Here is a 72,089-nt window from a genome sequence, read left to right as displayed (position 1 = left end):
GTGGTACAGGAAGAAGTCTGCATCCTTCAAGAAAAACATGATTTTCATGCAGGACAGTGCTCCATCACACACGTCCAAGTACTCCACAGCGTGGCTGGTAAGAAAGGGTATAAAAGAAGAAAAACTAATGACATGGCCACCTTGTTCACCTGATCTGAACCCCATTGAGAACCTGTGGTCCATCATCAAATGTGAGATTTACAAGGAGGGAAAACAGTACACCTCTCTGAACAGTGTCTGGGAGGCTGTGGTTGCTGCTGCACGCAATGTTGATGGTGAACAGATCAAAACACTGACAGAATCCATGGATGGCAGGCTTTTGAGTGTCCTTGCAAAGAAAGGTGGCTATATTGGTCGCAGATTTGTTTTTGTTCTGTTTTTGAATGTCAGAAATGTATATTTGTGAATGTGGAGATGTTATATTGGTTTCACTGGTAAAAATAAATAATTGAAATGGGTATATATTTGTTTTTTGTTAAGTTGCCTAATAATTATGCACAGTAATAGTCACCTGCACACACAGATATCCCCCTAAAATAGCTAAAACTAAAAACAAACTAAAAACTACTTCCAAAAACATTCAGCTTTGATATTAATGAGTTTTTTGGGTTCATTGAGAACATGGTTGTTGTTCAATAATAAAATTATTCCTCAAAAATACAACTTGCCTAATAATTCTGCACTCCCTGTATTTGATATGATACATACAGACATTATCGTAAACTGGTCTAACAAAAGACAATGAGTCCAACATTAAACTTACCTTACATAACGTGAGGCTGAAGTTCATTGATGATTTTAATCAAAAACTTGTTGTTGAAATATTTTTACTGAACATGCAAACATCTGCTGATGAAAATGTTTTGATTTATTGGTCTGTTATGAAGCTATTGCTATTTCTAATGTGTTCTTATCACTTTCTAATGTCTTATTAATTCTTCTTTTTTTTTTTTTGCCTTTCCCATTTGGTTCTTTAGCCGTCAGAATTGTTGTCTGAAGACCAACAAGGATACCCAATGGATTTATTTTGCCAAATGGATCATCGTGTCTTATTGATTCAACAATACATGTATTAATTGTTGTGTTATCTATAGATATAGTATTTATTAGGGCTGTAATACCAGTATAATGTTGGGGACAATAGGAAAATGAAATGAAACGCGCATGCGCAGTGCCTTTGTTTTCATACGCACATGGCGGGAAAAGTATGGCGGCGGCGACGGAGAATGAGAAGGGCAAAAGCGGATCGTTGAATGAAACGGATGAACCAGAAGTGGTTTGTAAAAATGCTGCAACTTCAGTGGTGTGGAACTGGTTATTTTTGGTAGAGCGTGCTAGCGGGCCGTTGTTATTACCATGTTTTTTGGAAAATACGGCACACTTAAAATCAATCCTTTGATTTTTCTGAAAATTGACAGTGCCCCTTATAGTCCCATGTGCCTTATGTATGAATTCTGGGTGTGTTTACTGACCTGGAAATGATTTTATGTCGTACACGGCGCTCGAAAATCTATCAAATGTTTTAGTACAACTTTGCTAAGCTACGAACCCACACCGCTTGATGGATTGTCGGAGCATTACTGCTATTGTAGGCAGGAGCCTCGCAGAGTGATACGTACTGTGCTTCAACATAATATTACTGTATCGTGTGTGTATAACCTCTTATTAAGTTTTGTGGATAATATACACGGTTGTGTTGAGGTTATGTCGGCCAATTTCCATTGGAAATGCCTTTTGGTTAAACTGTCAGCAAGGAATTGGCATTTGCACTGTTAAATTTTTATATAACTTTATATGCACATAAAAAACAGCTGCTTGTTTAAGTGAAAATACATTGATGTCTTTTTTTGTTTTGTTTTTTGCACTAATAAAGTTGTGGCGTTGTCTAGTGTCAATTATAACGTCAGTTATATCGTTATCGCAAATTTTCAAATGTATATTGTGATAAATATTTTTGGTCATATCACCCTGCTCTAGTATTTATATATATTTGTTCATTTATAGTATAGTAAAAGTGTTTAATTATTACTGTTTAAATGACTAATATGGTACATGTATTAGTAGTGATGTTGTGCTGACGGTTAAAATGTCTTTTTGTCTTTTGGTATATTACGAAACGGCAATAAACCATTAGTATATTTCTATGCTGTGCTCGTATTTATTTTACCCTACTCAAATTCAATTTATGTTACACTTTATTTAGAAAGATTTGAAATGGTTCTTTAAAGAATGTTTTTTTAAAAAGGTTCTGTGAAAAACCATTAAATGTGCCCCAAAGAACCATTTCTTGATGGTTCTTTGTGGCACCAAAAAAGGTTCTTCTATGGCATCAGTCTAAAGAACCACTTTTGGTTCCAGTTGGCACCTTTATTTTTCTGAGTGTACAATGGTGTGAAAGACTTGCTGCCAAAACCTTGATTGCACTTCTTGCTGCCAAGGGTTGCACAACCAGTTATTACCCATATGGAAAAGAAATAGTAAAAACTTATATGACTTAACCCTTTAAAGCCGGTCGGAGCGGACGCGCTCCATTTTGCGTAACTATTTTTAAATCCCGGTAGCACTGCAACCACATAAGCTAGCGCAATAATTTTTTTTGCATATGAAACCGGAGGAGTTGTACTTACATCTGATGCCATCAGCTTGTCCTGGGTCACAGTTTCCTTCCACATATAGCTTTGCAAAAACTGCATAAAAAGCACTTGCAGCAACAAAAACATAATATTCCAGAAACACGCTTTGCCGATCCGATCAGCTGTTTGTAACACTTCCTATGTCCATCAGTGTGAACTATCACATGTCCGGCATGACCTGCCCGAAACCGGAAGTGACGTCATTTTGCGGAAATGTAGTTTTTTACCATCGTGGCCTTATGAGCCTATACTTGTGTTTTTAAAAGTTATGTTTGACTTTATGACTTTCTGTGTCGTTTCTGGGATGCTGAGGACTCATATTGCACTGCTGGAAATATTTTATTTTGATGCACATGCTGTTATTTTGCAAATTTGCACTATAATATATTTTTTCGTTTTTCCTACAGTATATGAAAATTGGTGTATCTCCAAAATAAAACTATGAAGACACTTAAAATAAATTTCCTTTGGTGGGAAACTAGTTTGTGCAACTTTTTTGTATTTACAGTTTTGAGGGATAAGCCCCTAAAATTTCTCTAACTAGAAATATATGTTAAAAAATCAAAAACGATTTTACATTTTTTTGTAGTTTATTGCACTTTTTTGCAATTTATGTAATTACTATGCACTTAATGCATACATATTATTAAAATTTGGGCTATAATGGTTGCATTGATGTATAGCAACTTGAAATGCTCCAAAAAATGGCTCCACAGCATGTAAAAATATACTATAAGCTCTGGCGGACTTGGTTCTACGGTATGTCTTAAAAGGTTAACTCATGAAAGTGGCCACTTTCATGGAAATGCTTGGAGCAGACTAACCTGTGAGCTGGAGTGTTCTGGGACGTTATAATTGGTCTTTGAATGGCTGCAATCCAGTCGCCTCTTTGTTACTTCGGAAACATGGCTCGAACAATTTCTCTTCAACGACGTAATCCGATAACAACCGATCTCTTTACCCGTCGGCTTCCCGTGGCTGTCATGCGACCAGCTATTGCAGTTAATAACACAACAGCTTCTTGACATTTTTGTGTTTCTTTTTATCGCTGTGTGACTGATTTCAATTGAAAGCCTGCGTGCGCTAGTACCGCTTGCCACAAGTTCCCAGAATCCTTTGCGGTTCTACCCGTGAATGACGTCACATTTTCAATCTCTATATAATATGCATGTTAAATTTTATATTTGGGGTAAAATATCAAGTCTTTTCAAGTAAACCGGTTCAAGTCCAATTCAAGTCACAAGTCATTGGTGTAAAAGTCCAAGTCAAGTCACAAGTCTTAGAACATTTTTTCAAGTCAAGTCTAAAGTCATAAAATTAATGACTCGAGTCCAAGTCATGTGACTCGAGTCCACACCTCTGGTAACGCGCTCCCTCTGCAACTGTGTTTCCTGGGTGAGAGAGCGCCTTTTTGTTGTTGTTGTGCTAAGCTAATAGGCAGAATGCTACAGGCATAGCCCTAAAGAATGTAGCCTCATGGGCAGTGTAGTCCGTGCCACAGGGAAAATGGACCCGTTCTGTGTCTGTGAGCGCGAGGAGGGAGAAAAAGGAGAGTGGAAAAGTACGAGTAGCCATCGAGCAGAAATGGGAGCTAGAAGCATGTAAATTTAATAATAACCACTGCAGCCAAGAAGAGTATGGAACGCCAGGATTGCCATAATGAATTAATTAAATACACCATTAAATAATTAATTAAATGTGGCAATAATTAATTAAAATTGGAATTAATTAATTAAATAAATAGTTATGACACATGTAATTAATTAATTATTGACACATTTAATTAATTATTTAATGATATATTTATTTATTTCATTTTGGCAGTCCTGGTGCCTGGCTCTCATCTTGAATTAATTTTATCAGTCAACCTCACCCATCAAACACAGGGGGCGGGGTTAATGCTGAGTCAAAACCATTGCTTTGGCCTGGTGGCCATTGTTTTTAGCACACAACAACCGGCATGTGGAAACTAACAGAACTGAACACTGATAAACCCTGTTTGTGTGTCACCAAATACAGTTTTAATATTTTTTAGCCGAGAATGTAGTGGTTTGACCTTCATATGTCTGGTCGGTTTGTCAAGATACAGCCTCTTTACAAAAGTGCTTCGATGATTTCGGAGATGTTTGCCCAGTCTCACGGCAAAGCGTGGGATAGACCCGCTCGCCTCGCAAGCAATCGAGCTGTTATTACCACCGACAAAGCGCAGGCCCCGGTACACAGCTGTAATAACCCCTGCTGACACTGACTTCTTTTACTGAGGTTATATTTATCGGGGTTTTATTTCCTGATGTTCTTATGTGTCCTACGTGTTTCAGTCGCCAATTCTGAATTATAACTAACATTAAAAACATGTTTAAGGAGGAGAGAGAGCAAATAAATTCGATTAACAGCTGATCTTTGGGTTTTTGTTCATTAATCAGCGTGACCTGTGTATAAACGCATAAAAGAGATATCGTTGGTGTTTCCGTCATGTAGTAACTGCTGGCTTTAACTGTACAAAAGTTGTTCGACACTATGAAACACATACAGACTTCATGATGTTCGGCTAATATTTTTATGTGAATATTATTCATGAGGGTAAACGGCCCTGTACACCACGGAGCAAGATCAGCATATCCACGATATCTTCAGCTCTCTGAGTTAATGCAGAGTTTCCCAGCTGACTATCTAACTGTCATCTACGAATATGTCACGGGTCATATCAATATAATTTTACAGAAAAGCATCCTTAATATTGCCAACTATTCCAGAGACGTGAAAATCTACAGCATAAAGACCAAAAAATATAGCAGTCTAACGCAACACTGTAACAGAGATGAACCGCCAGTTTGTCGCAGATCAAAGTGGAATGAAAGTGATTGGTTGAACAGGTGTTCGTGATCTGTGTTATCTGCATTTTCATCAGTGTAAGAGATTCAGCAGCAGATTAGAATAACAGTTATACATTTAATAAATTACCAAATGAATACACGCAAGAAACGAGCAAACCTGTTCCAACAATTTGAGTTTGTGTTCCTTCAGCTGCAGACTTGCTGCTGTTTAAATGTTTGAAAAGGAAGATAAAGCAAACGTCAAACATAGACTCAGTCTGCATTCACATTTGATATGAGGCCAGCACGTATAGTGGCTGTGTCCTGTTTTAAGATCATACATGTAAAATTGTTGTCTGACCTCCGTCGATCCAGCCGCTCAGAGTCCATGGTTACCATGGTTACTGCATAAGCAGCTATAATGTTAACAGCTGGCACTGAGGAAACCTACCGGCAGCATGAGTGTTTATGTTTTTCATTGCAAAAGAACCATCTGAATGGTTAACTGAAGTTAACTTGGATAAATTATAGTTAAGGAGTATCACAGATAACGCCCATGTGAGCTGTGTGACTGTTCACCACTACAATGAAATCAGTAGGCTATTACTGAAATACACGTGCTATATCATAAACTATGATATAAATAGGGAGGTCCTACTAACATTTACTTTTAAAGGACACCTTCCTGCCTTTAGTCTCATTCATAAGCAGTATTAGTTTTCTTCTAACATCCAGAAGTCTGCACGATGTGTTTCATAGTTTGTAACAAACCTTTGACAGTTAAACATAACATGACCGAAAAAGCAAAAAAAAAAAAAAAAAAAAGAAAGAAAAGAGAGAGAGAAAAAAATCACACAAGTTATATGTTAACCCCATTTATTTCTAGTTAAGTAAACTCTAAAAATTCTAACAGATAGCTGGTGCTTAGAATACAGTTGAATAACTATTAAAAAACAGATGATATAATATTTCTGTCCAGGTTGCAGTCTTCATGATGAACATGCTGTTGCAAACTCTGCTTCTCTCGGTGGAAATGCGCCTTCTCTTTCCTCTTTGTATAAAACATTTTAAAAGTCAGTTTAATCTCAAAATTCACTGTTAAATCCAAAACACACCAGATAAAGAAAAGCGAATAGTTCAGTCTAACACATGTGCCAGTGAACCATTAAACGTCTGTGAAACTATGCAGTTATGAAACGTAACTTTAACCTCAGCCAAACCGATTTGCTCAGTTGTAAATAAAACAGCGAAGTAAACATGACCCGACAGACAAAACCTGAGTGAATTAAGTCCAGCGTTTAACCACTGAGAGCTAAAACTCAGGGGAGGTTTCAAAGCTGTGTGCGGGTGATTGGACATCAGTCGCTGATGAAGCTGGTTCGCTTATAAAGTGCTCTGTAAGGAAACAAGCTCCAGCAGCTCTGTGCTCGGGAAAAATACTATATTTCCTTATCTTGTGCAGAAAAATGCGCTGACATTGTGTTATATCGAGCACCGGCTGCCCAGTTAAACTGTGACTATCACCAGGTAATGTAGGCGTGTTTCTTGAATTAGCAGCTGGTGTTAAACAGCTGACAGATGAGGAGGAGGATGCATGCAGATAAACTGAGGGTCTGTTGAGCTGATCGCTGGTTTCGTGAGAAAAATGTCAGCTCGTTCTTTATGTTACAGAAGCACAGAGACACAAGACCAGGTGGAAAGAGACGATCATTCGGTGAAAATGAGAATCTGCGAATGCACCATGTGGAACACGGAGAGTGGAATATGTAAACAAACCGGTTAACGTAACCCCCTCGGTGCACTCTGCATGCTGACTGTTAGCAGAGCTAGTGAAATCTCTGAAAACATCTGAGCACTTTTGCAAACATGTTCTATGTTGACAACCTGACCAGACGTGAAGATTACGGCGCGACATTCGCGGCTAAAACACTGTTAAAAGTGTAGTTGGTGACAGAAAAACGGGGTATTTTAAAACTACACCACCACCATTGCTGTCTGTGATTTGAAATGCATTCTGGGATACCTGGCTGCCCCAAGTCTACACAAGCAATCGATTATCTAGGATCGACCTGTTTTGACTTACTTTGCACGGCAACCAATCAAATGTTAGAGAAGCTGCATGGGCAACGTTAACCCCGCCCCCTGAGTTTGATGGGTGAGGCTGACAGATAAAATTAATTCAAGATGCGAGCCAGGCGCCAGGACTGCCAAAATGAAATGAATAAATATATCATTAAATAATTAATGAAATGTGTCAATAATTAATTAAAATGTGAAATACATAAATAATTAATTAATTGTGTCAATAATTAATTAATTACATGTGTCATAACTATTTATTTAATTAATTAATTCCAATTTTAATTAATGATTGCCACATTTAATTAATTATTTAATGGTGTATTTAATTAATTCATTATGGCAGTCCTGGCGTTCCATAGAAGAGTGCCTGATGAGCCCAGTTGTAAGTACGCTGTTAAGACTCGACTGTACACCGTGTTTGTGTTTTCCTCCGAAACAATAAGTTCAGTTTGAGCAGCCTTTCAACGCCTCTCTCTGTCTTCCGCTAGCAAACTTGACCCAGACAACAAAGTAAAGCTATTTTCCGGCTATGAGCCCAACATGGAACCCGATGTATTAGCCAGAATTCCCTTTACTACAGTTTGGAGCCGCGGACCTTCAGTAATAGTAATAAATCACAGTCATGTAGTTGTTAATAGCATGATAATATATTAAGTAATCCAAAGTATTCAGAATACGTTACTCTCATTGAGTAATGTAACGGAATACGTTACAAAATACATTCAGGGGGATGTATTCTGTAATCTGTAGTGGAATACATTTTAAAAGTAACCTTCCCAACACTGATGATAAGCCATATCCTCACATAACCTACAGCAAAATATATTTTTTGATCAAAGCTAGTGAAAACAAAACAATGCTAATAGAAAATTTCCTAACAAAGTTCCTAAAAATTATATTAATTTATTGACAGTATCGTGATTTAACCTCTGGAAAAGGGATCATATTTTATGAGAGAGAGGGGACAATATGGGGAATATTGTCAAGGTTGATAGAATCACGATGAAAGAAAGATATATGAATATTTTGAAAGAAAACCACGAGCTGTCAGCAGCAAAAATGGGTCTGGATCACTTTGAATTAAAACAACCCAAAACACATCGCTCCTGGTAAAGAACTACCTCCAGAAGATCTTCAAAATGAACCATTGCTGAGAATTTAATAACAATATTCACAGAGAGGTTCATGATTCGGTGGAGCTAATAAGCACAGCTAAATCTGAATAACAGTTGCTCCTTCAGATGAAGAGAAACACATATTCAAATCTGTCACCAAATGAAATGCAGATAATGATAGTTTGGCAAGTGATGTGAGCCAAAGAATCCCCTTTTAAGAGCTTTTTGGACTGTTCTGGAGATCAAGCCAGTAAAATTGCTTCTAGTTAGTAACATAATACTTACCATATTTTAGATTATAAGGCACATTAACAAAACAGCCAGATAAGTTCAACTTTATTCAATTCATTCACAATAATCCAACATTATTCAGTTGCAACACATAAAATACAGAACAATAAACTCACTTTTTCAGTTCATTCCTCTTCCATAAGTCCACCAACTTCTTCATCTTCGCAGCTGCTCTATTCCCATCTTCTTCTGCGTGACTGACAGCCTTGAGTTTAAAATCTGCTTCTTAAGCGTGTCTCTTAACAGGTGCCAGTTTGGGGTCCTCCTACACATACAATACAGTAATATTATGTTGAAGCACAGTATGTACTACTCTGACCTGCTGGATGTTTTCATTGTTATTTTATAACTGGAAAAACTGTGAGAGAGGAGTTGACCTCTTTCTTGGCTCACAGAAAATGGAGGTTAATGATAATTGAATATTTAAACAGGAAGCTAAATAACAGCAGCTATAGAACACCATAAATTGGCAAACTGAGGGCAGGAAAAGAATGACAAAGAATTTTTTTGTGAGGAGTAATGACTTCTAGAAAAGCAAACATGCCTGCCAACATAACTTATTTCACTTATACTTCTGTTACTCCACAAAGTTGCATCTCTGCATTATTCCCTAGAGAACTGTCCTTTCCCTGCTGCCTTATAAATTGAATGGTGGAATCTATGTGCATACATACATATACATGTACATACATATATGTAGTTTGAAACTTAATTTTGGTTTATACTCTGAACAAAGTTTAGGTCTTTAATGGCTGAGGTAAACTTAAAGTTAAGAGAAAGTTAAGGCTTATTAACAGTTTCTTCATTACTGGCTATGGTGCATATACTTAGCTCCATGATGGGCTTATACCAGGGGTGTCAAACTCAAATACACATCTGGCCAAAATTCAAAACTGGAACAAAGTCGCGGGTTAACATTAATATTTATTGAAAAAAAAATCTTCCTCCAGATATAAGAATGAATCTTTTCTTATGGACTCAAATAAGTTTTGCTGGAAAACTGAATATGGAACAAGCAAAGCTTAATACTAAACAATATATATATTAGCTGTATAATACCAGTAGGCCAGCTCTAATAGTAATTTGGTATGGCTTCGCGGGCCAAATGTAATTAGGCTGCGGGCCAAATTTGGCCCGCGGGCCAGAGTTTGACACCTATGGCTTATACTATATAATGGAGAGCTCCCTCATATTTAAGAGTTCAGCTTAAGTTCCTTTTGTTGTCTTTTTTAGAGCTTTCCATCAGGTCATACTTTTTTAAAATCATATTTTTCTGTCTTTTGAGAAAAAAAAGTAATGTCATATGTTACTTATGAGATTAACTACTGAGCTTGTATGTCTATATATGACTCCACGAAACCAGAGCTTATGCCATCTGCCAATTCAAATGAAATAATATAGGGAAAAAAACAAAAGAAAAAAAAACAACTAAGTTTGTCTGTATATGCTACAAAGCAACTTTAATGGGCATTAATTGAGGTTAGCAAGCTATTTGAATATTAAAGCCAGAGTTTTCAGTGTCACAAAGGTCCCTCAACCACTTTAGGTCTCTGGGTTACCTTCTGTAGAAAACTTAAGACTTTCGGTTTAAATTAAATTAAAAACATAGATAAAGAAATCTATTCATTCTTACATTTTGGATCACTTTCCGGAGCTTGGTGATTGAAGCCTGGGTTATCTCTGATTGAGGTTGTAGGTTTTGTTCTGCCAGCTAATGGAAAAAAAACCTGACAGTCAAACTTTTCTGACCCAATTTTTAGAGGTATTTTACAAGTGCTTCTTTTCTATAATATAATCACAAATCCTTTTATCTGGTCAATCGCATCAAACAACAAAATACTGTATTTGTTAGCCCTCAGCAGTGCTCATAGAATTGTGATAAACATGACAGAAACCGATGCATAACATCCTCTTCCTTGCATTTACCGCTGCTGCTCCTATGTAACTAACTGAAAGTGGCAGCAATTTTTTTCTATTTTGCGGCTCAGCAGGCCGCTGGCTAACAAAGCCTAACGTGTTTTGATTAAGCTCAGTGGGGGGATTTCACATGTGGAATTCATTTCTTTTCACAACTGGCTAAATCACAATGTCTGGAACTGATGACACATCTGATTGTGTCAAAGTATGCAATTGCTTTTTCATTACAGACTGTCTCTTGTTTAATTAATTATTTAGCTTGGTGGATAAATATATTTATGCTTAGCACACCTCCAAAGGCCTGTGCTGCCAGTCAAATTTAACATATCCAGGAACTGTTTTCTTTGTCTTGCATTACTCAAACATCAGCATTCAGGTAAAACAGCCAGGAGGAGGCTCTCAACTGAGTAAGTCAACGTATAGTACAGGTAGCATGTGACCAATTACAAACTACATCTTAGTATTTAAACCCAGGTAATAAATCTGACTGAAGTAAAGACTATTAGTTATTGTCACAGCTTTGTCATTAAAAAACGGGAAGATTTGGCTTCAAAACCGATTTCATATTTGTGTATTTTTTTTTTCTACAGTGTGCAAAACCATTCCAGACCTATTTTTTTTTTCAGTTTCAAGTCACCAATCAGCCACTAAGCCACTGATTGTGGTGATAAGTTGTACTCATTTCCTTGACTTACACTGAAACAATGTTCAGGTAGCACTCGGGCAGATTTGAACGAAATCAGCCCGGAGCTTCTATTCCCCTGGTAACTTGAGGCTCTAAGTAGCATTATGAGAGTGAAGAATGGCTTCGTGAGCATCAAATCATAGGTAAACCGAAGGTTCCTAAGTGAACACAGAACAGCGCTTTAAAACACTTATGTGGAATTTGCACTCAAAGAATGATTGTGCAGCAAACGTACCACTTAACTGCAGATACAGAATTTGCTAAATAAAGATCAATCAGCAAGTGTAGTATTACTATGTCCAAACCACTTTTTCTCAGCCCGATGCAGAGTGGGCCGAGAAACATATCACTGCATCACACAGTGGAATAAGGAAGAAGTCTACAAACTGATGAGGGACTCACAGAAACAGAGGGTTGCATTTTAAAGAAATGGTGAATTATCAGGTTAGTTTTCTGAGAGAAGATGAGTAAACTCAAAGTTTTCAAACTGTTTGCCTGGACAGCTTGACAGAGAGAGGTCCATAGCACTGTGGAATTTGAAATTTCGACCACGTAATATAAAGGGTGCCACTTCCTAGTGAATAAAATGTTTTTCATAACATAAAAATGTTGGGGAGGAGCCGTGGTTTAAACTTTCACTATTTGGCACTTGGTCCGGTTTTTAGCTCATCTTAGAATTCCACTCCAGCCGGGAAGCTTCTCCCTTTGAAGAGAAAAAACTACCTACACACACATCAGAATCTATTCCCTGTCGAGTAATGTTTCCCTAGCCTTGTTTTGCACGGGTGTGGCATTTTCATTTGCCACTCTACTGTATATGATCCTGCAAAACATAACATGTAGTAAAAGATAAAACATTAATGAGATATTCCCAACAGAGCAGATGGGTAAAGTCTAGGCCTGTTTTGTTACACTGAAGTTGGACACATTTTACAGGACCCCAGGTGAAATAGCGTGTTTGATAATATGGTGATTCTTTAATTCAATAGTTTGGAAAAAATGTATTTATCACTTGTAAAATATAAAGGTAATCTTAATTTGTAAAAATGTTTATATTCAGTTCAATTCAATTTTATTTATATAGCGCCAAATCACAACAAAAGTTGCCTCAAGGCGCTTCATAGATACAGACAAAAACCCAACAATCATATGACCCCCTATGAGCAAGAACTTTGGCGACAGTGGGAAGGAAAAACTCCCTTTTAACAGGAAGAAACCTCCGGCAGAACCAGGCTCAGGGAGGGGCGGGGCCATCTGCTGCGACCAGTTGGGGTGAGAGAAGGAAGACAGGATAAAAGACATGCTGTGGAAGAGAGACAGAGGTTAATAATATATGTGATTCAATGCAGAGAGGTCTATTAACACATAGTGAGTGAGAAAGGTGACTGGAAAGGAAAAACTCAATGCATCATGGGAATCTCCCGTCAGCCTACGTCTATTGCAGCATAACTAAGGAAGGATTCAGGGTCACCTGGTCCAGCCCTAACTATATGCTTTAGCAAAAAGGAAAGTTTTTGTGGCGGAGGCGTGGCCCCGGGCGCAGCTGCAGGGGAGGAGTGGAGCGGAAGGCTCATCAGGGCGGCGCTGCGAGGCCGGTAAGAACAGCTGATGTTGTTTATGGACGGATGATGGTTTCCCTCCCCTGTGTTATAGTGAGACAGAGAGGAGCGGGGGAGGAGAAAAGAGACACACATCAGCTGGGATGGACAGCTGTCATTCTGTGCGATAGTATCAGTGTGTGAAAGTGTAAATAAATGTGGAACTTGGCGATAAAGACCTGTGTGTGCGTGTACCTGTGCCTAGTATATTCCACAAAGTAATATGCTTATAAGTGTAAAGACTGGTATACAGGATTAACCAGAGCAGTGGTGAAGTAGCAGGTACCTTGAGTTTACCTAGAGTGGTAGTTGTTGCAGGAATTTAACGCTCTGCAGGAAAACTGGGACAGTACGCGGGGGTGCGATCACGACCGGAAGCGGGGTGTAGCGTGTGCGCGGCGTTCAGCGGTGACGCGGGGTCGTCCGACACTGACTCCGGGGGGGAGGAGCCGGCGGGTCCCTCACGGGACGTCCCGCCGGCCCCGGAAGTGTCCCCCATGGGTGATTTCCCACTGGAGCAGTCTCGTGACGGCACCCTACGCTCAGCCTTTGACCAAGTGATGGCTATTGATGGTCACGTGGTGCGCCCTGAGGCCGCGCAGACCTACCCGCGTTTCGTCTTATTAAACGACCGATTATATCGAGTGAGTCGTGACACTCAGACAGAGGAAACACACACCCAGTTGTTGGTGCCGCAGGGCCGCCGGGAAACGCTTTTCCAGGCGGCCCACTATAACCCCATGGCAGGGCATATGGGCTATGAGAAAACTCTGGAGCGAATAACGGCCCGATTTTATTGGCCGGGCATCCGAGCGGATGTGCGCCGCTGGTGCGCGTCCTGCCCGGACTGCCAACTTGTTAACCAGCCGGCCATACCGAAGGCGCCGCTGCGCCCTCTCCCCCTCATTGAGGTCCCGTTTGAGCGCATCGGCATGGACCTCATCGGGCCGTTTCACCGGAGTGCACGCGGCTACCGCTTTGTGTTAGTCTTGGTGGATTACGCAACGCGGTACCCGGAAGCAGTTCCGCTGCGCACCATCTCTGCAAAGAGTGTGGCGCAGGCACTGTTTCAGGTCATCTCCCGAGTCGGAATCCCGAAAGAGATACTGACTGACCAGGGCACGTCGTTTATGTCTCGTACACTGCGGGAACTGTACGAATTACTGGGCATTAAATCTATTCGGACCAGCGTCTACCACCCTCAGACTGACGGGCTGGTGGAGCGGCTGAATAAGACTTTAAAGTCCATGATTCGGAAGTTCATTAAGGAGGATGAACGCAATTGGGATCACTGGCTAGACCCTCTGTTATTCGCAGTGCGGGAGGTGCCCCAGGCCTCCACGGGATTTTCTCCCTTTGAACTGCTGTTCGGCAGGAGGCCACGTGGGGTGCTCGACCTGATTAAAGAAAGCTGGGAGGACGGTCCGAGCCCCGCCAAAAATGAGATTCAGTACGTGTTGGACCTGAGAGCAAAACTCCACACTTTGGGGAGGTTGTCACGGGAGAATTTGCTCCAGGCTCAGCAGCGTCAGCAACGCCTGTATGACAGAGGGGCTAGGCTCAGGCAATTTTCACCGGGAGACAAAGTGCTTGTGTTACTCCCTACTTCCAGCTCGAAGTTGCTCGCCAAGTGGCAAGGACCCTTTGTGGTCACACGGCGAGTCGGGGACGTGGACTATGAGGTCGCTCGGTCGGACAGGGGAGGAGCCACGCAGATTTATCACCTCAATCTCCTCAAACTGTGGCGAGAGGTTGAAACCGCTTCTCTGGTGAGCTTGGTGAAGGAGAGAGATGAGTTGGGGCCTGAGGTGCCAAATTCTATCATTCCCGCCTCCCTCCCTTGTGATGACCATCTCACACAGGCCCAGAGAGCGGATGTTGTCGTGTTGCAACAGCGTTTTGCGGACGTGTTCTCCCCCCTGCCCGGCCGGACGTCCCTCATCGAGCACCATTTCGTGACGCAGCCTGGCGTGACGGTGCGTTCACGGCCCTACAGGCTCCCGGAGCACAAGCGAAAAATCGTGCAGAGGGAATTGGCGGAAATGCTGAGGATGGGAGTAATAGAAGAGTCGCACAGCGCCTGGTGTAGCCCCATCGTTCTGGTGGCGAAGAAGGATGGGTCTATACGGTTCTGTGTCGACTATCGCAGGGTGAACGAAGTGTCACGCTTTGATGCCTACCCCATGCCTCGGGTCGACGAGCTCCTGGACCGGTTAGGCACGGCCCGCTTTTTCACGACACTGGACTTAACCAAGGGCTATTGGCAGATTCCCTTGTCTGCCGAGGCCAGGGAGAAAACGGCCTTCTCCACTCCGTACGGTTTGTACCAGTTCGTGACACTTCCGTTTGGCCTGTTCGGGGCCCCGGCCACTTTCCAGCGTCTCATGGACCGGGTACTGCGTCCGCACGCAGCGTATGCTGCCGCCTACCTGGATGACGTGATCATCCACAGCGACACCTGGGCGGAGCATGTGCTGCGGGTGGCCGCGGTCCTGGAGTCCCTGAGGGGGGCGGGGCTCACGGCCAATCCGAAGAAGTGCGCGGTTGGACGGAGGGAGGTGCAGTATCTGGGGTACCACCTGGGGGGCGGGCAGGTGCGTCCACAGGTGGAGAAGACGGCGGCTGTCGCATCCTGCCCGCGCCCCAGGACGAAAAAGGAGGTGAGACGGTTCTTGGGGTTGGCGGGTTACTATCGTCGCTTTGTGCCGGGGTTTGCGCAGCTAACCAGCCCCCTGACCGATCTCACTCGAAAGGGTGCCCCGGATCTGGTCCAGTGGACGGGGCCGTGCCAGGCGGCGTTTGTGCAGGTGAAAAAGGCTCTCTGTGGGGAGCCGCTGCTTCACACTCCTAACTTTTCCCTCCCTTTTGTTCTGCAGACTGACGCCTCGGACAGAGGGCTGGGAGCCGTTTTGTCCCAGCAGGTAAGGGGGGCCGACCGCCCTGTCCTATACATCAGCCGGAAGCTAGCAGAGCGCGAGCGCCGGTACAGCACCGTGGAGAAGGAGTGCCTGGCCATCCGGTGGGCGGTCGGCTCCCTGCGCTATTACCTCCTGGGACGCTCATTCACCCTCTGTTCGGACCACGCCCCGCTGCAGTGGCTCCACCGCATGAAGGATGCCAACGCCCGGATCACCCGGTGGTATCTGGCGTTGCAGCCCTTTAAGTTCAAGGTGATCCATAGGCCGGGGGCGCAGATGGCAGTGGCCGATTTCCTCTCTCGCTCGCGGGGGGGGGGGGAGTTGGCTCGACCGGACGGCTCCCCGGCCTCGAACGGGCGGTGGGGGTGTGTGGCGGAGGCGTGGCCCCGGGCGCAGCTGCAGGGGAGGAGTGGAGCGGAAGGCTCATCAGGGCGGCGCTGCGAGGCCGGTAAGAACAGCTGATGTTGTTTATGGACGGATGATGGTTTCCCTCCCCTGTGTTATAGTGAGACAGAGAGGAGCGGGTGAGGAGAAAAGAGACACACATCAGCTGGGATGGACAGCTGTCATTCTGTGCGATAGTATCAGTGTGTGAAAGTGTAAATAAATGTGGAACTTGGCGATAAAGACCTGTGTGTGCGTGTACCTGTGCCTAGTATATTCCACAGTTTTAAGCCTAATCTTAAAAGTAGAGATAGTATCTGTCTCCCAAATCCAAACTGGAAGCTGGTTCCACAGAAGAGGGGCCTGAAAACTGAAGGCTCTCCCTCCCATTCTACAGGGAGTGCAGAATTATTAGGCAAGTTGTATTCTTGAGGAATAATTTTATTATTGAACAACAACCATGTTCTCAATGAACCCAAAAAACTCATTATTATCAAAGCTGAATGTTTTTGGAAGTAGTTTTTAGTTTGTTTTCAGTTTTAGCTATTTTAGGGGGATATCTGTGTGTGCAGGTGACTATTACTGTGCATAATTATTAGGCAACTTAACAAAAAACAAATATATACCCATTTCAATTATTTATTTTTACCAGTGACACCAATATAACATCTCCACATTCACAAATATACATTTCTGACATTCAAAAACAAAACAAAAACTAATCAGCGACCACTATAGCCACCTTTCTTTGCAAGGACACTCAAAAGCCTGCCATCCATGGATTCTGTCAGTGTTTTGATCTGTTCACCATCAACATTGCGTGCAGCAGCAACCACAGCCTCCCAGACACTGTTCAGAGAGGTGTACTGTTTTCCCTCCTTGTGAATCTCACATTTGATGATGGACCACAGATTCTCAATGGGGTTCAGATCAGGTGAACAAGGTGGCCATGTCATTAGTTTTTCTTCTTTTATACCCTTTCTTGCCAGCCACGCTGTGGAGTACTTGGACGCGTGTGATGGAGCATTGTCCTGCATGAAAATCATGTTTTTGCTGAAGGATGCAGACTTCTTCCTGTACCACTGCTTGAAGAAGGTGTCTTCCAGAAACTGGCAGTAGGACTGGGAGTTGAGCTTGACTCCATCCTCAACCCGAAAAGGCCCCACAAGCTCATCTTTGATGATACCATCCTAAACCAGTACTCCACCTCCACCTTGCTGGCGTCTGAGTCGGACTGGAGCTCTCTGCCCTTTACCAATCCAGCCACGGGCCCATCCATCTGGCCCATCAACACTCACTCTAATGTCATCAGTCCATAAAACCTTAGAAAAACCAGTCTTGAGATATTTCTTGGCCCAATCTTGACATTTCAGCTTGTGTGTCTTGTTCAGTGGTGGTCGTCTTTCAGCCTTTCTTACCTTGGCCATGTCTCTGAGTATTGCACACCTTGTGCTTTTGGGCACTCCAGTGATGTTGCAGCTCTGAAATATGGCCAAAGTGGTGGCAAGTGGCATCTTGGCAGCTGCACGCTTGACTTTTCTCAGTTCATGGGCAGTTATTTTGCACCTTGGTTTTTCCACACGCTTCTTGCGACCCTGTTGACTATTTTGAATGAAACGCTTGATTGTTCGATGATCACGCTTCAGAAGCTTTGCAATTTTGAGACTGCTGCATCCCTCTGCAAGATATCTCACAATTTTTGACTTTTCTGAGCCTGTCAAGTCCTTCTTTTGACCCATTTTGCCAAAGGAAAGGACGTTGCCTAATAATTATGCACACCTGATATAGGGTGTTGATGTCATTAGACCACACCCCTTCTCATTACAGAGATGCACATCACCTAATATGCTTAATTGGTAGTAGGCTTTCGAGCCTATACAGCTTGGAGTAAGACAACATGCATGAAGAGGATGATGTGGACAAAATACTCATTTGCCTAATAATTCTGCACTCCCTGTACTTTTAAATACTCTGGGAACAACAAGTAGTTCTGCCGAGCGAGAGCGAAGTGCTCTAATAGGGTGATATGGTACTACAAGGTCATTAAGATAAGATGGGGCCTGATTATTTAAGACCTTGTATGTGAGGAGCAGGATTTTGAATTCAATCCTGGATTTAACAGGAAGCCAATGAAGGGAAGCCAAAACAGGAGAAATATGCTCTCTCTTTCTAGTCCATGTCAGTACTCTTGCTGCAGCATTTTGGATTAGCTGAAGGCTTTTCAGCGAGTTTTTGGACATCCTGATAATAATGAATTGCAGTAGTCCAGCCTGGAAGTAATAAATGCATGAACTAGTTTTTCAGCGTCACTCTGAGACAGGATATTTCTCATTTTAGAGATGTTGTGCAAATGGAAGAACGCAATCTTACATATTTGTTTAATATGTACGTTGAAGGACACGTCCTGGTCAAAAATCACACCAAGGTTCCTCACAGCGTTACTGGGGGCCAAGGTAATCCCATCCAGAGTAAGAATCTAGTTAGATACCATATTTCTAAGATTTTCAGGGCCGAGTACAATAACCTCAGTTTTATCTGAATTAAGAAGCAGAAAGTTAGCGGCCATCCAGGTCATTATGTCTTTAAGACATTCCTGCAGTTTAACTAATTGGTTTATGTTATCTGGCTTCATGGATAGATATAGTTGGGTGTCATCTGCATAGCAGTGAAAATGTATGCTATGTCTTCTAATGATGTTGCCTAGGGGAAGCATGTATAGTGTAAACAGAATTGGTCCTTGCACTGAACCCTGTGGAACTCCATAATTAACCTCAGTGTGTGAAGAGGACTCTCCATTTACATGTACAAATTGGAGTCTATTAGATAGATATGATACAAACCACTGCAGTGCAGTACCTGTAATACCTACAACATGTTCTAATCTCTCTAATAGGATATTATGGTCAACAGTATCGAATGCTGCACTAAGGTCTAGCAGGACAAGCACAGAGATGAGTCCACTGTCAGAGGCCATAAGAAAATCATTTGTAACCTTCACTAAAGCTGTTTCTGTGCTGTGATGAGCTCTGAAACCTGACTGAAACTCTTCAAATAAGCCATTCCTCTGCAGATGATCAGTTAGCTGTTTGACAACTACTCTTTCAAGGATTTTTTGATATGAAAGGAAGGTTGGAGATTGGCCTATAATTAGCTAAGACTGCTGGGTCTAGAGATGGCTTTTTGAATAAAGGTTTAACTACAGCTAGCTTGAAGGCTGTTGGTACATAGCCGATTATTAGAGATAGGTTGATCATATTTAAGATCGAAGAATTAATTAATGGCAGGACTTCTTTGAGCAGTTTTGTAAGAATGGGGTCTAAAAGACACGTTGATGGTTTGGAGGAAGTAATTATTGAAGTTAACTCAGAAAGATCAATTGGAGAAAAAGAGTCTAACTTAACATCAATGGTACTAAGAGTAGCTGTAGATAATATTACATCTGTGAGATGTTTATTGGTAATTTTTTCTCTAATGATAAAAATTTTATTTGTGAAGAAGTTCATGAAGTCATTACTAGTTAACGTTAAAGGGATGGTTGGCTCAAAAGAGCTCTGACTTTTTGTCAGCCTGGCTACAGTGCTGAAGAGAAACCTGGGGTTGTTCTTATTTTCTTCAATCAGTGACGACTAGTAAGATGTTCTGGCTTTGCGGAGGGCTTTCTTATAAAGCAGCAAACTATTTCTCCAGGCTAAATGATGATCCTCTAAATTTGTGACACGCCATTTCCTCTCCAGCTCACGAGTCATCTGCTTTAGGGTACGTGTTTGAGAATTATACCACGGAGTCAGGTACTTCTGATTTGAGATCTTAGTTTTCACCGGAGCTACAGTATCCAGAGTCGTACGTAGTGAGGAGGTAAAATTATTAACAAGATAATCGACCTCTGTTGGAGTAGTATTCAGATAGTTGCTCTGCTCTATGTTGGTACAGGGCATTGAAGATGATAACAGAGGGTGGATTATATTCTTAAACTTAGTTACAGCGCTTTCAGAAAGACATCTACTTTGATAAAGTCTACTCTCCACTGCTGTGTAATCTATTATTGTAAATGTAAATGTTATCAGAAAATGGTCAGACAGGAGAGGGTTTTCAGGAAACACTGTTAAATGTTCAGTTTCTATGCCATATGTTAAAACAAGATCTAGAGTGTGATTAAAGTGGTGGGTGGGTTCTTTTACATTTTGAGAGAAGCCAATTGAGTCTAATAACAGATTAAATGCCATGTTGAGGCTGTCATTTTTAGCATTTACATGGATGTTAAAATCACCCACAATAATTATTTTATCTAAGCTCGGAACTAAATTAGATATAAAGTCTGAGAAATCAGACAGAAACTCTGTGTAAGGCCCATGTGGACGATAGATGATAACAAGCAAGACTGGTTTCTGAGTTTTACAGCTGGGGTGGACAAGGTTAAGCATCAGGCTTTCAAATGAATTAAAAGTCTGTCTTGGTCTTTCATTAATTAATAGGCTGGTGTGAAAAATTGCTGCCACACCGCCCCCCCGGCCTGTGCTTCGAGATTTCATTACTCGGGGGTGTTGATTCATTTAAACTAACATAATCATCCTGCTGCAACCAGGTTTCTGTAAGGCAGAGTAAATCAATTTGTTGTTCAATTATTAAGTCATGTACTAACAGAGACTTGGAGGAGAGAGACCTAATATTTAATAATCCACATTTCACTGTTCTACTCTTTGGTTCAGATGTGGATACTGTATTGTTCTTTCTTTGTAATTGTTTATGTTTAAGTTGTTTGTTGCTGGTTTTTAGTTTGTTTTTTTGTCTTTTTGGGAGCTGACACAGTCTCTATGGAGATGGGTTTTTGGGGGGGGTAGCAGGAGGAGAGAAGCTGCAGAGAGGCGTGTAAGACTGCAACTCTACTTCCTGGTCCCAACTCTGGATAGTCATATTTTGGGGGTTTTAATAAATTTGTCCATATTTCTATAAATGAGAGCTGCTCCATCCAAAGTGGGATGGATGCCGTCTCTCCTAACAAAATGGTAAAAATGGCCTGTATTTATATAGCGCTTTACTAGTCCCTAAGGACCCCAAAGCGCTTTACATATCCAGTCATCCACCCGTTCACACACACATTCACACACTGGTGATGGCAAGCTACATTGTAGCCACAGCCACCCTGGGGTGCACTGACCCGAACAAGACCAGATTTCCTCCAGAAGGTTTGCCAATTATCTATGAAGCCCACATCGTTTCTGGGACACCACTCAGACAGCCAGCAATTTAAGGAGAACATGCAGCTAAACATGTCACTCCTGGTCTGATTGGGGAGGGGACCAGAGAAAACTACAGAGTCCGACATTGTTTTGGCAAAGTTGCACACCGATTCAATATTGATTTTAGTGCCCTCCGATTGGTGTAACCAGGTGTCATTACTGCCGACGTGAATTATGATTTTACTGAATTTACGTTTACCCTTAGCCAGCAGTTTTAAATTTCCTTCAATGTCGCCTGCTCTGGCCCCTGGAAGACAATTGACTATGGTTGCCGGTGTCTCTAGCTTCACATGTGTGAGAACAGAATCACCAATTACCAGAGTTTGACCCCCGGCGGGTGTGTCGCCGAGTGGGCAAAAACGGTTAGACACATGAACGGGTTGGTGGTGTACCTGGGGCTTCTGTTTAGGACTATGCTTCCTCCTCACCATCACCCAGCCGCCCTCTTTCCCCAGCTGCTTGGGGTCTGCCGGGGAACAGCTTGCGGAGCCTACGCTATCTTCGGCTGCACCAGCTACAGGGGCCTGGCTAGCTACGGGTGAATGAAGGGTGCGAAGCCGAGTCTCCAATTCAGTAATCCTGGCCTCCAGAGCTGCAAATATGCTACATTTGTATGTATTGTTTTCTTGTAAGTTTGCTTTCTTTATTGTTATTGTTTGAATAAACATGAAACTAGTGTGTTGTGTGAGGGAGCAGACTAAATACTGACATTTTTTATTGATTCCGTTTTTCACTTTGTTAAACGAACATTATCATTTCAAATAATCATTTAATAAATAAATACCCCACCCCCAAGGAGTCACAGCAGATGGCTGACACTAACTGAGGCTTGTTGTGCCTTAGCTTTCTTCCTGTTAAAAGGGATTTTTTTCCTTCCCACTGTCACTAAAGTGCTTGCTCGTATGGGGTATCTCATTGTTAGGGTTTTTCTCTGTATTATTATAGGGTCTGTATCTTACCTTACCTTAAGAACTACATAAATAAAATTGAATTAAATACTTGAAAAAAGGGAACAAATGCAAAATCAAATGCAAATTCATCTATAATGATCTGCAACCTTTGGACACTACTGTGCATGATGTTTTAGTAACTTTTTCAAGGAGTAACCAGCCAATACAATCATGTACAACACTGGTCTAGTAAACTAGGGAACTCAGTGGTACATGTTAATTTAAGTTATGTTGGTGCAGATTTTAGTAACACTATGGCTACAGTGAAATTATCCAGACAATGAAATGCCACTCATGAGTAATGCACAACTATAAAAGATCAATGTGATATCAGTGGTCTAATGAGATTTAATAGCTGCCATACACCACATTTAATCGCCAATTAATGGGCACATTTGTACTGTGTAAACAAATGTGAATGCCAGTGACTCAGCTGTTTGTTTACAGACAACAGTTTGGTTTAATTCATCTGTATTAACCTAGACCAACATAATTACGTAGAAAAATAAAGAGAGGTAGAGTGGGCAGCCACATAGGCACAGGCATGTAACAGTGAACAGCTGTATCTATAAACCTCGCGCTGTTATGGAGGGATTTTTCCGGACCTTAATTAGTAAGGCAGACAGAGCTTGACAAATGCCTGGTGGATAAGGCACAGATGATAGAATACTGGCACGGTTTGTTAAGAAATGTTCACAGCCAGCAGAGACTTGCAGGTGGGTGCGAAAAAATCAAGAAGGAACTTCAATAAGACTTCCACTTTAACGGAACGTGCAGCTAGACAGTAAAATTCAATAAACTAATGAAAAAAAAGAGAAAAGGAACTATCCATAAAGCAGACAGAAGAATGAAAATGAGGGAACAGTAGCAAGAAAGACGACATGACAAAGACTGAAGGAATATCATTTGCAATGGATGTCCCAGTTAGCTCGGTGCAGTTGGCAATTATGGCGGTCCGTAAAACATTCCTATTTTACCAGTGCACTTTAGAATGAGGGACATAAATGGCTGCTACGTTTATAGAACATGTTTTCATATTTTAACCAGTATAAACTCTTCAACACAGATATGGGCAAACTTAGAGATTTTAATCATAAAAACAAATTAGCTGCACTCTGATTAGATATTATAGTAATACAGTCATTCCTCTACACCAGTGGTTCTCAAGCTATTCACAGTGAGTACCACCTCATAAAATATATGGCTCTTGAAGTACCACCCTTATGACCAACATTAAAGTACAGTAGTATAGGCCTATTTAACAACACAGAGTTTACACAGAGACTTTTATTTCTTATAAGAATGCCATTTATTTTTACTGTCATAAACAGGATGTGACAAGTGATAATAATAACAACTATACTGCATTAAAACATTCACAGCAGGTGGGATATCCAATCTTTAAGTGATGACCTGATGAAACCTGCTTCCGGGTCCAGTGGAAGCAGCAGTATACTAATGACCAGTGTTGGTCAAGTTACTTGAAAAAAGTAATCAGTAACTAATTACTGATTACTTCCCCAAAAAGTAATCCCGTTACTTTACTGATTACTTATTTTCAAAAGTAATTAATTACCTAGTTACTTAGTTACTTTTTATAAACACAATTTACAACCTGAATAGGTGATAAAGCGATAGATCTTTCAGCCCAATTCTACTTTTTCTGCATAATCCATCATACAAAATGTAATCAAATGGAAAAGTCCCTTTTTAAAACTTGTTTTATTAGTTTTAACCTTTTAACTTTATGCATCAAGCAAAAATTTAATTAAATTTTATATGCAACATTCTCTGACTGGAAGAAATTTGTTTAATATTTAAACCTATTTTCTGCACATTCCAGCACATAAAATATTTTTTTTTGTGTGTGTTTACACTCACTCTTTCAAATAGATGCAAGTAAAACACAGCAGAAAATAAATAAAGTCAAAGACTAGCGTTCCTTTTGCTCTATTTTCACCTGTAAAGCAGGAGTAGGGTAGGCAGAGGTTTACCCTGGTGCGGGTGTGCCGCAGCGGTCAGTGGAAGAATCCGCGAGTTTCTCTGTGAATTTCCCATTACGTCGTAGCGCACTCGGTGCTTGCTTGGAAGTTTAGGGGGTTTTTTTTCGCTGTAAAAAGAAGTTTTCTTCCCACGCACAATGGACGCTAATGTTTTTGTCACTTTTTATGGAATCAAACTCAAAGTATGGTCAGTACTTCCACGCTTTAAACGCTGCACGCTCATACTCTCTCCCGCACTTGATATACAGTATTATCCATTGTTGATCTGCACACAGCTGTTGTCACAAACGTCGCACTCGCTTATGTCACTGTCATGAGACATTCTCGCAAAGAAATCACGGTTTTAGTAACGCAGCAACGCAGCGTTCCTACGGGAAAGTAACGGTAATCTAATTACCGTTTTTGCAATAGTAATCCCTTACTTTACTCGTTACTTGGAAAAAGTAATCGGATTACAGTAACGCATTACTGCCCATCTCTGCTAATGACTAACCTTGTATTGTGGATGGATTATCTCAGTTGTTCTCCTGACTGAAGTTTGGTCCTTTACAGCATCCTGCCATGTGATTGCATTTGTTCCTAACCATCGGGAACTCTCATGTTAACTTTTGTCAAGTGGATAAAAGTTATCTTTTATCCTCCAGCTTCACTGTGTTTATATTATGCTAACCATAGTTGTGTAGCTAGCCACCACGTACACATCATTATATACCAGCTAGCCCAACTTAAGTAACCCTACAAATGTTACTGCTGTTTAGTTTTCTGTCTTCATTTATGTCGGAAGTAATAGCAGGGCTGTACGTTTTAATTTTGCCTGTGGTGGTTAAGCTGCAGATTTTTGGCTTCACGGACCTCCTTCATGGTTCGTGCACGTCAAAGCTCAGTTTGCTGTTCGTGGCGTTTTAGCCGACGAGATGAAATACCATCATGTGGTGGCCTCGCTGGATCTGCTGTCCAGCAGTCATGTGATGACCGTCTTGCAGGATCCAACCACCCAAGAGAAATACACCGCTCACAAGGTGCTGCTGCTACCGCGCTACTCTCTCTCTGATGCAGAGCGGGCCGAGAAACTCCTCTCTCTCTCGGGCCTGGGTGATGGTACCACACTCGAGCTCATGGAGAGCATGCTGTCCTTACTAGGAACAGATGAGGCGGATTCCTCTTCACTCACGTCTTCCTCGGACAGTTGCCGGTGCTAGCTTGCCTCGTCAACTCCCTGCTGCTGGCCGGGAAGGATTACCACTCACTTGCAAAAGAAGGGGATTGCATTCTCCTGGCTACCAAGAGCTTCAGCATCCAGATGACAGTTTCCGACTCACTGACGGCATCTCCTGCACCCCCACCGCTTCTCCTGGGGGCCTCCAACTCATTGATGGTGGCTGGGATCACGGCACGGCTGCACCGCGGAAAAGGCCTGTCGTTTTACCATCAGCGTGACAGCGCCGTGCCACCTTTGCAGTTTTAAGGCCCAGGGAAATGAGCCCAATAGGGAAAGGCTGCTCTTCATAGAGGAATCACGCTTGGGGAGACGTGTTCTGGTTGACTCCGGCTCCCAGAAGAGCCTCGGGAACTCTTGTCGTCTTTGCATACCTCCACAATGGTATGTTATTTAATTTAAAAAAAAATTGGAGATTTTCCGCGTACCACTACAGAGAGCCCAAGTACCACTAGTGTCTAGAGTAGTCTTTCACAGTTTGAGAAAGACTGCTCTAGACAATATGTTAGCATTAGTGTTAGCTAAAGTAATTTGTAGACCAATTTATATGTAACCGTGGAGTGTAAACAGATATGAATATGTGACATGACATTTAGTTATAAACATTTATGAAGACAAACCTTTTGATTGTCTCACGGGGGAGGGGAGGGGAGGGGAGGGGAGGGTGGATCCACAAAGTCCAGACTTCGTCTGTGATGGCGACAGTGAGGCATGGCATTGAAGAGACTCTGTATAGAAGCTCCAACAGCATGTAGTTTGGTGTGTTTATCAAAGTCAGTGTCTTGTATAGCTCTATTTAGGAGATCTAATGGCTAGTTTTTGGGGCGATCGTGGCTCAAGAGTTGGGAGTTCGCCTTGTAATCGGAAGGTTGCCGGTTCGAGCCCCGGCTTGGACAGTCTTGGTCGTTGTGTCCTTGGGCAAGACACTTCACCCGTTGCCTACTGGTGGTGGTCAGAGGGCCCGGTGGCGCCAGTGTCCGGCAGCCTCGCCTCTGTCAGTGCGCCCCAGGGTGGCTGTGGCTACAATGTAGCTTGCCATCACCAGTGTGTGAATGTGTGCGTGAATGGGTGGATGACTGGATATGTAAAGCGCTTTGGGGTCCTTAGGGACTAGTAAAGCACTATATAAATACAGGCCATTTACCATTTAGTTTAGCGTTAGCATGCTGTCTGTTCAGATATATGTAAAGAGCTTAAACTTTCTTGGAGTCCAGGTCCAAGTAGTGATGCGCGAATCACGAACGAATCGTTCAATACTTGAGAATCACTTTACTGACTCATGAATCATGATTCACAAGCCCAACTGACTCACTGACTCATCCCTGTTGCTGTTAGCAAACTAATTTCATTAATAGAAATATATCTAGCTTATAATTAAAATTGTGGAGAAAAGCACAACATCCAGTATCTTAAAAACATTTCTGCTCTGAATTGGAAGAAAAATCCCTGAGTAGAAGCTCACATGCTCACAGTAGCATCGCTCTTTTAACATGCTAACAGCACATTTGAGCTACTAACCCCCTCCCTCCTGTGTGTGAATCGTAGTGTAAGCAAATCACTCAGGGCTCACTCACCCACTCCCTTCCTGTGCTGAATCATGGCACGAACAAATCACTCACTCACTAACCCCCTTGTCACTACCCGATCCGTACCGGAAACCCGATCCGTACCCCGCATGCGCGAAAGGTGTCTACTTCCGGTCGTAGCGTTTTACGATAGTTATGGGTCAGAGTATCTGTTAAGATGTTAAGAATAATAAGTATATCTTAAAATGTTTGCAATAATGAAGTATTTCAGTACAATGTAGACAAAAACTAAAAATAAAAAGATAGTTACGGATCAGGACTCTCCGATCCTTACTCCACATGTGCAATGTTTTCTTCTTCTTCTGTTCGTTTAATGGCAGTTTACTCCCCAGTGTACGAGGATACCGCCACCTGCTGACTGAGCTAATGAACCCTATTATAAACTGAATTAGCGTAATTTCAAATGCGTGTTAAATTTGATTTAGCAATAGTCGAGTGTGTTTATGCTTGTCTGTGAGGAGAGGATTGTTGGAATAGTGATGATGATGTGCGCTATCACTGTCAATTGTCAGTAAACACTTAATCTGGCTAATGAATCTACACGTGAGATATTACAAAGTGTGCATTATTAACTCTGTAATTAGGCGTCATTTTTCTTATTTTACGGCGCTGTTGTTCAATCGGGGGACGCTCTCTGTTGAGGAGAAAAGCATGAATTGGTTTGTGTACGGATTATCCATTGTTTAAATGTCCCGGGCAGTCGAAAAGGAGGCAGAGCTGTTGAGAAATGCTAGGAGCTAACTGTGCGCTAACCATATCATTCAAATATATTGAATGTCGCAATGTTGGCAAAGAGAGGAAGTGACGTAAGATTTGCGCATGCGGGGTACCGATCGGGTTTCCGGTACCGATCGGGTAGTGACACCCCTCCCTCCTGGCTCACAGCTTCTTCTTCTTCTTGGTTGGCAACCAATGTTAAGGCGCATTACCGCCCCCTGGCTCACAGCTCTGTGGACATTTAGATGAGAAAATATATATATTTGACAAATTTAAGTAAAAAATACTAATAAAATAAAAATAAATGTTCCCTTTGGAATTTTTTCTTTTGCTCTTTTTTGCTCTATAAAATAGTTGTTTTCTTTTATAATCACTCACCGTAGCAGTAGAATATACATGAAAAGAGAAACAAATTAAGTTTGAATAAAAATTTACATTTTTGCACTCTTTGGTCAACTGACTCAGTGACTCAAAAAACCGATTCACTTTGATGAGTGACTCATTAAAACTCGATTCAGTAAAAAGAATCAAATTTACCATCACTAGTTCCAAGACTACTTGGATCTGGTTCTCTAGAGTAACCGTTTCTCGATCAACATCCCTAGTAATAAATGAAGGCAACAGAAACACTGAAAAATAAAACAGGAGTTTACTGAAAGGAAGACCAAAAATAAACCCACACAAATAAAAGCATAGAGGCAATAAAAGACGGGAAAAGGGAGGCACATAAAATAAAACAAAACTATGAAACACAAAGAGAAAAGTCACTGATTCTTAGAAATCAGATAGACATATAAGTACAAAGACCACGACCAATAGCCATTACTTTATTTGTCTCTGTCACGGGCTGGGTCTGTAACTCAGCATTTTGGAAATACGTTTTTGTGTTGTTATTATTAGTTAGGACTTAGTTGAGTTTTATTCCAGTTTTTATTTCATCTGTGTCTCCTGATTTATGAGTATTTTCCTGTTCCATGTTCAGTGTGTTCAGTTTTACTTTGCCCTGTGGCAGCTGTGTTTCCCCAGGTGTTTCCACTTCCCTCATTACCCTCCTGTGTATTTAAGTCCTCTGTCTCCTCTGTTCACTGTCGGGTGGTCCATTTGTGTTACTTCACGTTTCTCCAGGTCTCAGGTTTATTTCTTGCTTCTCTTCAGGTTCATGCTCATGTTCATGTTTCACAGGCTCCTGTCCATATTCATGTTCATGTTTTTTGTTACAGTTTTCATAGTTAATCTTAGTTTATCAGAATCAGAATCAGAATGGGTTTATTGCCAGATGTTGAGGTTTACAACATTAGAAAATTGCTGCGGTGCTTCAGTGCAGACAATAAGAATTAAAGTGCTATGTAGAAAGAAAGATATGTGCATGAGATATACATGAGATATATACATGAGAATGAGAATCCCAGTATAGGTTTTAGTTTTTCCCTCATGTTGCCTTGTTTTCTGTTTATGGTATTCAGCCGCTTCTTAAACATATCGGCGATCCCCGCCGTGACAGTCTCTCTTTTTTAAAAAGACCTAAAAAATACACAAATCATTGATTAATTACATTTTTTCTTTGCTTGTTTGTTTTCTCAATTTTTGGGTCCTGATCACTGCTTATATTATTATGTAATCTCATAAGCTGTCAGTTCACCCACTCAAATGTCAACCATGTAGCAATTTGTCCTCAGTACATCAAAGTGGGATGATAACAACCTTGGCTGCACCCTGCACTCCTTGTGCCCTAGTTTATATCACTGTATTTGATAGGGAAGATAGCAGTGATGATGCACCCTCACACTTGAGTGACTGGTACATATTGAGCTGTAAAAAAGGCCAGCCAGCTTGTCCTTGGATCAAGGCGCTGGCCCGTACAATTTAATGACACATATACCCTTCCTGCATTTACAGTGCAGGAAGGAATGTGATTACGAGCAAGTAAAAGGGCGTGTGCATCTTAATGGTACCTATAAGTTGCGAGGAAAAATGCAAGAAGAGGTAAATAGAGGGATGTTAAGGATGCCATTAATGCTAGGCAGTCAGCACAGACATCCTCCTAGAGGACAAAAAGTTTTTATTCTGATGAGTCACTCCAAATGTTGCTATCAAAGACCAAACTCAAGGGTAATTAGCTCTGACGTTACATTTAGCTCAGAGTGGTTGTCTGTAAGGCAATCTCATCACAAATTTGTTCCTTTATTTGACCGTCAAGAGAGTGCTTATTCATCAGACACATTCAGCTCGACCAAACTAAATGATTTGGTTGTAGAAAAAAAATAAATCTTAAAGCTGAGAAATGTGAAAACATGAAAGTCACTGGACTTTGTTTTGTTATGTGACGGCTGTGCGCAGGCAGGAAAAGGACCCAAAGTGCAGACTCCAGAGGCAAACTTAAGCTCAAACAGCTTTAATGCTGAACTCAAACAGAACAAAAGTAAGAATCCAAATAACTTACACATGCAGCCAAACCACACAGCTAGATAAGGGTAGATCACAACAATGACAAACTGAAACAGGGCTTAAATACATAGAGGGAGCAATCAGGGAATGAGTAACAGGAGGGAAACACAGCTCGGGCAAATCAGAACTGACGAGACAAGGAAGCGTAATCTGAACACACTGAGATAAGACGGAGACCTTCAAAGTAAAACAGGAAACACATAACACAGACTGAACAAAGACACAGACTCACATGCAGGCACTACAACAGAGGGAACAGAGACGTGGGACCAGGGCAGACACAGACACTGACTGGACACGGGGATATAGTGGACAGGGGAGACAGCAACTAAGGATTACACAGAGACAAACCATAAGACATGACTCTAACAAAAATCCAAAGACTAGAAATTATAAATAATATAATAAACTCAAAAACCCTGGGTCAACGACCCAGGCATCCTAACAGTTTTAATCTGTCTTGTTAATGTGCCATAAGCAAATAAATATGTCTCGTTGCCAGTACTCTGATCTTGTTTGTGGTTCACTGATCCAGTTCTATCAATCTTTTGCAGTATTATCCCTTTCCACAAACTTTGTCTATGACTATGACCAACAAAGCTAAACTGTTTCCTGTTAAGGCAAGGTTAACTTTTAATTTTAACAAAACATTGCACTTATTCCACAGCCTCATTGGCAATTTATCTAGAGAAAGGAAATGTTCAGATTTGCCTGTTTAGTAGGAATAGCTTGCAATTGCTGTAGAGTGTACATACACTCTAAGGTCCACTTCTAATCCTATCCTCTTAAGAATAAAGTATAAGTATTTTATGATCATTTTCATATCACCATATAATTATTTCATATAATTAAGTACAAAAATAATGACATGATGTGTGTGTTTCTGGCTAGCTCAACAATTCAACTGATGAGTAGGGTTAGGGTTAAGTAAGGCTGGTTTTATGACAACAGGCTTATAAATGGGGCTTACGTGGAAGATATCAGCTTGTAGTTGGTGTTTAGTATGTGAATTTTTAAAAATGACCAAGTCCTGTCAAGCCCTAATCGAAATACTAAATGGGTTATGAGATATTTGGTGAATGTTAAAAGATGAACTGTTATTGCCCCATGTTAAATAATAGCTTTGTTAGTCAATGACCAGAAGACTCTATTAACGTCCTTCTGCTGGGTAAATCATGCAGTGTTAAACAACGCAATTTTAATGCTGTAATGATATCTCTTTCTTTAATTATGGTATTTGTTAATAATTGGACTAAGCTCCCAGGGGTGCCCCTGGGATGTTCACTGTAGGCAGATTACTCTCTCTTGAGAAAAAGATTAGGGGAATCACCCACCGTCGGACTTGTTCCCAGGGGGTGATGGGCTCCGCCAGGGCTACCCTTTTTGAGATGCTCTTTTTAGTGGAAGTAAGTAAGAAATTCATAAGCCACTTGTCTTTTAAATGGTAAATCACTGTGAAAGTATGAAGCACACTGTCTAAACAAGTAATCATATACCCTGTCTAAAGGAACATCCATCCATCCTCTTCTGACTAATCCAGGCATGCGCTTTGGCCTCATCCTATCTAAGCTGTAATTAGACGTGAGGTTGGGTACACACTGGGACCCCACCACTGTGCTGCCTCTCTATAAGGAGATATCCCAAAATCCTATATTTTGGATTTGTTACCATTTTGGTCACAAAAGAGCAAAAATAGCTACAGCCAATCTTACAGGTATCAAATGTTGAGAGACAAATGTTGATTTTAGTTTTTAACCTTCATTCCTCTCTCATCCTTTCTACTTATTGGTCAACTAAATATGCAGAAATGCAGTAGACTTTCTATCAGAACTGAGACCAATTTGGCATTCCATTAACTGTGAAACTGTAATCTTATATCCTTATATGTGAAAGGTGGAAGTACACAATATTTGTTTACAGTAAACTGGCTTGATAATCATTTTATTAGATTATTTCAGTCATTTACAATATTGCTAAAAGGACGTTGCCATGTTTTATGAAGGCAACATTAAGCAAAGTGAATCTTGCTCCTTGTTCCATCCCCAATCCCACCATTCATCTCACTTCTACCCTTCCTTCCTCATTATTCAGTTCCCACTTCTACACACATCTCCCCCCTCCTCTCTCTCCTCCTCTCTCCTTCTACTTCTTCTTTCATCATTGCCTTCATTACAGCTTTCACTGTATTTGTCATTTTTCAGGCCTTTGTTGTCTCCTTCTCATCTCTCCTCTCATTTTGTTTCTCTAATCTTTTCTGTGTTGTCCTGTTTCATTCATCTCAAATCACATTGATGTAGATGGGCCCCCGCCTTCATATAGCATGATTTTTTTTTATTTTTTTGCTGGAGGTGGTCTTTGCTGAAGATGATTGGACAACAAAAGATTTCACTTGGTTACATCACGTCTTTGAAACATCAGTTGTCTTGACCGGCTGCAAACATGGCTGGCAAGATACTCTGTGTATGTATGCACTGGATGAATAAATTCACAATGAATGTGTGTATGCAGTGTCTTTGTGAAATGGGCTCCTTACTTTGCCTACACTTTGCCTTCTCACACATCTGCACATATAGCCATACTTTTAATCAGTGCAAGGTATAGTTTGTTGTAGTAGTAGAAGGCACTTCTCTGACATTTTTTTTCTGTCATGGCCTAGGCCAAACCCGATGATCGACTCAATAGCGGAGCGCACACAGAGACTCTGGGGAGCGTGACTACAAGACTTTATTTACACAAACATGATTTTCACAAAGTCAACTGAATGTGAGCTATGAACTAATGATGCACAGAACCTAGGAGATAAAGATAATACTCAAATTTGTGAGGTAAACGTAATTACTAGGATTTCTGTGAGAAACTAGATTTACAAAAGAAGCTTAATCCAGGCACATGGAGTAAAGGGGAAGCACGACCAGGAGTCTCAGCACATGTGTGCAAGTAGAGGACCGGTGTTGGGGGAGGGTAAGTGGTCAAAGTGCACCAGTGGAGTTCCAGAGTAGGTATTCCATGGAGCACAGTGGCAGTGGCTGAGGGGCAGGCAGGTGAGCAGAGCTGGCAGGTGTGAGGAAGAGAAGAACTGTCATGAATGGACCAGCAACGAGATGAATGGAGAGTGTACTAGAAATTTCTTTATTCTATGTGTTGGTCACATATTTAATCATATAACATTGGTAATAGTAACATCACTTTCTTACTTTAGTATAGCAAAATCACTCCTGACACCTCTTTGTATACATGCATGTGGAATGTTATCACAAGTGGGCCTCGGGTTTTATTACACCTCACAGAGGGTGCATTGTAGACTTGAAGATCTCCAGAACATCCTGCTCTTAGGGAGGTGACGGGTGGTCATAACTTTTCTTAGAGTGGGAGAGGGACAAGGAGCTGGATTGAAGGTATAGAGATATATGATGTGTCGTGGAATGTTCTTTGTTTGAGAGTGTTCTGGGAAGGTATAAAATGGTTCAGGGCGGCGTTCTTCCTCAGAAATTGTGTTTGCTGTAAACATATTCTCCACTGCAGTGTTTTCCTTTTCTTTTTAATAAACCTCACTTCAAAGATACGCTCACCTGGTTGTTGCAGTTTATTCAAGATTTTCCAAAACAAGAGTATAAGCAATGGTGGTGCATGGAAGTCGGCTTGGAGACTGTAGAGGACAACAAAAGGTTTTCTTCATTAACTGAGGTTAGCAGATCACTTTGCTGGTGAATGCTGGTCTTAAATGCCGGCAGCTCAATTGCCCGCAGGTGTGTAGAAATGCCAGTGCAGGGCGACCGCGCTCCAGTAGAGTATAATCTGGTACTGTGATGGTCCTTGCAGTGAAGGAAAGTCCAAAAAAAAGTTTTTTATTTAACCCAAAAACAAACTTGATTAAATTGTACAGAAACATCTAAATCTTGGGCACATAAAAGATAACAAAACTCTACTCAAAAGTTGAATAGAAACAAAACTGGTAACTCAAAAAATAAATTCACCATATTTGGAGCAGGAGCAGGGCCAAAATTAGTGTATAATCCAGTGTATAATGTTTTGAACACACCTGCTCTTCATCAGACAATAAAGTGCAAGGCAGTGCCATCACCTGTGATAGGTCACATGACCAGTGACTGTGTCTTATTTAGGACAAACCGTTGACAATACTGTACAAATTACTGTATTATTTGTCAGAAATATCCATGCTATCTCCAAAAACCTAGCAACATACAGAAGGGGAGATATACATATTGTTTTAGGCAATATCTAACAATAAAATATTTGATCAGTAATTGTTGATCAATGGTCATGAGAATTTGCATTTTACTGATCAAGGAACAAGGGTCACTATGAACTCTTTTATTATTCTGGGTTGGGCTTTCTCAAATCCGCTTCCTGACAGTCATGATTACAACAACTGGAATGCATTTGTGGTCAACTCTTTCTTGTGGTTCAATCAACAACTATTAAGAAAGATTTTTGTTGCTAACATTAGGCTGTTTCATGATGAAAACAAACTAAAACTAAATAAAGAGTATGAACTGTAAGAAAAACACATCCCATTTATCACCAACAAATAAAAATAAAAATGTTCCTGATTAAATGTTTGACCTTTGATTCTCATAAACTGTATAAACTATGGATATAGCTGCTGCATCTAAAAAGTGAAGCCAATGCTAGTCTTCCTTAGTCAATGCCTCTGGTTGCTAAAGGAAGTCTGGTTGCTAATGGGCGTTCTTATAGAATAAACATGATGTTCATTTTGAAAATTGTTTTTCACATTAGGGTCAGAAAGGACACTTTAGGGTGGGTCCACTTTGTGATTGTATGAGTATGTGTCCTCCTGATTGACAGCAGTTGATCCCTACTCATCACAGATGGTGGCTAAAATGCTGACCTTGAGATTTCAAAATGGGCCTTCGTTAAGCAATGGTGACATCACAGATGCTACGTCAGTCACTTACACACCCTGTTATTGTTCTTTCATTTCAGTGTTGTGTATCATTAACACTGATGTTCCTGTTTTTTTAGGAAACGGATTTATTTCTTAAAACAGCTGCGAAATTGTAATAAGGGGATATGATTTGGAGATTAACTGTGAATGATTCAAGAGCTTTCACCCACATCTATGTTCATTTAGCATTGGATTACCTCAGTTGTAAAACTTCCCATTTCAGCCATCCAGTACTAAAGTGATGACACTTGAATTTTTCCATATAGCTAATCATGCTTTTCTTACAGGTTTTCATGATCAGTTTAATTCTTCAGGGCTAAAGTTTCATGGAAAGCTTGCTCCCACTTTGCCCACAGTCAGTGGGTGAATCAAATCTGTTTCCTTGCCTTTGCCGAGTTGGTATCCTTCTCCTGTTTGAGTTTGACACACTGTGATCGCCTCTGACAGTTATGCTAACTTTTTGTCCTACTCATGGAAATTATACTTTTTTTCCCCCACAGTGGAAGGGGGAGTGTCAGTTAGTTAATGTTGGGATCCTTTTGCTGAAATGTGAGTGCCAGAGAGGAGGCAGCAGCAGAACAGTACCACATATAGTACATCGAGAGGGAGAAAAATACCAGTGAGATGATATTTGCTCCAAAACAACATGATTAGATGGTACACTGTGTGCACAGGCATTGACATTCATGCCATGCCAAAACATCTATTGTCTTACCGCTTTGTGTTTGTATTCAGGACAATGTTTTGCATTATCATTGCTGAAAGAGAGATTCTGTGAGTGTTTGGTTGTATTTATATTTCTTTTCTATCTTAAAATTATTACAAGGGTCAAAACTGTTTGGAATCAACCTGGTAGTTCACTGGAATCAGCTGTAAAAAATAAAATATGGACTTTTCAGACCAAAAACTGAATGCTTATAGAAGCAGTTAAAACCTGAATTCTTTCTAATGATCAGCAGGGGGTGACTCCAATTGTATATGAGTCTTTTGAAACATGACCCTAGTTTTCACTATACTTTTGAGTACAGTAAACACCCGATAAGGTGACATTTACTGCACAACCTAGACAGATGGCTAGTCCACTGCAGAGACTACAGCACAGAAAAACAACACAGTTATCCTGTGGGTGGGACATAAGATAACTTTTCTCAACTTCTAGGTGACCGACTCAAGTGACTGAAAGAAAACTCAAGATACAGTTAACTGACATATGGCCTGACAGTAAATAGTGTTACCAGAGCCTGAGCCTCTACTAGCAACCAACTATAAGCTTCAAAGATGGACCAGGACAAGGGAATTGCTTCATGTGTGCACACAGGTTAGGCAGAGATAAGAGAGAGAGAAATGGGACTCCACATTTACAAACCATTCGTGTGGTTTGTATAGCTCTGTGAATGGTCTAAATAAAATTCATTTAAATAATGTACAAATAGATGTACAAATACAACCCCAGAAGTGTTTCAGGATGGCTGCTAAGTGTCAAGACCAGTTCCTAGATGGACATGTGCCTTGGTTACTGTGTGATTGGCAAATGTTTTTGTTTGAGCATGAGCATGAGTTCCGAAAACCATCAATGGATTTTCTCCGCTTATCTGGGGCCAGATCACTGGGGTCTGCAGCCTAACCAAAGTTGCCCAGACCTCCCTAGCCACCTCCCCTAGCTTATCTGGGAGGAACACCGATGTGTTCCCAGACTAGACAAGAGATATAATCACTCCAGCATGTCCTGGGTCTGCCCCTCAGAGAAAACTCATTTTCACTGCTTGTATCTATGATCGTGTTCTTTTGTTTACTCCCCAGAGCTATTGACCATAGGGATGGTAGGGTAGGGATGTAAAAAAAAAAGTATAGTAAAGTATAGTACAATAGTATAAGCCATTTTGCACAGAAAAACATTTGAAAACAACTGGTTTGCAGTATTTTCACAAGAGCAGCCACATCAAAATAAGGCGCTTATTTTTGCCAGTGGTGATCTGAAACTTTCAGCATGACAACAAAATGGAAAACATCTATACAGCAATGTGTTTCTAACATATTTCTACCTCTGCAGTCTTGGTAAAATGAACTATTGCATGAAACCAGTTTGAATGATTGGGAGTTAAATGTTGTATGAAGTACAGAAACCTTTTCTAAAGGGTTCAAAAATCAAGCCATGGTCTGGAGAACAGACATGTTCTCCAGACCGTGTGGCCAGCTGTGTTGTAGATGAAAACAGATATGACATTTTCTTCTATCTAACATTGACATACATTCATACTCCATCAGAGAGCAAGATTATCTGGCATGCAGACTGGGACCAAACCACCAAACTTCCAATTGGTAGGTAACCTGCACTACCACCTGAGCTACACCTCAGCATGAGCCTTAAGTCTTGCTCAAGGACAGAAATAGTCATTCTGATTCAAAAGGTCAATAACTGAGTGAAGTGACCCAGAACTATGTGCATTGCAGGCATTAAAAGAGCAATAAATAGGTTTTGTTTTCAAAATGTTAAGTAAAGATGCTTCCATACTTCCATTACTTTGTTCAGTGCTGCATTTCTGCTTTCAGGTGACAAACCTATTATGAGGCCAATGGATACAATTCAAAGTAACACACCATCATGATTGACAAATGATTTGAATTACTGTGTAAATTATTGTATTCTCTCTTATACTAATACTATTATTATTATTATAGTTTTGTTTATAAATTCTCCTAAAAAACACAGCTAAGTCTTTTGACTGCCACATTGCAGCATTGAATTTTGAAATTTTTGCCTGTGAGTGGATCAGTTTCTAGACATTACAACGGATGTGCTATATTTTGTTCATATGTTCTCTATATACTGGAGTTTTTTATAAACACAGAAAAAAAACTATATTCAAAAATATCACCCTGTTGAAAAGGCTGAAAAAAATAACTAATGAAAGTATTTGTCCACAACGCATCCAAAGCTTTGCAGATCATTAAAATAGTAACTCTGTAGCATCCTTTCAAAAATTTCCAGGTAGTCAAATCCAGCTTATGTGACTTTGAAAGGCATTCCAGTAATGCAGTTATGTACCACTGAAGTCAAAAACGCATTCAGTCTTTTGTTTGTTCGTTGTTAGCTGTTATCTGCATTGTTCAGAAAGATTCAGACAGCACTCTTCTCACTTTCTATTCATTGCGGTTCTGCACAGTGAAATGCTTTGTGGGTGGGAAGCAGTTCCCTAAATGATAAATCAAATTCCCAGACATAGATAACTGCATAAAAAAGCATAAATTAGTTTTCTTTATCATTTTTGAGAGACAGATAATAAAAAAAAAGTGAAAACAAGTGAAGCACCACAGGAGTGGAGGCTATTACCATGTGTAATCAGACTGAGCACGTTCCATCAGACTGTTTATCTGCTGTTAATTATTATTGTAATGGAGCAGAGCAAAGGATCCAGTCTTCTCCCTGTCTCTTCACTCTCTGTAGGCTCTCTGCTCTTTATCAGGCAGTGGGATGCAAAGAAATGCTAATATGGTCCAATTTATTTCAGATCTATTCTGTCCTCCCTCTGTCGTGCACAGATATACATCAGTTTTGTCACCCTCTTTAAAATCAGTCCCATTCTGCATGCTACATGCATCATAATTAAAAGCTGCAACCTAAAAGTCTCAGAATTGATCAAACACTATTAAGTCAACATCCAAATGCTAAACAAATAAAATGAAATAGTTCTGTTTGAAGACATATAATTTATCATATTAACACCGGTACGAGTACGAGTACTTGAAATCTGAATTCAGATTTCAAGTACTCGTGTTAATATGATAAATTAAAAACACAGCAGATAGTTTTATTAATTTAAAATTAATAATTTCACTCATAAGCTTTTTAAATGAGTTGGGCTCTGGATCCAATGTTAAAGGTGGGTGTGTGAATCAAACTATTACTATTAACTTCGATTAAATTGATTTTCACTGGTTAGCATTAATCCTAACCCTCACCTATGGTCATGAGCTGTGGATAGTGACCGAAAGAATGAGATCGCGGGTACAAGCGACAGAAATGAGCTTCCTCCGAAGGGTGGCTGGTCTATACCTTAGAGATAGGGTGAGAAGTTCAGCCATCCGGCAGGGGCTCAGAGTAGGGTCGCTGCTCCTCCACATTGAAAGGAGCCAGTTGAGCTGGTTTGGGCATCTGACAGGGATGCCTCCTGGGCACCTCCTGGGTGAGGTGTTCTGGGCATGCCCCCAGGGTCATCCATCACACTCACCATCACAAGTCCATTTATTATAAGTAATGGTGTTATTGGGCGTTAAGAAAATGAATCGCACACTCTGATCAGTAGGAATAAAGTCTATGCAAATATTCAGCAGTCTCATTTTCATCTTGATGCTCAGTCAGCAATGCTTGGTGGTGGCCTAAATCACATTAATCAGATTCACAAGTGAAGATATTTGGTGTAGGTCCACAAGTCCAGTCGCTTTCTTTCTAAGCTCCCTGATTATCAGAGAAGTAACACTTCATGTGATTGGAAATATTCCCAAATCAAAATTTTATGGTAATTGTTCATCAAAGTCTAGGAACTATTAAAGTCTGTTTATGATTTATGTTTATGATTTAAAGCTGTTGGAAACAATTTTCAATATTCATTAAATGATTTCCCTCTCGTTCGGCAGTGGGTAGCCAGTGTTTCTTTACAGCATTGCCAGGAGCTTGGCTGCAAAAAGGTAAGCTTTTTCATTACCACAGTGCAAAATCTGTATTTCTATCTCATTTCAAAGAAATGTACAATCATCTGTGCCCGACTCTCTCTAACCACGTTTGAAATAATAAAAACAGCACCCTATCTTCAACATAAGCCAAAGCATCTGGGTGTAATTGAAAGAGTGAACTCTTGGGGCAGGAACTAAAAAACTCTACCTTCATCCTTCCCTTTTATTTTAACTCTTACCTCTCACTTGTAATAATTCAGCTGCACTATTTACTTGACACTACTTTTACCTTCCCACTTTGTCGCTCTGTGTGTCCTTTCTTTGTGATGTACAAGGACAGGATTGGTTCAAGTGAGGAACAGATTCCAAAGTGGTGCAGATGAATAAATACATCAAAGACATGCACATAACTATATAAAAAAATAAGCTGAAGAAGGATAAAATCTTGTCTCCTTCTTTGTGTGAGTCACTCTCCCCTTTCACCCTTACTCTCACAAGACGTTATGTAATGTATCTAATAACATTATATCGACTGCTTTCTCCTTTTGAACATAACTTAACCAAACTAACTAAAAAAGTTTTAATTGCCTCATCTGTATCCAGACAGTGTCAGTAGCCTAAAGTGTCATAGTTCTGATGTAACTAGAGCAGCCTGCTAAATATTGATTTTTTGAATTAAAAGTTAAGGGGCCCCAATTAAAATGTTATGTTGTCAGTCAAAGCGTATGACTTGTTGACAGCATGTTTGACAGATCTATGTTCTCTTAAAATAATCCATCTGTCTACTTAACATGCACCACACTGCCCTTCCACGTTCTCCCTTGTTCTGCCAGCTGCTCTGCTGTCTTGAGAGCAGAGACTGATGTCCATTTCTATCTGAATTCCTTTGGCCACCCTTTTGTTTCTCTACAGGCTTTCAGCTACCATGGCAAGTTCTCCATGGTAAACTGAGCATTTTTTTCCAAAATTGCCATTATGAAAACTTCCATTGAAGTGGTGAATAAAAAATTGGAATAGAAAACACAAAAACCCAGCAAATGAATACACACAGAGACAGCGGTAGAGAAAAGGAACCTTGAGAAAGAACGATAAAGCAGATAAAATAACGCCGTCAGAACTTTACAAGCAGGCTTCCCAAAGTCTTTTGCACAATCACTTCGAACAGGGTTAAACACATTGTGTTTCAGCTTACATGCAAATGAAATGTTAAAAGATTTCTCACTTTTCTTCAGCAATAAAAGATCCCATATGGACAGGGCAGGTTGTGAATGACTCTTTTACTCCTGCATAAACTGCCATTAGGACACTTCCATGAGCCCATTCACATTCTATTCAATTCCCGTACAGAAGCCACAATAGAAAATGTGAAGACAAGTGAAGCATTTATACTAATCTACAACTCTGGTAATCAGCGAGTTTCATAAAGTGCATTAAATGTGTCATTATGACTAAATTCAATTAAATTAAATGTCTGGTGAAAATTCTATCAACTGGAAATTGTGTTTGTGCCATAATGGTTTTTTTCTTTGGAATTTCTCCAGAAATAATATTCAGAGTGTTGGAGAGGCTTAGTATATACTATTAATAAATGTGTCTTAATAAATGTGTCCTTCATCACTGTGACCTCACAGAAGTATTGTGGTCATAATTTTTCATTACACCATCACATTAACTTTGCTCCCTACACAGACTTATCCTGTCTTATTTGTCAGTTTTGTCTCAAACGTGACTTGAAAGTTGCTTTCCTATGGGCAGTGAGAGCAAGTTACGCAGGTCAAAAAGGTCTAGGATTTAATTGGCTGTACCTCTAGTGGCCAAAAGTAAACAGTCAAAGGAGCTTGCAAAGAAAAGCGTCTGGACTTCTTTAAGTTGCTTGAAGACGTTTCACCTCTCATCTAAGAAGATTCTTCAGTTCGAAGGTCAAATGGTGGGGAGTCCCAGATTTAAACCTAGTGGGAGTATCCCCCCGCAGAGGGACAAAAGGACCCCCTGATGATCCTCTAAACGCCTGAGCCAAGGTGTGAAACTGGGTGAGGGTCCCAATCAGCCAGGGTTTCGGGTGAGCTCATTGTGAAACCTTATCATGCGAATTCCTGAGGTCAGATGGTCCAAAAGTAAACAAATCTCCAAAGATCCCCATGACAAATCTGAAACCAACATTGTCACATCATCTTTCAGTTGTATCCCCTTGAAGTATAGGAGGGCTGACTTTTTACATAATTCACCTATTTAAATTGCATTAACTTTGTAAGGAAGAAGCTCAGACCTTTCCAGCCAACTCCTTCAGTTCATCTGTTAGGGAAAATATTCTAAAACACTTCTTCAGTAAAGACTCAGAGAAGAGAAACACACAGAGTTCTTGCTAGCAAGGGCAGCTCCCTACTGAGAGACTCGCACTAAGAAACTGCCCCGGTCTTTATTTATACTTCAGTGTGTGTGTGTGTGTGTGTGTGTGTGTGTGTGTGTGTGTGTGTGTGTGTGTGTGTGTGTGTTACTGCTGATCAAAGGGTCAAACATCCTTGGTCAGGAAGAGGGTAGCCTCCCCCTCACCCTAGATGGTTCACCCTAGATAACACGGTGAGGAAGTCCTGCAGTTCATCTAAACAAAGAGCACTTAGACTAAAACAAACGTAACTACGTTAATCCTGCCATAAAACAATAAAACCATTGGGCGCCTGCAGCCTGTTAGTGATCACACACAATTAATTATATGCCTCTAAGTATACATGGTTGAATATTTCCTAATACAAATAACTACATGCAGTATTCTACCATATGCAAACTTATATCACTAAAAGATTATACTGACTACTAAATACAATTTTCCATTGACATCATCCAAGAGGACACTGAGGTGTTGCCAAATGAGACAAGACAACGAGTCTTTAATCTGCCCCAGAACATCCTCCCATCAGGACATGCCTTGAAACACATCGCTTTAGACGAAACACCTCAATTGACTCCCTTTCATTTTAGAGAAGTATTGGCTCTTCCAACTGACCAAGCTCCTCACCTTATCTCTAAACCTAAGCCCAGTCACTTTGAAGCTCATCTCATTCTTTGGGTCTCTAGCCATAGCTTATGGCCATAGATGAGGGGTAGGACCATAGATCAACTGTAAATCAAATGTTTTGCTTTCATAGTCAGCTCCATCTTCACTACAGCAGTTCCATACAGCATCAACATCACTGCTGATGCCACACCAATCCTTCTGTCAATTCCTGAGATACTTGAACCCCTTCAAGTAACACAAATGTACTGCACCCCTGAACTGGTGGATTTTCCACACAAAAACTGAACAGTGGCAATAATTTTTGCATTGAGCTGAGCAAAATGATTTGCTAGAGGTGGTGTAATATTAATTAGATGTGACTAGATGTATTATTCTTGGTTTAAAAAGATAATACACTGCACACAAATGACTGTAAAGGACTGTTATGTGAAATATCAGAGGGTGAACTCTGACTTAAAATCATACCAATGCATGGAAATATATCAAAGTGTATGTGTGATCAAAGATACGCATCCGTCACTGTGTTTGTGTGTTGATACTGTTACTACCAGAGAATGATAATTATCAGCATCCGCAGGCTGAAGCCTGTTGGCACTCTCATCTCCGTTAGCAACAGTAGGAGCTATTACACCACACGGGCGAAGCATCACGGCTGCTGTTTGGATGTATGCAGTGTATTCACTGACACAAGGTACCGTAATTGGTTGAATTTACTGTGGACATTACTGTCTGTAATGTAAATCTGTACAACACCAGACATGCAGTCGGGAGGGGAATATCTTCCAGAATATTTGCTTAATTAGACTGTACACATTGTCGGGGTGGAACGGAGGTCAGAAGCTTGGTTCAAACCGGCACCGTCACATCTAGCTGAGTAGCTAAGCTGTCACAGCAGCCTCCCTCAGCTTCATATTTAATTTAAGTGTGCTTGTATGTACACATTAAAGACAGATTCAGCTGTTCCACTGAATGTTAAAATATTTATTACATTTGTATCTGCCATCTTCAGTTTCCCAAAGCAGACTACATACAGAATGTCATGCCAGACTAAAACTGCAAAGACAGACGGTTCATATAACAGCAGGTGTGAGTAACCGGGAGTCACTCATACCTGCTGCACATGACTTCAAGAGTTACAGTGGGGCACACGATTTCCCTAGGCTTGCTAATCAAAACACACCGGAAGTGCATAATGGGCCTGAAGCCAAGTCAATAATAGCTGTGTCCAGGCGCCGTGACTCAATCAACAGCGTAGCTAGATTTAAGAACTACTGGTCGTGTCCAAATTCATGGGCTGCATCCTCCTGAGGACCCGGCCTACGTAGACCGCGAAGGCCGGGTCCTCAGGAGGTCGGGTAGGCCGGAAGTAAACGGCCGTGAAATTGGACCGTCTAGCCTTCTGATTAGCGTCACCGCTGTCTCGGTGGAGTTTAATAAACTCAGCCGTCTGCTCCTTGCTATCTAAAATATAACAGGACACTCGCGTAAATTCTCGACTGCCTCATACTTCTGTTTAATCAGTTTTCTGTTTGATGTTTAGTCAGCTGTGTGAAAACCAAGGAGGAACCCACCCGGGAGATTAATAAAGTTTTATTTTATCTAATCGAATCTAATAACTTTAATCTCAGCCAAACCGATTTACTCACGAACAAACAAAACACTGAAAAAAGCCCAACAATAACATTTTTAGGTTGTCTAAGTGACTTATATATATTACGTTTAACCCGAGCAGCGAAAGTCCGCGGTGATCTGAAAATGATGTGCCGGGAGTTGTCCCCGTTCTCAGCCGCATCAGTAACCCTCGAGCTCCCGGCTAGCTATCGAGCTGGTGGGTAGCAGACGTCTCCGAAAACGTCGAAGCATTTTTGCAAATATGCGATATCTTGATCAACCGAGCAGATATTTGATGTTTACACAGCTACCTTCTCGCCTGAAAATATGTTAAAAGTTTATTTTGTGACCCAGAAAGATTAGTATGAGTGATTTTAAAACTTAGTAGCGGCCGCCATTGTTGGAAACTGGAGTTTGGCTGGGCCGCGCTATGAATTCTGGGATATGGTAGGCCACGAAGGACACACCCGACCCATCCTTCAAATTCGGGGAAAATGAGGACGCATTTGTCGGCTGCATTCGGAGGAGTCTACGCATGTTTTGGACAGCCTTCGGCGCGTCGCTGTGACGTAATCTGTCTACAAATGCGGCCTCAGGAGGATGCAGCCCATGAATTTGGACACGACCACTAAGTTCTGATAATAAGGCCCCCAGAGAAGAAATCAAAAATAAAGTCTCCAGATTTTATTTTCCTGCTGTTTGAAATTGGCTTTAATGTCAAATGTTTCTTCATAGACTTATGCACGATTTTATTTATCGACATTTGTTTGTAGAACTAAATAATTAATCAAGCAGAAATAGGGTCTAAAAACTTATCGGAGCCTGTAATATAGTGATATAGTACACAGCTCGCTGTTTAGATCCTCCAGGCTGGTGCGATCTGTTTGGGTTTCGGAACTGGCACCAATTTTTGCATATTTTGATAATGCTAACTCTTTTTTTCTCTGAAATTATCCATTCCCGTGTCTTCTCATGAATTTGTGAGCTGTGTTTTGTGATTTTCTTTTCTTTGTAGATATGTGCCCCTCCCCCACAATTTGTTTTCCTCAAAAATTAGTGTGTGGCATTGCGTCCTAATTAGGTATTTTAATTCATATACATTTTTTTCTGACATTTTTACTTGTTGTCTTATTGTTGTATGACGTTTAGTATGCTGGAGCACAGTTAGCTTGCTGTAAAGGCACATCAGCTTTGGCATGTAGGTGCATGTCTCAGTGTTAGGGACAAACAGTTCAAACAACTTAAAAAGCAGCTTTAAAGGACAGTGTTGAAAATCTCTGTGGTAGATGTCTATAGATTGCAGTCAGAATTCTGTTTTCTCACCCCTCTCCATTTAATTGTACAGTCCTAGCTACAGTGGCCGCTGTAGGACAAAAAAATATAACTTTTTCTTATGAAAATTACATGTCAGTAGGTGAAGTGTGTTATTTGTCACAAAACCATTTCACAATGGCTGTTATTAAAACTAGCTGTAGCATTATGGCTGTGCTTTAGACAACTAAGACAGATCAAAACATTACATTACCTGCTGAGCCAAAAGCCGTCAGCATTGGTGTGGCTTTAAAAATCCTTCTCGTTCTGCAGTTCAATCCATCAAAAGGTTAATATTCTAATATTTGCTCTCATTTTATCCCAGTGCCGACTGCCTTGTCTCTTTCCTTCACATTTTTACTTTTTGGTGAAGTGGACATCTCAGAAGATAAAACATAGGAAGATCCTTCATATCATGAGTCTGAAGGTGTAGAAATGAATCAAAGTCTGCCCCCACAGCACGTGAACACATAAGAGTTCTCCTCCTCCTGCAGTGTTTTATATAAGTGACTGGTTTCTAGTGACATATATAAAATGGAATCAGGCAGAACCGTGATTTCCATGTTGGCCAGAAACATGGCAGCTTTTTCAAACCAGCACCTAAAATTGTGTATTTTTAAAGGATTTTAAGGCAATTACAGCAGTTAAATGATAATCAGCGCATCTTTAAATGGTAAATGGCCTGTATTTATATAGTGCTTTTCTAGTCCCTAAGGACCCCAAAGCGCTTTACATATCCACCCATTCACACACACATTGGTGATGGCAAGCTACATTGTAGCCACAGCCACCCTGGGGCACACTGACAGAGTCGAGGCTGCCGGACACTGGCGCCACCAGGCCCTCTGACCACCACCAGTAGGCAACAGGTGAAGTGTCTTGCCCAAGGACACAACGACCGACACTGTCCAAGCCAGGGCTCGAACCGGCAACCTTCCGATTACAAGGCGAACTCCCAACTCTTGAGCCACAATCGCCCCAAATAGTGTTTTTTATGAGAACAATATTCTTTTTCTTCTATTAAAGAACTTCAAAAAGCAACTGACTGTAACCTTTAAGCTAACAAGCGAAGGAAATTGTTTTCTGTTTGTAGTGTTGATAAAGAGCAAAGGCTGCACTTTAATGCCTGTATTTATATTTTTTTGTGGGTTTTTCAACACAGTGTGAGGCTGTCTAAGACTAGTGTGTGTGTATAAGTGGATAAGAAAACCACAGGAAGGTGCTGTCATCGGTACGGAGCTGGACTAAGAGTAAAGACTGAATGCAGCATGAGCCGCAGTTTATCAGAAAATAAATCATCCCAACAAGCAGTGGTAACGATGTCTCCTAAACACTGAAGGATGAAGAAGGACAAGATTTGCATAATATGTGTGCACTCAGGGTATTGATTTTTTTTAAAAAATAAAGAGTGCATGTAAACAGAAGTGCTTTAATCCTATTAGTAACATACAACAGGCATATAAACACTATATGTGCAACAGGTAGGAAAGCATAATAAAATTTGATAAGAAAAGTACTCAGCTCTTTTTAGATTATTTCAGTTTTTCAGATATCACCCCTTATGCTGAAAAATACAAAATGTACAAAAACAGAAGTTCATACATTTTATAACCAGACAATCTTTAGTAGTATTCTGTATATCCATGGATCAGTCCTAATGTTTAGCAAATTCTCATGAACAGAGTGTAAAACATGAACACACAGCCACCCATATCCCTGCAATATGTTAAACGATGTTCTTTGTCCTACTTTTTATACATGCCTGTTGATATTCATAACATGAAATGAATTTGCAATTAACCCTTTATTGACTGGCCCTTCAAATTTACCGGTAAAATGGGCCCGCCGGTGGGCCCATGGTCAATAAAGGGTTAATATCATAACTTCTCACTACTGTTGAGCACATAAAGCAGCAACTGCCTGTGTAAACAAGAAAAGTATTGCTTTTTTATGTATCGTTGGCTCTTGTGAAGACCAACAATGTTGCTACAATCAAAAAAATGAAATTGTGTGGTTGTTACATTTACAAGAGTCTAACTGGATGAAGAGGATGGGTGCTTGACAACTATGTGAAAGTTGTTATAAATCTGTTGAACTTTTCTGCTAACCAGACTTTAATGAACACTGCAAAAAATAACTCTTTAAAAAAACTTGAAATAATCATGGAAGGTATTTTCCACTATATTAAATGGCTTTCTATTAGTATTAAGTACTTCTGTTGGACTAATGTAATTGGGTTGGATTAACTCTATTAATTTAAGTCAGACTCATCTGCAGCAAATAAGGCGATTCATTATTAATTAATTAAGTTGGTCCAACTCAAGTACATTAAGTTGAAATAACAGAATTCTGTAATGCTAAAATAAAGCAATTTAAACATGTGGAAATCCTTTCTGTGATTTTTTTTTAAAATTTTATTCAAATAGTTATTTTTTGGAGTGTACTGTTCCTTGGAGTGTTCATCTTTCAAAGATCATGAGACGAATGGAAAAACAACATATTTGTTCATGTATCCAGTATAAGACAAGACAAAAGTACTAGTACATTCTAATTTGGGTGTGAAATACTGCACCACGGAACATTTAGTGATTTTTCTAGCCTTCATTGTGTTCAATACAAAACAACTGCACAACACCAACTGTCTGCCATCTATAGGGCTTTGGAGTTGACGTCACGCCGCAATGCATTGTGGGAGCGCAGCACCATTTTCGGGGTCTACTAATTAAGACAAACATACTGTGTTGGAACGACGATTACAAGATGCTTAAAAGCAGCTCAAAAGAGAATGGACTGTATAGATGTCACGGGGTGGAAAGGGACAAGTCATCTAAGTTTTTCTACTATGCATGTTTTGCTGCGTTTTACCTTTTTAATATTTTAATATTGTACACTGGTTTATTTTAATGAGTTTTACTGCATGTTTTAATGGTATTTATTTGGTGACTTGTCCTGGAAAGACTCCGCCCCTACCTGATAATAAACTGATCACACCTGCGAGAGATCCCAGAGAGGCCAATAAGAGGGCCTGACAGACCACAGGAAGAGTCGACCGAGAGGCTTGAGAGACGGCCAGGAGTAAGTGGTGCCAGGCGGCGACGCCTGCGAGCCGAAGGGGCTGGTGGAGCTGGGCGTTTGACAGGAGGTGACCAGCGACTGGGGACGCGCCACCACCAGCGACTAGGGACGTGGAGTGAACAGGCGGACGGCAGTAGCAACGAGAGCCCAGCTTGTGCACTGCGGGAGAGCAGAGGCGGCGAGACAGCTGGTGCCGATTTGCAGTTTTAAAGAAGCGGCGGGCGGAGTTGAGAGCTCTGCCCACCCGGGGTAAGTCTTCAACTTATCCCCTTTTATTGAATGAAAACTGCCGAAAAGAATAGTGACTGCCGCTCCCTCCCTTTCTTTAGCGTACCAGGACGCGGAATGCGGGGAGGAAGGCGAGGATTCCGCTGGGTTCCCCTTTTACATCACTTCGCTGGACTTTTTTAGTTCTTTGTGACTTTTATATCGTGGCGGATCCCACTGGACTTTTAATGTTGTGTTTTATTGATTTTTATTGTGTTATCCCTTGGCCAAGGTTATTTTAATTCATTTTACATTTTTAACTATTTAAATATAATAAATTATATTTTTAATCTTACAGTTTAAATTGTGTGCTTTCCCTTGGCGGCTCCACTGCTCAATCCGTTTGGAGGAAGGTTTCCTTCCTTCGCACAAAACCACTGTGGAAGTAGAATCAGCCTTCCGCCCTCCGTTACATAGAGACCGATTTCGTTCAGAGGCGAAGTAGCGGTACTTGCAGAAAATAGCGTGCATTGGAAATGTGGACCCGTATGAAATAAGGCCGTGGAGTAGAAACCCTGAAGACCAACCGCTATTGACGTAGCCTGACATATTTTCGTACCTTGTCTGTGGAGTCAGCGCATACAAGTCGTCATTCAAACAAAGGTAAGTCAGCTCGAGTACTGCGTGTGAAATGCGTTTGATTTCCCTGCAAACATTCAGATTAGTGCAGCATAAATTCATTCATGAGGGGAAATTACAGTGAGAACATGTGGAGGCTGTTAGGTGTATAACATAGTGAGTTCAGTGCATTGATGAGACAGTCCTAAAGGATTTAGTTATTCTTTGTGGTTAAAGAAATTGCAATGATTTATTAATGTTTATTTTAAATAATCCTAATTATACATCTTGCTTCCATGTTTGTATCCTGTGTCACTAAAAATACATTTTATTTTAGTTTTATATATTGATTAATGACCTGCAGAATCTCCTGATCATACTAAGTGATTCATAATTGTCACTTTATACTTTCTCAATCTCTAAAGTGATTACATCCTTGCATTACATCCTTTAGGTTCATTTTCTGCAGGCAGGTTTCTGACAGAACAGGCAGATTTAGAATATAACATGCAGCGTTCTATAGATGGACACATAAAGAAATGAAAAAAGACATGTATGTGCTAACTTTCTAAACACTTTGTTACATTTATGATAAAGTAGATAAAACACATTTACGTCGGCCTTTGCTCATAGTTCTTGTCTTTAAATGAACTTTGTCTGTGTGTGTTTCAGGTACTGCACTCTCAAAGACTGAATGAACCAGCATTGCAGCCATGGGTCACTGTGAGCATCACAGGGAAGGTTGAAGCAGCCCACTGCACCTGCATGGCCGGAGTCCCAGAGACCTGTGTCGCTTCTCTTCTGTTTAAAGTAGACGCAACAGTGTTGATCTGTGGCACAAGGACTGCACTGTTAGACATTTTATTGTATTTTTACATTAACTTACTGGCAACACTATTGCCAGTAAGTTACTGTAATTACTGATCTACAGTATCTTTACTGTTGCGATGTTTTACAGTTCAACCACTTTACTGTAAACATATATTACAGTATAACAGCTTTACTGTAAACGTGGTTTACAGTTAGAAAGACTTACCGTGATTAAGTTTTATAGTATCACTGTACTGCAAATGTGGTTTATGGTATAACACTGTAATTGTGTACAGTATAATTTGTTTAGACTGTAATTGTGTTTTACAGCATATAAAATAATATTAACATTCATATTCAATATAAGAACATTTACAAAAAACAATATAATTCAATAAAGTAGTCTCAGAATAGTGAATTAAACCAACATTTATTGTTGATATTTTTTTTAACAAGAAAAACATTTTTCAACTGAATAAAAACAATGCCAATAACCAAAATAAATAGAAGCGTACATGAAAACTACACAGTCCTTCACCTTTCTGTCTGATTTTTTTTAAGGAAAACAGTTTTTCATTCCACTAAAAACAGGACAAACCCACCAGCATGAACATTAAATAAACTATTACAATTATAAAACAAAACTCATTTACAAAATGTAATAATTATCAGTGGGTCCCAGGAAATAGAATGTGACATGGGATTTAGATTTCCGTTACCAGGATGGTCGGGTTCAGCGTAGTCTTCATCACCACCTGTCAAAGACACATCATCAATATTCATGTTTGCTCAGGTTATTCACTTGTTCACATCTGTCTGAGATCATTCATACTGTTGTATGGATGTGTGTACAGTATGTATATAATTATCAGCTATGTAAAAGATATTATCATCTCTGTTCTTACCTAGTTGGAAGTCCTCCATTCAAACTCAGAGAGCCGCTGGAGGAAGGTGGTGATCCGAGGGCTGATGCTTGTAACCTTCCTCTTTACGACACGACCTGTCTTGCGGCTTGTACCAAGTTTTGCAGGGCATTTTGTTCCCATGTCTGGATTGATCCTCACAAAGAACCTTTTAACGGAAAAAAGGCTGCTTTAATTTCAAAATTAAAACATACGTTACAGCAATCACCTATATGTTTCTGCAACTGTAGTCAAGCTATCACATATATTTCATTCTTAAATGGTGTAAAGTATTTACCTCTGTATCATCTCCAGTGTGATGGACGCTGACTCCTGATACTCAAGGTTGAAAACGTAGTATGACGCAAAGAAGACAGCAAGGGTGCTGGCAAAGTCATGCATCTGCTCAGGCTCATAAAATACCTTGCCCTCCAAACTGATCATCCAGCGGCTTGCAGACATGAAATTATTCCCTAAAAACAGACAAGAGTCCAATAAGACAATGTGCTCACCCTTACAAATAAGGTTTCCAAAAGAATGCTGGATAGCAGGCCTCACACTGTACAAAAATAGAATCCACACGGTTTGCTGCTATTTCTCTTATTATTTATTATCTAATGAAAATTATGATCAATTACAGGAAAAAACTGCCTTATGTCTTTGCATTTTGGCCTGTGCTGAAATGTTAGGTTGTTTTTTCCTGTTGGTCATTGTGTATAATAAATAATAAGAGAAACAGCAGCAAACTGTGTGTATTCTATTTTTATACAATATAAAACAGACAAACCCCTGTTAAGTAAGTTGTTGTGGGTACAAATACCACAATAATTACATAGATTTTTTACAAAAATATTACAAGAGGATTGAAACTATTTACTTACCAAGCGCTATTACCCTTGGTGTGATGGGTAAGGTCATCTCTCTCTCAACAGACATCTTGGTGGAAAAAGCCTTTAAAACACAAAACGAACTGATTTGAATGATGATACCCAAAATCATTGAAATATTTTTCCTTTGTTTATGTTGACAGTATTGATAGTGCATGTGTAAAATTTTAAATATAATTACGTCAGCCAAGATGAAGATTGAGTCCTCTTTTTCTTGGAAGTACTTCATCAGAAGGAGGATGGCTGCTGTGGCGATCTGGTTGTGGTTCAGCTTTGCACTGTCGCACTCACGTAGCAGATGTTCAATCTCCTTGTTCCACTGAAGTCTCTGGCTTTGAAAGAAGTTCAAAATTCTCCTTCCTTTCGTAAGAAGGGCTTCACTGAGACGTGTCTCTACCTCAATATCTGTGAGTGTGTGGAAGTGAGTGCAGAGGCCTCTTTTAGTAAAAAGAAATGGCCAATGCTCTTGAACCTCACATAAGGTGGGGGCAGGCCAAGAATTAAGCATGTGCCTCTGGTAAATATAAGTCAAAGACATATAAGTATTTACATCTGTTGTTTCAATTGCTTGAGGACCTGCTGATCTGAAGACAGTTGACATAGTCTGTCTTTTTGTCTCCAAAGTTTCAGTCGTTTCTCCTTCTGGTAGGGTTGTGGGTTGCCAGTTGATGCAACCATAGCTATCAAGTTCAGATCTCCCCCTTTTGATGGCAACATCACCCTCATTGTTTTCCCTGGTAGACCTTTTCCTTGGCTGCCGGATTCTGCTGCTGACATTGTCTCTATTTACATGTTCAACTCTTGTTTTAAGCTGTTTGAGTAGGGAATAATAACCACAGCCTAATTGCTCACCTTCTGCAGTCTTATCTGCAAAGGTAGTGGGATACTTAGATACAATAGCTCTAGCTACCTCCCCACAAGCAGCTCTGTTAGGGTTGGGGCAGTGTACTCGCATTCCTTCTACAACAGTCCTAATCATTATTCTCCTGTCTTCTGGGTGAGCCATTCCACCAGTTGCCAAGGTCTGTGAAAGTCTTGTTGGCATCTTCTCCCAGGGAACTGAAAAATTGCTGATCCAGGAGGTGTTGCTTACATTTGGTTGTGTGGAAGGGAGTTGACCTGATGCTTGTGCAGAACAGAGTGAACTACCCTGTAGTGGCATTTGCACAGTTGTTGAGCAGGTGGTTTCAGGTTCCTTTGGGTTGTTTGAAGAGCCAGACTCCACTTGGTCGTCGATATTCACACACACACATAAACACAGCAGAACAATTCCACATTAACTATGTACAGATGGGTTTTTTGGAGTATTTATTGAGTAATACTCTTATATAAGACACAAAAGCAAGAGTGTTGGAGAAATAATACCAATGGCAATGAAAGCTAGTTTTAGTTTTGAAAGCTATAACAATTTCAAAATAACTCTCAAAATAACTAATTTACAACTATTTTCAAGATAGGACTGCAACCATTTATGACATTAATGCATTCTCACCTTTTCTGAATACTTGAACAAGTCTTCGACTTTGAATTGGTGTCAAGAAAGGCTTGATATCATCAGGCTCAACAAACAGGAGATCTTCTCTGTTTCTAACACCAATAATGTCTGTCAGGTGCTCAATAACTGCCCTCTTTGTCTCTTCATGCAGGTCAGGTAATGCCAGGTTAATTTCATGATGTAGGCTGCCGCTGTCCATATCTGCAATGAATTAAGAGGATGATATTGAATGATGCAAAGATACAACGGTTAAACCTGAAGCGATATACACTGGCAGAGGGTAGTAATCAAACAAACTGTCTGCTTGAACACATATGAATCTTTTTTCAGAATTGTGTAGACAGTGAAGTCCAAGGTTGATCAGTATCACAGATTGAAGGATGTCCAAAACAAAGTGTACTTGTTTGTGACTGATGAGGATCACTGAGATTTTTCCAAAGATGTGGCCACATTCATCATGACCCATAGCAACAACAAGCCCTTTGCAATATTTTGTTCCTTTGTAAACTACTGCTGATACCTCTGACGTTGTTTCTTTCATCAAGCCAGCTGTCCTGACAGACTCCTGAATTAGACCATTGTACAACTGCTCATCATATTCACTAGTTTCACCAACTGCTTGAACTGCTGGAGCAAACAATGGTCCACTGCTGAGGTACGCCTGAAGCAGCTGGTGCCTTTCTGCCAGTGTTTTACAAAGGTGAACAAAGTTGTGCAGTTTCCGGGCGCATTCCTTGAAATACGAATGCTTACTCTCGAACCGGAGAGTCCACAAGCGAATAAGAGGCCCAAAGTGCAAAAAGAGGTCACTATAGTGCAGTAAATAGTGATGCTTGGGCTTGAGTGGGTGATTAGGGAAAATTGTGTGTCTTGAATGAACATACTCCTCTGTTATTATCTTAAGGTATGCAATCTGGTCATGATGGATCTTGGGAGCACATATGAGCTCAACCATTTCCTTGAGCTGTAGATAAAGTTGCCAGACCTGACTGTCCTCAGGATTTTTTATCCTGTCACCAACCAACAATGGCAACAGTCGCAACAGACACCAGTTCTGTGCTGCAGAACCAGAAAGTTTTTTGCCACACTCCTTAACCTCACATGGTTTACTGAGACTATCATTCCCTGAGTATTTAAACTGTGTGATCGACCTGTTTAGTTGTGCATAAGTGAAATGCTTTTCCTGTTTCACTAAATGACTGATGTACAATGCCAAGTCATTAGAGACTACACCTTCAAATAAATCATGACCCAAACATGGGGGAAGCCCAGTACAGACATGAAAATATTTCAGAGAATTAAAGGATGAGTCAAACTTTACCCCCTGTACCATGTCTTGGTCAGTGGTGGATAGCTGTTGTACACTCTCCTTGTGACCAGTGATGGTTCTTTTTGGACCAAGCTTTAGTGGTGTCTTTTCAAAGTCTGTCCTTTCAATCAAGCAGTATCTACAAAAATGCGTACTACAACTGAAGTTTTCAGTGAAACCACCTAAGCAGTGTGAACCAAGATTATCTCCACAAATGGAAATCAAGGCCGCTTTGAGGGTATTTCCATCATCTGTCTCAATCCCTGTATCTTCTAGATCTTTAAGGTCTGTGATAATACTTGAGAAAACTTTCTCCTGACCAAATGTCTTGAAGTCCCTTTCTCTGCACAGCATCACCAACTGCATGGGATCAACTGAAGAGCGATTGTGTGGCTGGACCTCACCTAGACTCATGTAAACCCCCAAAACTTTATGTTTTTTCTTCCCTGACCCAAGAGGATTCACAACCTCAAATCCATCCTGGTAAAGGATGATGGACAATGAAGAAGGATTGTCTTTTAACAGAGCATTTTCTTTTACATTTCTTCCATCTGCCACATCCTCTACAACCATGTTGGAAGAGGTATGATTTTTGGATTGGTGATATTGCTCTTTAACACTTGACTGTCTAAGGAGTGATTTTAATGTCTCTTTGATGGAAATGTACTGGCAAAAGCATTCCTTTCCAGCAGCATCACTTCCCAGATAAATCTGGGTGGGTTCAACATAGTCAAAATACTGCCTGTAAAATGTTCTCCTTGTTTTGTCAGATCTGAGTATTCCTTTGTTGTATATTGTGAAGACATCCTCTTTAGAGAGATTTTGAATAATCATTTCTATCTCAGTTTGTGGTATGTCTAGCTCAGAAAGCTTGCCCTTCAACTTGTCAAAAACATCTGCCATAGAAGTGCTATGGACATGCAGAAATCCATCAAGAATACATTGTATTGTGCTCGCTGGCAACAGCATCTTGGCTTGCATTTTCAGGTAGAAAAGAGCCAAATTATGTAAAAATGTCTCTTGTTGATTATCACACTCCTCTAGATGATCACATGGAGTTGGAGTCAGATTCTCCTCAGAAGGCTGAGTACAGTCTATATTTTCGGGGAGAGTTGACACCTGAGTTGTTATCACCGGCTTATGTTTCCTGGATAAATGTGTGGCAAAAGATGAGCGCACTCTGAAATGTTTGTGGCAGTCATCATAAGGGCAGACAACTTTCTTGCCATCTTTAATATGAAATCTCAAGTGAGTGCATAATGCTGAAAAATTCTCTGCCACATAGAAACATGCCTCAACTCCACAAGCAAGATTTCCTTTAAAATGGGTGTGTTTAGTCTGAGCCCCGCGATAGCGGTGGTTCCTGTGCATATGGGATCTGAATGCAGAAAATGTTCGATAGGAAGAAGGACATTGCTCTATTCCACATGTGAATCGATAATTAGCTGTGTGCTGATGTTTCTTCGTATGATAACAAAATTGTCTTAATTCTGAACAAAAAACACCACAAAATTTACACCTGTACATGGCTGCATGTGTCTGAATTTGAATTTCCAAAAAAATGTTGTCTACCTTTATTCTCACTAAATATGTCTTTTTACCTGCTGTTTTGTCTTGTCTGTCAAAGAACTGAGGCTACATCACACTGTCAGCGCGGCCAGCAAGGGCAGGAGGACAGCAATGCACCACACTGGGCGGGAAAAGACAGAGAGACAACTGTTAATTTAATATTGCATTTATTTAACCCTTGAAAAATATATTTACATAAGCAAATAAAAGAAAAAAAAACACACAACCCATCTTTTCCAGAATAATTCAACTAATTCCCTTTTGACCAACCTAACACAGACGTTACATGGTTTTCATATGAAAAAGACCCTGGAAGACGTTGTATTAAAGGAAAAAAAAACATGCTCCCCTTCCCACTTAAAAAAATAATAAATATTAAACTTAGGTTGGAGTTCCTCGCGCCACCAACCTAACGTTATTTTAACTTTTTAATGTTGTGTACTGCAGCTCACACAAAATTAAATAAAGCAGGCTAACCTACATGAGCAAGCTCAAAACTGGATAAGATTGTTTTAGCAGTCTCTAAATTTCCAAAAAAAAAAGTTGTCTTACTTTATTCTCATTAAATGTGTATTTTTACCTGCTGCTTTAGCTGAAGCTAAATGTCCCACTGTTAGCGTGGCCAGCTTCTCAATAGTCATAGAACAGAAGCGCAGGAGGACAATGCACCACACTCGGCGGGAAAAAGACAAAGACTGTCGTTGCGCCTGTGTTCCTCGCCCCTCTCCGTGGAAAATATATGTCTAAATATTTATTTGAATAAGAAAAGAAAAAAACACACACAACCTATTTTTTCCAGAATAATTCAGCTAATGTGCTATTTCGACCAAGCTAACACCGAATTTAAGCCCCCCCTCCCCCACACACACACAAAAAATATATATGCTCTTAAAAATTAATAAACGAGTATGTTAGGTAGGAGAGTCCTTTGCATTACCTTATGACGTCCCGTTTGCAGTTTCCACACAGAGGTCCAACAATAACGAGGTGCAAAATCTTTTGTCCTCTCGAGCATATCGTAACGAAGAGTTAACAAAGTTGGCCTGTCTTTCCTCTCCTGTCAATCACTGGATCACAGGTCATGTCAGTCAGGATATGGAGTGGTGGTTGGTAGAGATAGGTTGGTGGGCGGGGCCAGCATGCATTCAGTGTGTGTTTCACTAAGTTGGGTTGACTAGTTCCCAGAAGAGTTCTGTACATGTAAATGAGCAATTCAGTTACTGCTCGACTGAGAAGCCTCCGCCAAATTATTACAATATTCTCCACTGACTGAAGTTCGCCTTTGGCAACGCAGTGGCAAGCACACATTTGCAGCAGCTGTGCATGTGCATACAACTGCATGCAGCCGTGCACAGAATGATCAGAATTCTTGAACCTTACACACAGGCAAGTCCCCTAAAAAGTCAAAACCATAATACTTTCACTGGTATCATACTGACAAATGGCATAGGTTGGAGGAAAATCTGGAAATGGTTGGCAGTGAAAGAGTTAAAATGTAATGCACTATTGCAACCAACCACTGAAAGAGTAAAAATACACAAACAGTATGATGAACCATTCAAATCACATAATACAGTAGCACTACTGCTAATGTGTTAACGGTAGGTATAACTACTACCGCAATTTTAAAAAATACAGTAAGTAAATGTAAAAAACCTTAATATACCCATAATGCAAAGCAAATTACAGTAATTAACTGTAGAAATGTTTTCAGGTAAGTTACTGGGCATTTTGTGGTATTTTACTGTGAAAAATACAGCAAAGGTTAACAGTGTGTTACAGATGAACCTGCATACTGGGTTTTGCTGGGTAATGTGACCAAGATACAGCCAGAGGTTGGCCATAAGATAGATTTCTCCTCTTCAGCTGCGCCAAAAAAAAGGCTCTTGATCAAAACATAAGCAGACCATCTGTAGTGACAGGTAAAAGGAGCCGTCCTCAAAAAAGAAAAATCCCACCTGCTACTGTGGAGGAGTTGTCACTGCTATAATGCCATGATGTTTTATCTAGGGGTCTAGATTTATGCCTGTAGTGCACTGCCGTGTAAATAATTTGCATTTACTGAATATGTACTGACTGAGTCCCACTGTTCAAAAGTTGAATAAAGAAACAAACTAATTTTTGCCTTTTTTTTCTTTTTTTTTTATTAAAACCACCTTATAGAACATCACATCAGGTACAATGTAGAATCCATCATTTATAGTTTACAAATGACAAAATGTTCACACAAAATCATGACAGTGTTTACATGATATCACCCACTACTAACATTACTTTATTTACTGTATCTTTTGAAAAAAATACCGCTATTTTAACAGCACAATACTTAAGAATATTTAACAGGAGCAGGTTTCATTTTCCCTGGTTTTATTATCACACTGTTCACCAAACGCAGTAAACCTTCACCATCTTATCCAGGAGGGTCACCTCTTCACCCTCACATGGAAGAAGTAATCTGATTGGCATGGTGGTATGTTTGAAGCAGGTCCCTTGTGTAGCGCTGGAACCCAGTCACGATGTTTCATCCTTCTCATAGGCTGGTTTGCTGCAATAATGCCAAATAATTAGCAACTCTATAAATAGAAGGTAGTTCTGCAAAATCACTCAGTAGCATGTTTGTTCTAATTTGCTATGAGCTCAGAGCGCATCGAAAATAAAACTAATAGGCTATAAAGAGTGATATGGACATATTTAGAACTTACCGGAATGAAAATGTCTGGAGCACCAACAGATATTTGGAGATGGAAGAGAACTGATATCAGCTCGTCTCACAGCTGCTATCCAGGCTAAACGCCTTCGTTTGTTAACATCGATACACGAGCTGCCTCATGTTGCTTCCAGGTTGGGAAAGAATGAAAAGACAAACCCTTTTCAAGCTTATTCTCTTGCCGGTCGTGCGATCGAACATTGCAGCCGACCACACAGCAAGAACGAACCATGGCTATGCTTTCACTCCTTTTTCACTTAGACCCCCAAAATGGCGGATCGGGCCAAAATCCTTTCCACGCCCACCCCCGTGACATCACGCTCCAAAGCCCTATAGTCCAGTTCTGAGATCCCTTCCCAGATGCCTTAACGCCCACTCACATCCTGGGCCATCTGACCTCAGGAAATCACATGATAGGGTGGGGCCAGGTTTCACAATGAGCTCACCCGAAACCCTGGCTGATTGGGACCCACACCCGCTTTCACACCTTGGCTCAGGTGATTAGAGGAACATAAGGGGGTCCTTTTGTCCGTCTTTGGGGGGGATACCCCCCGGGCTTAAATCTGGGACTCTCCACCATTTGACCCTAGAACTGAAGAAGCTTCTCAGATGAGAGGTGAAACGTCTTCAAGCAATTTAAAGAAATCCAGATGCTTTTCTTTGCAAGCACCTTAGCATACGATGACCTGTGACTGAGAACCATCACAGACAACTGCATGAATATTATTGTTTAGTCAGATTGTGTTAGATTCAATGCTAGAAAATAAATTACTCAAAGTTTTTTTCAGTTTTTTTCAGTGACGTTCTGCTGGATTGTATAATAGCATACCTTTTATCTTAACAACATATACAATGTAATTGTTCTGTATCACTAAAATATTATTCCCAGTACGTTGTTAGTTATGTGTTTTTAGCGCCCTCTGTGGTCGTTTCAAGTAATGCACCGTAGAAATGGTTTGTTTTGAAACAACTTTATTGAACAGGAAGTCAGCTCAAGGAAAGGAAGCGAGCGAAAGAAAGAGAGACATATCGGCACACGGCTTATGGTGTCCTGTCGGAAAATTTACTGTCTACATCTTTGGTTTACGGTTGTATCGCCGGTATGTACTTAAAGTTAAATTACAACTTGTTTTTGTACATTATGTTGCCGCTAGCGCAGTATTTGACCGTAAAGCTAATCTCGGTGCTAAGCTAGCTATCCGCGATGTCGGAGGTCGTCTGAGATAGCCTCAGTAGTTGTTTAAAAGTTTATATAATTAGACGTATGCTGTGTATTAGTATTGCGGTGTATAAATGTATGTTATGCTACGCTTATGTATGTCTTGACTGTATTTTTTGTCTTGTTTCTAGTTTTACCCTTTTGAATGTCAGTAAACCTGTTGACAACGCCCATCGGTCTTCAGAGTGGTGATATGAGAAAGGTGTTCACGCCCTTGCATCAGACATGCACCCGTAACGGCACAGTAAAATGGCGTCATCCGCACGAACAAAGATAACGCAGTCATCGCACACTAGAGTGAAGCTGACCACTACTACGCCTGGGAGCAACACGGCATACAGCAGTGAGCCAGCAGTCGTCTAATCAACTCCAACATGTCCAGCAAGGCGTCATCCCTCAAGACCCGGTCCGAAGCTTCGTGTGCCTCCTCTACAGGTTCTGCAGCAGCCAAAGCCAGAGCAAAAGCTGAGGCAGCCAAGGCACGGCTCAGATTCGCAGCTAAAGAAATGGATTTGAAGGTAGAAAAAGCACAAATAGAAGTAGCAAAAGCTAAAGTCGAGGCATCCATCGAATATTTACAGCATGAAAAAGATGTAGCTTCAGCCATTGCTGAAGCAGAGTCATTAGAAGCAGCTGCTGCCACACAGACAGAAACGCGCAGCAACATCTGTCCCTCAGTAACAGCAGAACGAACTAAACAGTATGTCATTGGCCAATCTACATTTGTGAGAAAAGAAAATGATGCTGCTCTTCAACAATCACAAAAATGAAAATGTAACACAAAGTAAATCAGAGCTCACCTGTGATCAGCCACCAAGCCCTAAAAAGGAAAATGACCCACAAAAAATTCCAATTGGTCTAACAGATGATCCTGACTGTTGCCAAAAAACTCCAGTCATTTCCCCATCTCCCCATGCTAATAAAAATTACAGTACCAATTGGTCAAATCAGGTGTCAGCATCTAGCTTCCATGATGCTAGGCCTTTATACAAAGAGCCTAGAGAATCAAATGTGAGTGACTTCATCAGATTTTTTGCTCGTCGTGAAATAGTGGCAACAGGGCTGCTCCAGTTTAATGACAAGCCCCAAAACTTCAGAGCTTGGAAACGCTCATTTGAAAATGCTATAAGCGGGTTAGATCTAACGGCAAGTGAAGAAATGGACTTGATGTTAAAATGGCTTGGCAAGGAATCGGCTGAACATGCAGAACAACTCAGAGCCATACACATCAACAACCCAGTCAATGGCCTCAACATGATATGGGACAGACTTGAACAATGTTATGGCTCAGCTGAAGTGATCGAGGATGCCCTGTTTAAAAGAATTGATGCATTCCCAAAAATCTCATCCAAAGACTTTGCAAAACTGAGAAAATTTAGTGACCTGCTCATGGAAGTGCAGTGCGCTAAAGCTGAAGGAGACCTCCCTGGTCTCGCGTTCCTAGATACAGCAAGAGGAGTAAATCCAATCATCCAAAAACTTCCCTTCTACCTGCAAGAAAGGTGGATTACGGTAGGAGCCAACTACAAACGCACAAAATGTGTCTCCTTCCCACCATTTAGTGTTCTAGTAGACTTTGTTGCACAAGAAGCTGATGCTAGAAACGACCCCAGCTTTAACCTCACACCATCACCTGATGCACCCAGACCAGACAAACTATCTTGGAGGGCAAACAGACAAAAAGAGATTTCTGTGCACAAAACTGATGTCATCTCTCGCACTAGTTCAGACACACAGAGGTTCCCAAACAAAACTGTACATGGTGAAAAGATTTATCCAATTCACAAGAAAGCCCATCCTCTCGCAGTGTGCAGAGCATTTCGCATGAAAACACTGTTAGATAGGAAAATGTTCTTAAAAGAAAATGACTTTTGCTTCAGGTGCTGTGCTTCATCTTCACACATAGCAAAGAACTGTAAAGCCAAGGTACAGTGTTCCGAGTGCAACGATGAGAAGCACTACACGGCTCTCCACCCAGGACCAGCTCCCTGGCTAAAAGAAACCGAACCAGCAGCAGAGCATGGCGGGGAGCCTGACACCACTGAATCAGAGGAGATCACTTCTAAATGCACTCAGGTTTGTGGTGTGAATGAAGCAGGCACTTCATGTTCTAAAATCTGTCTCGTGAATGTCTACCCAGCAGGCCACCCACATCAAGCAGTAAGGCTTTATGCCATCCATGATGAACAAAGTAACAGATCACTAGTACGTCCGGAGTTCTTCGAGTTGTTTAATGACTGCGGCCCTAGTTCCCCTTACTCGCTTAAGACATGTGCAGGTACCAAAGAGACAATGGGTAGAAGAGCTACAGGTTATGTAGTGGCAGCTTTAGATGGTTCAGTCCACATCTCACTGCCTAGCCTAATTGAGTGCAAAAATATCCCAAATGACAGAGACGAGATCCCCACACCCAGTGCAGCTAGACACCACAGCCATCTAAAGTCAGTGGCTCACCTCATTCCTGCCTTGGACTCTAACGCCCCCATACTAATGCTTCTTGGACGGGATGTCATTAGAGCTCACAAAGTCCGCAAACAGATAAGTGGCCCTAACAACGCACCCTATGCTCAAAAATTGGACCTAGGATGGGTCATAGTAGGAAACGTGTGTTTAGGTGACGTCCACAGAACTCCTGCAGTAAGGACTCTGTTCACAAATGCAACTGAAAGGGGACGTCCCACAGCATTCGAGCCATGTCCTAATGTTTTCAACATAAAAGAGAAACATTGTGGGATACAAGTTCCACTCAACTTCAGCTCCCAGCTGGCAGACAGTGCTTGTGAACCTGATCATTTAGGATGTAATGTGTTCAAACAAACCAGAAATGACAACTACATCTCACCTTCCATCCAGGACAATGCCTTCTTAAAAATAATGGAGGAAGGACTAACAAAAGACACAGATAACAGTTGGACAGCTCCTTTACCATTTAAAAATCCACGCCGAAAGCTCCCTAACAACAGACCACAGGCCCTGAATCGCCTAATGTCTCTTCTTCGCACCTTTGAAAAGAAGAAAGAGATGAAGGAACATTTCATCACCTTCATGGACAAAATATTCCAAAACAAACATGCAGAGATCGCCCCTACACTAAAAGAGGATGAGGAATGTTGTTATCTGCCATTATTCGGTGTCTACCATCCCCGTAAACCCACGCAGATCAGGGTCGTCTTCGACAGCAGCGCCAAGTATGAAGGCGTATCCCTGAATGACGTTCTGTTAACAGGACCAGATTTTAATAACTCATTGCTTGGGGTCCTAATACGCTTCAGAAAAGAAGCCGTTGCCTTCACAGCAGACATCGAACAGATGTTTTACTGTTTCAACGTGCGAGAGCAAGACAGGAACTACTTACGCTTCTTGTGGTTCCGTGACAACGACATACAGAATGACGGTCCACGTCTTTGGGAACAGCCCATCGCCAGCAGTAGCCATATATGGCCTGCACCAGTCTGTCCAACGCGTCGAACCGGACTGCGATGCAGATGTGAAGCAGTTTGTCATGCGTGACTTCTACGTTGATGACGGACTCAAATCTCTACCTACTGTTGAAAAAGCCATATCTCTACTCCAAAGAACCCGAGACGCACTTGCAAACTCAAACTTAAGACTGCATAAAATAGCAGCAAACAGGAAGGAAGTACTAGAGGCATTCCCGACTCAAGATCATGCCAAAAATCTAAAAAACCTGGACTTCGAAAGTGATTCGGTGCCCATGCAGCGTAGCCTAGGTCTCCTCTGGGACCTAAGTAAAGACCGCTTCACCTTTGAAGTATCTGATGAGTCAAAACCCTTTACCAGACGAGGTGTTCTATCAACAATAAACAGTCTCTATGATCCGCTGGGTTTTGTAGCACCAGTCACCATACAGGGGAAGTCGATTCTACGCGAACTTACAGCTGAAAATGGGGACTGGGATGCTCCACTCCCTCCCGAAATGGAAGAGTCTTGGACACAGTGGAAAGACTCACTCAAAGACTTGCCTAACATGACCATTCCCAGAGCATACACAGACATTTCCCCTTCAACAGCCGTGAAAAAAGAGTTGTGTGTTTTTTCAGACGCATCTACCAAAGCCATAGCTGCAGTGGCCTATTTAAAAGTGACAGATGCAGAAGGACACAGTCAAGTAGGCTTTGTAATGGGTAAGGCTAAGCTAGCACCACGCCCAGATCAGACTATTCCAAGATTAGAGCTTAGTGCTGCCATTTTAGCGGTTGAGCTCGCAGATCTTATCTCAGATGAACTTGACTGTAAACTAGATCACACTACTTTCTACACAGACAGTAAAGTAGTCCTAGGTTACATCTACAACGAGTCTAGAAGATTTTATGTCTATGTCAGTAATCGTGTGACTAGAATCCGCAGATCTTCTCAGCCATGCCAGTGGCACTATGTAGCTAGCAGTCAGAACCCTGCAGATCACGCCACTCGTTCTGTTCCTGCATTCCAGCTGCCGCTTAGTAACTGGCTCACCGGCCCTGACCTTTTACATCAGATTCAGAATTCTCCAAATGACTCCTATGACCTTGTAGAACCCAACATGGACGCAGATGTAAGACCTCAGGTAACCGCACTCAAAACAACAGCCTCAACTAAAGAACTGGGCTCAGACAGATTCACCAAGTTTTCTACCTGGAAATCCCTCACACGTGCTCTTTCTAGACTAATACATGTAATCCACAACTTCAAATCACCACCAGGCAAAGCCAATCACTGTAATGGCTGGCATTACTGTGAAACGGGACTTACTGTGGATGAGTTAAAGCAAGCTCAGAACCTTGTCATTCGAGCAGTACAGCAGGACGTGTATGCTGAAGAAATCAAGTGTGTGCAAAAACATGGAAAACTACCCAAAACCAGTCATCTCAAAACCTTAGACCCCTATCTGGACAAAGAAGGACTCCTTAGAGTAGGTGGTCGCATCAGAGACTCAAACATTAGCCAAGGTGAGAAAAACCCTCTCATAGTTCCTGGCCACCACCATGTTGCAGCGCTTCTCATAAAGCACTACCACGAGCAGACCCAGCATCAAGGTCGCCTTTTCACAGAAGGAGCCGTTCGCTCCGCAGGATGGTGGATAGTGGGCGGTAAAAGAAAAGTGAGCACAATCATCTATCATTGTGTTACCTGCAAAAGACTTCGTGCCCCTTTGAGCACACAGAAAATGTCAAACCTCCCTCCAGACCGTCTCACAACGGATCCCCCGTTCACGAATGTGGGCTTAGATGTGTTTGGTCCGTGGTTTGTGTCTTCACGACGTACAAGAGGAAGTGTCAACCAGAATAAAAGGTGGGCTGTCATATTCACTTGTTTGAGTATTAGAGCAGTTCACATTGAAGTGGTAGAGTCACTTGATACATCTAGCTTCATTAATGCATTCCGACGATTTCTGGCCGTGAGGGGACCAGTGAAAACTGTTCGCTCTGATCGAGGCACCAATTTTGTAAGTGCATGTAAAGAACTGAAAATCCCTTCAAACTTGGACAACACAGCTGTGCACACCTTCTTAAAAGAACATGGATGTAAATGGACTTTTAACCCACCTCATGCCTCCCATTTCGGCGGAGCATGGGAGAGAATGATAGGTTTAGCACGGAGAATATTGGACTCTATGTTTTTTCAGCTTAAGACCACTAAACTCACTCATGAGGTTCTCGTCACCTTCATGGCAGAGGTGGCTGCTATCATAAACTGTAGACCCCTCGTCCCGGTTTCATCAGACCCAAGTGACCCCTTTATCTTGACTCCAGCTGTTCTCCTGACTCAAAAGGTAGCACCCCTTCAGGCTCCAGCTGAAAAATTCACAGCATCAGACCTCTACAAACATCAGTGGCGCCAGGTTCAGCACCTGTCGAACATCTTCTGGGACAAATGGAGGAAAGAGTTTCTCCCTACCCTACAGCCACGCCGCAAATGGCAGTCTATCCAGCCTAACGTGAGCTTAGGAAATGTTGTGGTACTCAAAGACAGTCGAGTGCCAAGAAATGAGTGGCCTCTTGGTCTCATAACTAAGGTGTTCCCAAGTAAAGATGGTAAAATACGTACCGTGGAAATTAAGGTAGTTAAATCAGATGGTACAAAGGTGTTGACCAGACCTATCTCAGAGATCGTACCCTTGGTGCCTTCTTAATGTGTTGTTTTCTTCAACGTTTAATCGTGGCGTTTATTCACGCCAGGCGGGGAGTGTTCTGTATCACTAAAATATTATTCCCAGTACGTTGTTAGTTATGTGTTTTAGCGCCCTCTGTGGTCGTTTCAAGTAATGCACCGTAGAAATGGTTTAAGATAAGATAAGATAAGATAACCTTTATTAGTCCCACACGTGGGAAATTTGTTTTGTCACAGCAGGAAGTGGACAGTGCAAAAGTTATGAGGCAAAAATTAGAATACAATAAGAATAAATACAGTACACAACTGTACAGAATAGAATAAAATAAAATACTATATACAGTAGAATAAAATAAAATAAATATACAATAAGATAAAAATAGAATACAAATACAAATACTATATACAACTGAGTAAAAATACAACGATGACAGAAAGGATTATTGCACTTAGTATTATTGCATATGTATGGATGTGTGTGCTTGATCAGTTAAAGTCTTTATTATGGAGTCTGACAGCAGTTGGGAGGAAAGACCTGCGAAATCTCTCCGTCCCACACCGTGGGTGCCGCAGTCTCCCACTGAAGGAGCTGCTCAGTGCTGTCACAGTCTGCTGCATGGGGTGGGAGATGTTGTCCATCAGGGATGACAGCTTAGCCGCCATTCTCCTGTCACTCACCACCTCCACTGGGTCCAGAGGGCATCCTAGAACAGAGCTGGCCCTTCGGATCACCCTGTTCAGTCTCTTCCTGTCCCCAGCAGAGATGCTGCCGCCCCAGCAGACCACGCCATAAAAGATAGCAGAAGCCACAACAGAGTCATAGAATTTCTTCAGGAGTGGGCCCTCCACTCCAAACGACCTGAGTCTCCGCAGCAGGTACAGCCTGCTCTGCCCTTTCCTGTAGAGGGCGTCTGAGTTATGAGTCCAGTCCAGTCTATTGTTCAGATGAACACCAAGGTACCTGTAGCTGTCCACAGCCTCAATGTCCATACCTTGGATGTTCAGTGGTTGCAGTGGAGAATGCTTGTGCCTGCGGAAGTCTACCACCAGTTCCTTGGTTTTACTGGCGTTGATCTGGAGGTAGTTCAGCTGGCACCAGTCCACAAAGTCTTGGGTCAGACCTCTGTACTCCTTGTCGTCCCCATCAGTGATGAGGCCGACTATTGCAGAGTCATCAGAGAACTTCTGCAGGAAGCACTGGGTGGAATTGTGGGAGAAGTCTGCAGTGTAGATGGTGAAGAGGAACGGAGCCAGAACCGTTCCCTGTGGGGCCCCCGTACTGCAGACGACCCTGTCCGACACACAGCCCTGAGTCCTCACATACTGTGGTCGGTCGGTGAGGTAGTCCAGGATCCAGGTAGTGAGGTGATGGTCCACTCCAGAGTTCACCAGCTTGTCCTTTAGAACCGAGGGAAGAATGGTGTTGAAGGCACTGGAGAAATCAAAGAACATGATTCTCACAGTGCTTCCAGCGGTCTCCAGGTGAGCAAGGGAACGATGTAGGAGGTGAATGACGGCATCATCCGCTCCAATGCCAGGCTGGTAGGCAAACTGAAGTGGGTCCAGTGATGAGCTTATTAGGCGCCGAAGCTGAGCCAGGACCAACCGCTCCAGGGTCTTCATCAGGTGGGATGTCAGAGCCACCGGCCTGTAGCTGTTGAGGTCCTTGGGGCGTGAAGTCTTTGGCACTGGTACAACACAGGAGGTTTTCCAGAGCTGTGGGACTCTTCCCAACCTCAGGCTCAGGTTGAAGAGGTGCTCCATCACCCCACACAACAAACAACTTTATTGAACAGGAAGTCAGCTCAAGGAAAGGAAGCGAGCGAAAGAAAGAGAGACATATCGGCACACGGCTTATGGTGTCCTGTCGGAAAATTTACTGTCTACATCTTTGGTTTACGGTTGTATCGCCGGTATGTACTTAAAGTTAAATTACAACTTGTTTTTGTACATTATGTTGCCGCTAGCGCAGTATTTGACCGTAAAGCTAATCTCGGTGCTAAGCTAGCTATCCGCGATGTCGGAGGTCGTCTGAGATAGCCTCAGTAGTTGTTTAAAAGTTTATATAATTAGACGTATGCTGTGTATTAGTATTGCGGTGTATAAATGTATGTTATGCTACGCTTATGTATGTCTTGACTGTATTTTTTGTCTTGTTTCTAGTTTTACCCTTTTGAATGTCAGTAAACCTGTTGACAACGCCCATCGGTCTTCAGAGTGGTGATATGAGAAAGGTGTTCACGCCCTTGCATCAGACATGCACCCGTAACGGCACAGTAATAGTATGAAATATCATGCTTTATTATGATGTTAGCAGTAGTGATGGGATTTCCGGCTCTTTTTAGAGAACAGTTTCTTTCGGCTCCCAACCGGCTCTTCAATTGTTTTGTTGCTTTAATTAATTTATTATTAACAACAATATAAAATTATGCACAAAAGGAATTACTAATGTAAAAAAAAAACCTGTGGTTTTATTTATATATGGTTATATATAAATATATATGGTGGCCCCTAGAGACAAAACACGTACAAACTCCAAAACACATTTCTAGCGTTAACTGAACTTAAATTACACAATTAAAAGCATATGTGTATTGTTTGTGTATTTATACACAGGCACTCATATATATTCAAATAATTTAAAAAAATGTTCATTTACCTGTTACTACCACACACCAAATCCGGTCGTTTGTACTTGCTGACTTGTGTAGCCACTAGGTAACAAAAGCCAAACACTGCGCCTAGCATCCTGGAGCACTTTTGTTGTGTTTTGTACGTGTTTTGGAGTTTGTACGTGCTTCAGGGTTTGTATGTACAAACATCCCAGCCCATTGTTCCTTCAGTGGGCTGGTTTCAGTCATTATGCAAATGTACTGTTTATAAGATTGGGGAAACCTACAGTCAGCTGATGAGTGACGAAACATTTCTCCCACAAAACGCTACGTCCAGATGAACAGAATCAACTTCTGGAGATACATGTTTTGGAGTTTTTATATGCTTTGGAGTTCGTACGTGTTTTGGAGTTTGTACGTGCTTTGTCTCTAGGGGCCACCGTAAATATACTTTTATTTATTCACTCCACATAAAATGTAATAAATAAATCATATAATACAAAAACCAACTAGTCACAGTTCAACTTTTAACTATTTAAATTTTCAGCTTTTTCCTTTTAAACAAATTTAAAGTGAAACAACACAAAACACTGCAAACCACAACACAATTAAATATAAATTAAAATATGAAAACAAAAAGAAGATGCACATTCTCTGTCATATGGGCCTGCATGAATAAACTTTCTGAATTCTTTAACATCCACAACTGAAAATAGTTGTGGATGATTACTATGCCTTTCTAATGTGACGTTGTTGTCCTTGGCTCTTTTTCTCTCTCTTTCCCTCCCGCTCTGTTCCTGTGCTACTGCGAGTGTAACTACCGCCCCTCCCCCCTCTTCCCAGCGCAAAGCACAAGGCTCACGTGCGGAGTGAAGTGGAAAAAAAGTGTGAGAGAGAGGGTGAGAGAAAGAAAAAAAAAAAAACCCGACTCGCGTCGTTCCCTTCAAAGAACCGGCTTGAAGAGCCGTTTCGTTCGCGACCGACACATCACTAGTTAGCAGTAGGAAATTTGTTATCTTAGCCACTCCAGAAGCAAAATGCTGTAAATGGGCTTACTTTCTGTTGCAGGAGAGACATTGCTTTACTTCACTTTATTCTTTTTAATTTTTAGATCAAAGTATAATGTATCCATTCAGTATGAATACTGCTTTCCAGGGAGTACAAAAAAAACCCAGATGAGATACTGTAAACCCTGGTTTATTTGGTTTGTTTAATTGATATTTAATTGAGTACACTCCAGATGCATCAGCTCAGTGTTCTGGCATCACGCATACTGACTCACCAAGATGACTTAATGGGACATTCAAGTGGTATGAGTCAATTGCTAATGCCATTAGTTACACTGCTTTACCTCTTTTGATTACATATAAAATGTCTGCCAACGCCAAGGGTGATAATTTTGGATACATCACGTTACCTGCAGTTTAACATCTACTCCTTCACTACATCAGTGCCAAATCATCTAAAGCTAGATTTAGTGGGGGGAAAAACATTGGAAAAGCTCTTAACCCAAAAAGAGGAATGCCAAGATGCATGAGCTGAAACAAAATCCAACCTTAACCCTCAACAGGTCAACAATGCCCTGGTTAGTTTTAAGAAGTTGAGACACAGACACAGTCATGGTACTGCTGTCCTGTATGACATGGTCTTGTTACAAGCTAATATTGTAAAGCATTATTTCATAATATATTGCTAATTATATTAAATAGTTTGCTGAAACCATGTGTATCATTTACACATTGCGGGTTAGGTCTGTTCCATCCATCCTGTCAGGTTTACATTGTTGGATTGTCATTTATGCTTAGAAATATTTACTCATATATGCTTAGAGTTGTATAATCAATGGCATGTTGGTAGAGGGTTGATCCTTAATAGTCTGCAAAGACTTTGTGTGCATTCCAGGATAAACATATATATGTATGTGTATATATATATATATATATATATATATATATATATATATATATATATATATATATATATTTAGGCCCTGCGACAGACTGGCGACCTGTCCAGGGTGTACCCCGCCTCTCGCCCTATGACAGCTGGGATAGGCTCCAGCGCCCCCCGCGACCCTGAAAAGGAGAAGCGGAAGCGAATGGATGGATGGATATATATATATATATATTAGGGGTGCAACGATACACAAAATTCACGGTTCGGTTCGGTTCGATACTTTGGTGTCATGGTTCGATATTTTTTCGATACAAAAAAAATGTTCATGCCTTTTTAATTTGTCATTTATTAAAATTATAAATATATATTTTAACTCAAAAGTACAGTTTTTAAATTTAACCCTAACCCTTGTGCGTGTTTTTTATTTTGACAGCGAATACGCACCTGCGGACCACTTATGTGCAGCCCTGGTTATTTAGCTCGTCATATTACATCCACAGAAATTCTTTTGTCCATGAAACCATAAAGCTGTACTTTCTTTTTGCCTTA

General features: G+C 41.1%; 1 protein-coding gene and 1 long non-coding RNA gene across 2 annotated transcripts; both read right to left on the bottom strand.

Moving 5' to 3' along the window:
• Positions 1–51,468: 51,468 nt before the first annotated feature.
• LOC308408762 (uncharacterized protein) lies at positions 51,469–53,577 on the bottom strand (the record flags this gene model as incomplete). The annotated part of the gene is made up of 6 exons (XM_080901173.1): positions 51,469–51,588; positions 51,739–51,904; positions 52,034–52,208; positions 52,617–52,686; positions 52,804–53,027; positions 53,475–53,577. 5 exons carry the CDS (start codon positions 53,575–53,577, stop codon positions 51,739–51,741), a joined length of 738 nt encoding a protein of 245 aa, XP_080757299.1. The 3' UTR covers positions 51,469–51,588.
• A 655-nt stretch (positions 53,578–54,232) lies between these two features.
• Positions 54,233–58,184, bottom strand: LOC308409315. Its single transcript, XR_013974003.1, has 3 exons — positions 57,933–58,184; positions 57,028–57,116; positions 54,233–54,318 (listed from the first exon to the last, which is right to left on the bottom strand). It is a non-coding gene; the product is annotated as an uncharacterized lncRNA (long non-coding RNA).
• Between the last annotated feature and the right edge of the window lie 13,905 nt (positions 58,185–72,089).

Source organism: Rhamphochromis sp. 'chilingali' (genome assembly GCF_963969265.1).
Source record: "Rhamphochromis sp. 'chilingali' genome assembly, chromosome: 13".
Classification (NCBI taxonomy): domain Eukaryota; kingdom Metazoa; phylum Chordata; class Actinopteri; order Cichliformes; family Cichlidae; genus Rhamphochromis; species Rhamphochromis sp. 'chilingali'.
This window is presented reverse-complemented; position numbering and strand designations above follow the sequence as displayed.